Here is a 72,089-nt window from a genome sequence, read left to right as displayed (position 1 = left end):
CTATTATTCTGATCTCCGTATCTCACGTGTAGTTCTTGAGTTTCACCATAATACTTACTTCATTACGAAAACCAAATACATTTTTTTGACAAGATTGCCTTTATAGTTGATCCTCAGACTTCAGAAATGATAATTTAAGTATCCTGCCATCCTAGCACCCGCACGGTACCTACCTTAATCGGCTTAATCTCGTCTACATTTTTATATGTTAATCAAGAGCATAGTTTGTAATAAATGTATTTATAATTTATATTGTAAGTCAATAGTTAACATTTCACATCAATGAATTGTCTTCGTTCTCTCTACTTTACATTAGTACGATCAATTCTTGAATATGGTGTCGTGGCATAGCACCCATACCTTGCAAATCACCAGCATAAGCCAGATCAGGTGCAAAATCGCCTCCTAACTTACTTAACAATCGTGAATAAATATAAAGCTGACTTGTCTCCTCCCGACTACGTCCAACTACTTAATATTTTTAACATTTCATCTCTCCCTTCTCGCCGCGCCGATATAGATGAACACTTTTTGACTTCCCTTCTAAATGGTTCCTTAGACGCTCCCAATTTCATTTCTGAAATTCGATTCAAAGTACCTACCTTTTTCTTCTTTTTTTAATAATTCGATAATAATTACTATACATACTATAATTAAAGCTGTAGTCATATTATAATATATTTTTATTTTCTAATATATATCTGTGGTTAGAACTTAATATGATCAATCATTTATTTATTATATTAAGATTTATACACTAATATTGACACTAATATAGACAATTTTAAATTAAAAATACCTACATAGTTAATTTAATCGGCTTGACGCTCCACGCTCGAATATATGTGCAACTAGTCAGTGTGCCGTGCGTAGTATGTATGTGCATGACATATGTGTGTGTGTGTGTGTGTGTGTGTGAAGGAGAGTTGCTAGAGTGTACCTAATGACTAAAACCCACTTTATTATTTCTTAGTTTAATTCTAGTGCCTTCTTTCTATCTCTAGACCTAGCCTAATCAAGTTCCACATATATATTATGTTATGGTCAACTTGTATTAATAATTATTTTTATTTTTCAGAGGGGGTTTGAACTCTAGACTCTCCCCTAGACACTCCCTAGACGCCCTTGCAATATACTATGAACAAAAATAACAATAAGATTATTGAATATTAAATAAAATAATTAATTATTATAAGAGCCGTCAATGAAGATAATATTCTGGGTTAATTATTATTGAAAATATATATTATGAGTAAGGAGAGATATCGACTTTAGAGTTAGGTACATGCATTTACGAGACGTACACGGAAATTAAAGAGGAAATTAATGGACTAGTAATTAAATGTATTATTTTATTTTATTTTTTACATAGTATTTATTGTACAATATTAATAAAGTGATTTTTTTTACAATAAGCACAAGAGGTGATGTTTAAGATTTCTAAGAAATATTGGAAACAAAATATAAAATTGATTAAATTAAGTAATCCAGTCATCCATTGATGGAACTTATTTACATGTAAAGGTGTGGGTTAGTCAATTGGAAGATCACGACACCATGTTCGGTTTAGTTGCTTTCTGGGATCACCATGAATAGTGGGAACAAATAGTTCTGAGATCAGGAGGTTGCGGTGGTTGAGGATGTTTTAATGCATGAGATCGTAGAAGGTCTTGGCGGTGTTTTTAACTGTTGGGATAGATAGTTCTTTATGGACACTGTCACACTGATTAAAACATTTAAATTAAAAAAAAAAATTGTGATAAAATATAAGACTATTAGAGCAAATGGTTTCTGAGGGAGAATTTAAGGTTTTGATACAAATACACTTTATTTGCTTAGCTTAAACTTTTGAGTACATCTACAAGGCTGATTATAGTGATCAATTTATGAACACAAGAAAAAAAATACACATACAATTTGTTGTTGCTAAATGAATGTTGAATCGTTTGTGTATCATCATGTGATTCGTACGATATAATATTTTATAACGTACACGATTACCGGATTACATATTACAGTTTATAATAATATCACTCGGAACAGTCGAATCCTTTAAAACCTTTCACGCAATACTCATTCTCCTCGGCCTCGGGTCACATGTGCGTGTGCGCGCATTTATGTACTGTGTACCTACATAATATTATACGTATAGTATGAGGAATTCCCATTAGTGAGACGCATATGCCCGTCTCCGCAAGGTCGCGGTATAGCATTATGTACCCGAGGGCGTCTATATTTTGATGACTGTCGCAGCCCGTGGGTCCTGAAAAAAAAAAAAAAAATAAGCTAATCAGTATTTTTTACATAATTAATTTACACTATAATATATGATACACTCGACGGTCACACGCGGCACGCGGTGTAAGGCACACGGAGTACAAGAACTGTAATAATATCTTGTGTATACAAAACGAAAATACGAAAAAAAAAAGTAATTACACAATATCGTGAGCGAATATTCTCATAAAATATTATTAATGTCAAGATATACTTAGTTTATTTTTAAATATATGCGTTGTAGGTTTATATATATAGTTTACATCAACGTTTTTGCAGACCAGAATCGAGTTATTATAGTATATTATACCTATACACATAATATATTCATATGTATCATATATCTACATTACCTATTGTATACCATAATATGTGTATTGTGTACAATATCTGTGAATGTCTTATCTCAATCGAAGTCTTTTCAAAACTCCTTATTTTATTTTACAGGTCAAGTGCAATCGAGTAATCGACTATTGATGAGTGGACGATCGGAGCCGATAAGTAAACTCCCAAATTTCAAATTTGACAGGTATCAAAAAATATTTGGTAGGTAGTGCAAAAATATTGGAGACTGCGAGAAATGAGAGTATTAAAATATCATATTTACTGTAAGTCATAAATAATATAGGATATAATATATATGACTATTCTATGAGTAGATACCATTGATTATAATATAATAGTATATTTATTATATACTTTATTTATAATTATTATAAATAGTTATTATATTATAATTTATAATATATTAATATACTTATGGGCTATAGCGTTAAGAGTATTGTTGACATTTAATTTTCTGGCTGACTATAAATGTATCGGCAGCGGTCGTGTCCATATAGAAAATATTGTTGTAATCGTAATGTTGCAATAAATCATACTATATAGATAATAATTCGGTAACAACACGATTTGTCGATTTATCGTACTTCATCGCTAATATTTTATTTATTATTGTATAATATAGGTTCGATAGAAACAAAACAACGAGTCACTATAGAAAAAGTGAGTTGTCCAGAAATTAAAACCAAATATTTAAAAACGAGAATTCCCGGTTTGGTGTTATTTAAAAAAATTGTATTCATAATAATGATCTTTGAATCCACCTAATATACAATACATATAGTACATTTGTACCTATATCAGGTCATGTATATTGTATATAATACATCAAAATATTTCATTATTTGCAATAATCGTCAATCGAACATTCGAACCTGTACAGTGTATATCTATTGGAGTCTTGTACACTTGTGTAGGTACTAGTCGTACTACAAGTGGCTTAAATGTAAAACAAAGAACATACTATAGGTACTTAAAAAGAAGAGTAAAATTGATTAAAAACCTTCACATAATAATTATAAAATATTATTTTTATTTTAGCAACTTGTCATTGGAAAATGGAAACTATGTATGCACTATATATCATTATGATACAAAATAATAGTATAAATAGGTACATCATAATATGATATGATTGATACGTTTCATCATCGCTCATAGGCGGAAATCAATTACAATTTCTGAAAGGGTTAACACTTAAAACATCAACGCAATTGAGGGGCCTTCGATTACAGGCATAATAATTCACCACCTCTCCACATTCCCTGTCATATTCGGTCTTACATCGTTTTATATTATTTTAAATTATTTTACAATAATATCTGCAGTAAATTAAGTAGTGATGGGCAAAAAGAGAAGATTGTTAACTTAATCTGGAGATAGTGTACTTCTTTTTTTTAAGTATCTAACGTTATCGGCAGACAGGTATTATTGTTTAATATTTATTAACTATTACACAGTGCAATACACGGTCTTAGAAGATATTTTCTGAGATCGTGGTGCAATACAGTTTTAAATTTAATATTTATCATATCTATTAGCTAGGAGTTAGGACTAACAAATAATTCCCGTTAAAAGATACATCGATATCAAAATGTTGTCACGACATCGATAACATATGGAATTATCAATATTGTTGCCCATCACTAATATTAAGTACCTACAAAATACCTGAGGGCGCTTCGGGTAGGCAACTTAAGTTCACAAGTGCATTGATAGTAATCGTGTTTGGTTCGAAACCATCACAATGACTACCGATACGGCGATACGGCAGTATTGTAATTTAACCTATGATATATTGATACGCGTTTTAGTTTCATAAATTATTTATCAGGTCATTTAATAGTATCTCTGGGCACTGAGTGTAGATCTAAGTGGTGATATCTACTTAATTATAATACCTAAACTTATACTTCACTCAAGCTGTTGGCGTTTGTATTATTTATTATGATTGATACTTGGTTGGTACGTATATAACCATTGAACGCGGCGAATCACTGTGACAGTATGATATACCTACGAAGCCGTCTGTCAATTCATATTTCATCGTTATATACATATAATATATATTGTATACATATATGTATCGTTTATTGTTTTCGAGTTTAAAAGTAACTGAATTTTTATAATATGTTATCAATAATTATAAAGAACAACGTATGAATAGTGATGTTAGATTTCTGAAATTTCTGAAACTTATGTAATTTAAAAATGTAACTTTGCTTTTTAAATACAACCTAAATTTGTTCATTGGTATTATAAACATTAAAAAAAATATTAAATTTAGAGTTATTTTTCATTAGTTTGACTTCATTCATAGCTTATAACTTTCATATAAACTTAATCTAAACAGACATACATATTTACTTATTACTTATTGCATCATAGTTTTAATAGTCTTAGATTAGGGATAAAATAACCACAGTGTATCCTTTTTATCAAAGCAAAATATAATATACAAAAAAACAGTCATTAGTAGGCTATTGTTGTAAAATTTCAGGTGGCTTGAAATTTCCATTTTGGAAACTTACTAATAATATAACACATACCTATGTGACTAACATTAATCTGATAACTACGAAATTACTCACTCGACGCAGTTTAAGGTTGGCATCATGGTAAATAAAATACTAGAAATAATATTTATTTATACAATTTATAATTAAACTTATGATCGGTTATGTAAAAAAAAATATTTAAAAATCGCATTATCACGTCTAACTTTTAAGATATTTTTCGTTTCGGTAAGGTCCTTTCACTATTTCTACACGCGTTAAAAATAAATGATCATTATTATTACCCATTTAAGTTAGATAACGATAAATCTACGATAGTCAGCTGCGGTGGCTGTATGTCTGGTGTTTTCTATATATTATATTATTTGTCATCGTTCTATGGACGGTCCGAAATTTTTAGAAAACCAGAATAAAAATGGAAAGAAACAGAAAGGATCCATATAGATCATGAGAGGGGGGACATTCGAATAGGTCCGTTCACTGCGGCTTGGGGTAATTTATGATATAGTGAGTACATGCAGTGTATTATTATTTTTATTATTTAATATTTTAATTTAAAAGCAATAATAATAAAAAGCTCGGATATGGTATTAAGAAGCAGGAGACTTGCTCAAGAAAATATGTTGAAATGGAATTTTTTCTCAGAATTTCAAGATGCCGTTTCTTGAAACTCAAAAATGAGGACTATTATAAGATGTTCAATCGATGGTTAAATAGATGGAAAGCTAATTTAAGCTTTTGGAGAACTTCTACTTTCGAGTACCTATCAGAAAAACATTAAGTGAAACGCTCAATTAATCGAATATAACAGAGTAAGCAATTTATTAATCTTAAAAATATATTGAAGCGATAGTTTCAAAATAAAATGTTATAAATATAGATATTTATTTAATAATAAATTGATTGATGAAATATAGTTGATATTCTTCTTGAAAAATAGAATATAAACATTTTTTTACGACTTTTGTGTTAACAATAAATATATAATTATAACTAAAGCCATTTGATAATTAAAAGTTTTTTAAAAATATTTATAAGTATAATAAATTATAAAATTGACAATGAAATCTTTGGTGTAAGGTTTGCTTAAAATAATTTATGTTTTGCTTGAATATTTTTAAAACCATCATAATATTTTTCAAGATAATCAAATTAAAAAAAAATGCAATCATTATATTTCACATGCCTAATAATATTTTATTTAAACATGTTACCTCCTTTATTCAACCGGCTCATTTCCCCCACCCATGTTTTTTGAAAACATAAATATATTCAAAACTATTAGATGATTTATAACATATTTGAGTTTAATTTTTGTATTTTTAATTCGTCGGATACCCATATAATATAATAACCATAACAAGTAGATAATTTAAAGAACTAAAAAAATATTGAAGTGAAACCTTCCAATACCATACGTGGGTGTACAGCACTGTGGCTGTGTTGGACATTAATCGAAAACACCTTTTGGAATTTATGATGTCTTTATAATATAATATTTGTACAATATGTTTTGCGGTACAACTCGTATATCCACCACAGTTATCAAATTTCAATTTATTCCATACAAACTTTCACGCGTTGCTTGGCTTACGCCTGCATAATAATGTTACACATTATACTGTGTGGTCAGGGGTACCCAATCACAGTGTTAGTCATTCAGGGAAGAATTTACATTCCTCATGGTTAAGTTTTCCGTAGCAATGGGTTGGAGAACTTTGGGAAGAGGTTTTTATAGATAGAATAGACATTATAGACACGTTTGGAATTCGAGTATTCGACTCTGAAGCTGTTATATTATATTTTAATATAAGTACTTTAGGTACTGTAAATAGTATAACATGGCTATTATAAAAATTAATAACCGTATCTTCGAGTACTTAAGAGAACATTACACGGGTATTCGTCGTCTCCGTTTTACAAGTACGTAACATTGCACATTTAAAGCTCAGCAGATCACGTATAGCTCCTGTAGTTTAAAAATTAAAGCAAATTGACCTCTTATAAAAATTAATAGTAAGATTAGTATTTAGGACATCTCATGGGATTTTATTATATTTTTATTTTAAAGAGAGTTATTAGTGTTTTAAGATGTATAAACAATTTACAATTTTCGAGTGATCGTTTTAAAAAGAAAAAAAATCACGTCATGACTATTAGTATAATATGCTCGTTATGTAATAATTCGGGTTCGTAGTCGGATGCGTTTGTCGCATATGTGACTTGTCGTAATATATCGCGATTTGTTATCCCATCGAAGAGAATCAGATATCTCTCTCTCTCTATAATATATATATATATATATAATATTACATAGTACCTATGCTAATTAATTGGAAAGTCAGTAGTCTCATAGTTCATGATGTAGTGCGGCTATACGAATATTTGAGTGTAGTTTTTTTTAATGTAAAATAATATGTCATACATGGTATGCCGGCTTGGTAAAATGGAAGCCATTAGTCATCCATTAGTATATAACAATATTAAACAAAACTGCACTAAAATATTCTTACTACACACGGAATTATTGTAGCCAGTCTTTAGGGTTATCCATTGACTTTTAAATTAATTAACACAATGCGTATATCATTTAAAGTAGGTACTAAAGGTACTTATGTTTATAATAATATTTCGTGTGTAATGTGTATACTGTATAATATACTTAAACATGTATCATAGATGGTGTGTATTATTCTATCAGTTTTCATAGACAATTATAAAACCAAACATTTTATTCTCTTCAAGTCGTGAGTTTATGTCTTTGTAGATATTTGGACGGAAAATTTTTAAAAACAGATACATAAAATATCACAAAATAAATGTATCACATCTATTCATAAACACGATCAATATAATATTTGGATTTACCAAAATATTGTATAATGTAGACGTTTATTTTTGTTGTGCGTAAATACCTAAATATTATAGGTGTATACTGTATAGGTACTAAGTCAAAGAAAAATCATAAAATCAACTTTTGATTTCTAATTTAATGTAATTTAAGTTCTACGGCCAGATAATATGTAATAGGTAAATAATAAAAGGTACCTGCAGCATCTTCGATAAGCCCTTCCATTATATATATATATAAGTACCTATCTGGCTATCCATTAAAGCAGTATTCAAATATTATAATATCGTAGTCGTCTTTGTTTCGTTTTAACCAATGACCGGTGTGTGTGTGTGTGTGTGTGTGTGTGTGTGTGTGTGTACGAGTTGGTTCCATTGAAAATATAATAATATATTAATATACACATCCGCGAAAATGTGACGCAATTATCGTGCTTTTTGTTGTTGTAGCTGTTGTAGTGTTGTATCATGACGTACAATGACCTACTATTATAATATTATAAATTATTATTACTATTATTATTGTGTATACACACAGACAGACGATGCTAATCGTGAAATGCGATTACGATCGGTTTTTTGTTTTGTTTAACGTTGTGTTGGCGGCGTTGGACAACAACGCGCGTATATTTTAATGAAGATAATAATAATAATAATAGAAAAACAAATCTGTAACACAATCGGTCTCTTGTATACGAGTACATCTATAGTATACTTAAGCTTATATACACATAATATAAGTATAGACAGATTGTTCGTCTTGAGACCAGCGGCGGCGGAAAGACGTACCTACCTGTCGTACACACACAAACGCGCGTGAACACACAGTGTAACTTTTTTAAATGATATACAGGGTGATTTTATTTTAAACGTACTAATAAAATAAGTCATTTTTAAAAAAAAATTTAGATGTATGAATTAATCCGTCTATTCAACATTATTATGGTAAGTAGATACTGAGTGCTGAATATCTAAATAATATTTGATATACTATTAGTTAATGGAAACTTAGTTTGATGATTTTACTTCCTAAAAATTGTAAATGTGTAAATGTTGTTATCTGTATTGATTTTTTAAATCATACATTTTAACGGAATCATACATTTTTATTGCTGCATATTCCAAAGTGATATTTTTTTTGAACATTTTTGATTTCGATACCGAAAATGATACCAAACAGCATTTAATTTATGTAGAGTAATATAATAGTTCTGTAAGTATTTGGCGTTTAGTTATACGTTACATTATATTATAATCTGTACCTAATTAACTACTTATACCTGTATAGGTATTTATCTAGGTAGTTAAGTATCACCGTCGACTCATCTAAGCTATGTTCAAACGATTATAAAGGTATTAATAATATGAATAACTATGTAACTAATATAACTATATATCTATACATACTATCGATGCATAGTTATAAATTATAATACCATTAAATATTAACATCTTAAAAATTGGGAGAAAAATAGAAAAATATTAAATCAATGCAGTGTGCATAACGAGTTGCATATAGGCGTAGCGTGCAGATGAATTTATATAGGGTTGAGGGGTGGGAATAGCCTATTATGTTTCTGGTTAACGACTTATATTCTAAAAATGTTACTAAAAAAAATTTACTGGTTAGGGGGAAAGGAGAGGGATTGGGTAAACAATATTCCAGGATGGCTATAGCCCCCATTAGATCGCCCATTCTACGCCTACGACGAGTTGAGATTAAACATTCATGAGAAAACCTATGTTTATAAAAATGCAGTGTGTTACTGAAAACAATAATTTTCAGCTAAAAAACGCGCCGAGTGCTCTCCTGAAAAAGATCATCCTGTACACATCGAAAAAAAACCATCGGATTCGGTCTCGTTTGAAATTTTTGTTTATTATAATATTATTTTATTATTTGCATACAATGGTGCCGCGTGTATAATATGTGTATATAATATAATCAAGCCGAAATAATAACAACAACAACACACACACACACACATACTTATACCCGTATATACATATATACGTGTCTATCTATGGTCTATACGACTATTATATCTATCTGGTATACCTACAATAAAGGTACGTAATGTCGTCTTGTAATATCGCGCGTGTCATAGGTTTATATTAATACTCACGACAACGAAGTCGGAGACGTGATATAATATAAACCTCGCCAGTCGCCCGAGGGGAGGAGGTTACGCGCGTTATCATTCCGATCGTCCGCGTGCAATAATAATGATAATAATAAAAATAATAATAATCATTATTATTATTACTATAATCATATTATAGGTACTATCCACGAGATTATTATAGTAAATATATTATGCGCGCCGATATCCGCTCGCCGTTCTGTTGTCCGACCAGAAATCGCACCGTCGCGGTCGTCCGTCAGACATTATCCATCATATTTAATACCGCCGCCGCATTATTAGCCAATATAAACGTAGAGTCTCGTATTATGTGGAGGCGAATGGCGTGAGATTTCAGAGCCCGAAGAGACGCTAAATAAAAGTCGAGTCGTACGCTCAGGCAGTCGCATAATACTAGTCGAATGATGTTATGTAACGGTGCGTGTACGTTTACTATATATAATATTAATATGCAACAACATATTATAGGCAGGTACGCGTGTGTGTTTAAGAAGATAGATTCCGGCAGTAAATTGGATTTATAATTTTCCGAGCTGTAGAAAGCCCTGCATATATATATATATATATATATATGCACACGTAATAATATGACGACCACTTGTGTCCGAGACGTATTAAAAATACATAATATTAATAAGCGTTTTATTTTATTCGTCAGTATCGTCTTCAACAGCAGTGCGCCGAAACTGCATTTCTCGACATTATGATTGTTTACGTTAGTGCTTTTTGCTGGAACATATTATTTTAATAATATAGTTTCGCGCGGCATTGTGATGAACGGTTTTTCATAAGAAAATATTCTTGCTGCAGTTTAGCCGGTATAATAATGTAACTTTAACTTTCCTCCCCATAATCGTTGTTGACTTCATTTTCTTTCCCACAAAAAACTTATGGGTTCACTTATCGTTTAGATTTTGCATCGGTAAACACGATTAATTAAAATTATTAAAATCGCATTATTACAACAAATTATTGACAACCTATGTACCAGGTTTCAAAACGGTTTCGCTACAGGCAGATATGTAGCGAAATATTATTAAGAGGGTCACGCATATGTAGTTTCTGTCTTACAAATGTAAAACATAACAGAAATGGTGTTGTGTGTGATAGAACCACTCAGTCCTAGTAGAGAGTCAGAGGTTCCCAACCCGGGGCGGCGGGGCCTACTTGTGGCATGGACGCTGGTCGAGAGTTTAAGCCAAGGGTCAGCAAATTTAATTGCCACCAATATCGAAATTTGTTTATGATTTTAGTATGTCTAGATTTCATCTATCGTCTTATTTGTGTGCTTATATTTTATACCTGCAGTATACCAAGGCCTCAAAGTTTTTTTACATAATTGGTGGTCCGCACAACCAAAAAGGTTGGGAACCGCTGCCGTAGATACATACAAATTTCCCTGAATGTTTGTAGTAGAATTTTTTATACACTATACAATTTTCAAAATATTTTCACTCACACTGAGCAATGTATAGGCATATGCGATTTATAGTTTTTTTTATTAATTAATGTTGATAGAATATTTTTTTTTTTTTTTTAAATTTTAAAAATTAATTTTTTGTTTCTTTTTAATTTTTTTTTGTTTTAATTTTAAAAAAAAAAGTCGAGAGTAAATCCACAATACATTTTTCATGAGGGTCTGAAATAAGAAATTTGACAAAATATGTCGCGTTGCAAATTATTTTAGTTTTTTCAGTACCAGCTGGTTGGGTTGCGGTTATAGTAGTTACGTTGTCTTTACACCATATATTAGTATTATGTTTACGTGTGTTGTTTAATTGACAATATTTAAATCATCTACGTGCAGTACCTATTTTACAATGTATATTATGTCCATATTGTTATAACTTATTGCGGCATGTGATCGTTATATTTATCACGACGTGTTGTTTAGACTTGTATTTAACGTTTTAGAGTAATATACGCGCGAAAAGCGTACCGGTTGGACGGTAAAGTACAGCACAACATATTAATAATAACATGGTTATTATTGGTTGTCATATTTCACGGTTTAGACGCGCACAAGTAACGTATACACACATTTTCATATAATATAATAGAAACCAATGAGTTGACGTGTTCGCAGTGAGTGTGTTATTACTTATTTACATTACTCGAACATACATCATATTATACAGACATACAGTTATACGCGAGTATATACATGTAGCTTATAATATGTACACAACTATAACTTGAGTATCCGCATGCGTATATATACGTAACGCACGCGCGAAGGCAAATCTATTATTATTATATTTATTTTTTCACCAGTGCGATTTATCGTTTTACTGAAGCGCCGTTAAGAAATACACTAAATTATTGTACATTGAATCGCGTAAAAAATTGGACGACACACTACCTGACCTATACGATCAATGCATAGTTTTAACACTATCCGTGGTATAGTTCCGTGTCGAATACGCCGTGCAAATTAAATTATCGTAAACACGACATAAATGTGCAATCATATGGCATATATTATATGTGCATATTTATGAAATCGATCAAGCCAATAAACACACGCGCGTATTATTATCTGCGGCGCCGCGAAATCAGTTGATATTATATTATTATTATCTCGAAGAATATTTAGCAATAGTTTAAAGACAATATTTCATCGGTTTCCTCCCATCATAGTATTTCTGAGATAGGTATGTCTTAAGCTTTTTGGAGGTCGAGAATCACCTCTCACTGGTCGCTGTATTCACTGGAAGTGTAGCCAGTATTTTAATTTTGGAGTAGTCTAAAAGACAAAGGTAGAAGGAAAAATTATTGAATTATATGTTATTATTTTAAGAGGCTTCTAATACACTTTTGGTTTTTTCTGCGTATAGTCACTATCAGTAATCGAAAATTGATCGACCACATATGCAATTCTTTAAGTAGGTAATTGCCTAACTATCAGTTCGTTATTACATACACCTATATGGCTATATTGTAATTATAATTTAAAAGTATTCCATGACTTGAATTTAGTACCTATTATTACGCGTGTAATTATTGTAGTATTAAATTATAAATATAAAATACAAATGCAATGTCCCCCACAAAAAAAAGGCCTCATATCTACTCCAATATGTCTGACTACAAAAACGAGCACATTTTGGGCTTACAAAACGCATTTATTTCGTGAGCCAGAAACGTCGTCTAACATTTAATACCGGCTAGTAACAGATTGAAATAGTAGCACGATACCTTCTGAAAATCAATATAAGGAATTCTGTATATTTTAATAAATATATAGTATGATTGATTTTCAATATATATATATATATATTATCTAGATAGGTCAAAAGAATGATTAAATAATGGAATTTTATCATAATCAAAATAAGTATCTGAAAAGTTTAACATTTTATTAGGTATTTTAATGTGATTTAAATCATATATTCTGCCAAATCTCCCAGATAGGTACACTCTATACTTACTAACGCGCAACCTGTATTAATCGGAAACCTCGAGATTTTGAACTTTATCACTAAAATTGTTTTTTTTGTTGTTATTTTGGTTTTTTTTTGCTATTATCAGTTCATCACTTCGTACTATTGTATTATTATGTTTTATTAACACTTTTAGTTTAAACACAATCCTATGATAACATTAATACCTGTATAATATATGTTTTATATTATATTTTTCGATTACAGATTGAAATTGTCTATTTGAACATTGTCTCAAATCGGATATACTGTATTGATGCCATTATAAGGACGTTTCTTTCTTTTGTATACGTACTTTCAAAAAAAGCAAATACATATTCTCATATATTATTACTTATTAGTTAGTACCTATAGTGTAGACGATAAATAACAATGAACCTACGCGCCAAGTTTACGTAATTTTGAAACGTCAAACTATCGATATATTGTGTTGTGTGTACATAGGTATATTGGCAGGTACTAGGCCAAAATAGAAAACGCCATTATTTCTGAATTATATCTCTGACCATTATTTTAATGCTACACTCGATTTGTGGATATGCGCAGCATCATTCACAATAACTAATCAAAACAAAAATAATTTGTTTCTTCTCAGCGCCCTCAAATTCAATATTTTTTACTACATATTAACTACTTTAAAAAATATGTATACCATAATATCAGTATATTGATCTGTAACACAAAATGTATGCTCTAAACCTAATTTTATTTTCTTTTTATTATATTTATAATGTTTTATTACAGATATGGTAGTTTAATATTATATAATATCATCAATACATCTGATAAAAGATGCGTTCCAATTAGTGAAATTAATATTGGATTAAATATAATATTATATTAGCTAAAGTTTGTGAACAAGAGGTAAGAGTTATCATGTCATCCGTAAAGAATACATCTTTTGGTTGTCAAAGGCGAAGAGGGCGCCTTTGCGCCTCTGGCCTAGGTCTATGACCCTTAACCTTATATTTAGTATAATTTTATATTGTAATGTTCAGTAGGACATTATTGTGGGGTAGAAAATATAAAATGGTCAGTTGACTAACGAATACCTATGTGCACATGAGAAATGTATAAAATAATAATAATTAACTTTGTGGTATTATCAAAAATACATATAAAAACCATCTATTAATACCTAGTGGGTTATACCTATATCCTATCTAAATAGTTGTTTATTTATAAGGGTACCTACAGTGTAGTCGATTGTATAATATTATCGGCAATCGCCGCCAACTGTCCTGGACTCTCCATGATTGGTAACAATTCTTGAAGTATTTTATTTTTTTTTTTTTTTTTGCGGGGTGGGGGTGGGGGAAGAAAAGCCCCCTTCAAATCAATGTGACAAAAATTATATTTGTACAGATGGGATAAATCCTTACAATAAAGCCTGCTTTATACCGCCTAAATTAAGGTTTCTATATTATGATGTTCGTGGTATTGTATGAACGTCCTCAATCGACGCCAATCGTCTTATTATCAACTCCAATAGCCAATTAACTGAACAAATAATAAATACTATTGTATGTATTTCACCATTATTATTAATTATTGACATCAATATAGTTAAACAATAGACATCTATAGAATGGAATCAGATAAACACACTATGATGACTGAATATCATGTCATAGCTCAATAACCATAACACAATATCGCGTAGGCATTACGGTTGAGCATCTACTGACATTAGTTTGTACATGCATTATAAGACGGCTTGTTTAAAATTTGGGACATCTAGTGGTTCGTATAGTGAGTTTTTCTAAGCCCCGCGGGGTTATGAATGAACGTAATGCAATCGGTTAAATTTTGGTTTTTTATTACATCGTGATATACGAAGAGTGTGTAGAGTCAAAATTTGTTGCCTATAAAATTTAAATTACACATCTTGAGCATAAATTAAAATTTATTTATGCATAATTTAGGTTTTGATAATAACATGATATTATTTAAATAATTACCTGTTATTATTTCACAGTTTTATTTTAAAAACCGATTTTGCGTAATTTTTAATTTTTACATATTTCGGGGTTTTCAGACCATCATAGTTTACCAATCATTAATGTTTAGATGCATGCGACATTCATACGCAACAGATTTTCAATGCATTAAAATCACAGCCATGTTGCATTTATGTCGGAAAGACGCTGATGATACGCATACAAATATACTATATAGATAGGTGTAGAGACTTAAACGCCGAAACGGACAACGTGAATAATTGCTGTGTTTCAGCTGCCACATAGTTCTAATAAGTAATAACTAATAATAAATAGTATACATATATAGGTTTACAATAGGCACGACTCAGGTCCGGTTTGACGAATCAGTTTACGCCTTGTAATAATTAACAGTCGACTACCGCACTTTATTTTTGAACGCGTTATTACTTATTACCACGATCGTCTATACGTTTAAACATGTGCAGCGATTTGTTTTTAAACGTCATAGATCAGTGTTCCTATGCAGTTCGAAAAAACATCATCGACTTGAAAACCACTACCCGCCTCTCAACGCGTTACGCGTATTGGTAGCTAGGTACTTCATAAGTCGATTTTTTCGTTAAAATCTGCAATGGCGTAATATCTGCAACGGTTAGGTAATGTGCATTTGCACCCACTGGTGTAATGTACAGCAGGTACAAAATATATGTGTTCGCACCTACTGGAGCTGACCTTTAATTCTATTAAAATATAATAGTATTTAGTTGATTTTTTGAAATTTTGAATTGTTTTGATAAAAGATGATGGTTGAACAGCAAACAATAATTTTGTTATCACTTAGCTATTTTCAGCATTGTCATCATCATAGACTGTAGACTAAATTTTATTTTAACAAATATGTTAATTTTTTATTTGATATAATTATTATGTCTTTATAATTTAACTAGCTCTCCGAGCGTCGGTGGGGGAGACCCCCAGACCTCCCGAGTTGGCTGTAAATGGATTTCGGTCCAAGGAGACTGAGTCGTTAGAATTATAAAAGTCGCGTCCGTAGATGGGTTGAACCATAGATATATACAACAACAGCTGGATAGCCGTCTTCTTCGAATCATTGAAGTCGGCCGCCATTTACAAAGCAGGCTATGTTTACAAAACAATATTATCAGTATTCTGCAGTTATCACAGTATATTAATCAAATAAATATCATATAGTCTATCCAAAAATTCGAAATATAATTTAATATTATAATATTGTATTTTATAACGTATATATATATATATATTATAGCCTATGTAATATTACCTTATTGATTTATAGCAGCTTGAAGAATAAATATGAATATTATTGCTGGAATTAAGTAAGTGCTTATTTGTTTTCACCACCACCGGAAACAAATGTAATTATATAGGTAGGTAGGTACACTTTTTTTGTCAACTAGGTATTTGTTTTGTTACATGGATCAGCTATTCTTTCCACATTTATGTGTAAACAATATGCTTAGAGAATTGTTTATTATGGTTCAAAATGAAAACAAATATTATTTGTAATATTAATATATTTATTCTTGTAGGTATAAAAGTTTAGTTTATATTTTTAACAATATACAATATTTGTAAAAAGTTACAAGTGAACAATTTTTTAAAAAATAAATTCACATAACAAAACAATATTAAAAACTTTAAACATAACGAACAAAATGTTTACTGGTGATAAAATAAAATAGCTTTATTAGTCAGTGTTTGGAGTTTATTTACAGGATTTAGAATATTAGTATAAAACATTTTTCCTAATATACATGATGTGTAAACGTACACTCACATATTTTTTTATAATTATTTTTATCAAAACTATTTTATGTGGACGGCCTAATAAAGATGTGTTCTCACATTTGAAATCACTAAAAATATTATTTAATGCTAATAACTAATAATTTATTGCAACTGAAAATTATTTTTCCTTCCAAGTTAGAAATATTTAAATCTTTTAAACCACCTGTATAGAACAGTAACATTTTTTCAGCCTCAACAATTACATTAAAAACACTATCAGAAGTTAATATAAGACCACCACGGTTTTTAAAGTTTACAAATCGCAAATAAATGCCTGAGAAACAATAATCATGGTCAATGGATTTTCTTAAGAGGACGCCACACTCGCATACGTTGTCTCTGTCTTACAAGTTACAAACGAGTAACATACCAAATTTACGCTCAGCAGTTCAAGTTTTATGCCGTTAGCTTAAAAATTAGAGTGAATTAACCTATTATGAAACTTGATGGTAAGAACTTTATCTGTGTTTTGTTGGAAGTTATCCAGAAATGTAAAATAAAATATTGTCTTCAGCATCTTTCATAAGGGAGTTTCTACAATTTAACTCTTTCAACCTATTACTAGTGTCATCATCAATCATTATTGTGCTATTCCCATTTTCATCATTATAAAAAAAATTTTTAAATAACTGGGTATGTTTTTAAATATTTTAAAAAATAAAAACTAAATAAACAAATAAAATATAGAAGATAAGAAAAAAATAAAAAATAAAAAATAAATAATTTTAAAATAACAAAAAATAATAATTAAAAAAAAAAATTTGAAAAAATAGTAGTTTCATCTTTACGTAAGAAATATACTAATTAACTATTCGTATATTGTGGTGAACCACAAAGATTTCATACAGAAATTGGTTAACCAACGTCTAGTCTTTCTAATGACGATATTAAATTGGTCATACAGGAAGACAGAAGTGCGCAGATATATTCAAATACATGAAGTCCAAATACCATTTACAGGTTGTGCGTTGCTTCCTAATTTGCAACCACCCATCAAGATTTTATTATCTTTCCACAATAATGAGTAAAACAAAACAAAACAAAAATGTATAAAAATTGTTTTATTATTTTACTATAGAACAAGATAACATCGAATCCACAAAAAAAAAAATGATTTAAAAATCTTAATTAATTTTTTTAGAATTTTTAGTCGTGGGCAAATATTTATGCCATCACTCACTAAAGTTATTTTCCGAGATTAAATTGCACGCCTGTGCAAATCTGTTTCCACGTTAGATTGTAATAAATTCGACCTTTATCATGCTGGAAAAACGTGTGCAAAGTGAACTTTGTGATTATTCAAATATCATAGTTACACTGTATTCGATCTGCCGCTAGACTCAGGAGCACTTTTATATTCTTACAGAATTTTGTCTGAAGGTGAACGAATTATGCCGAACATTCGGCGTGACTATATTAATTATTTGACTACGGACAAATTTTTATCGGGATCATATAGTTCCCCGGAATGACCGTTTACCGCCGAGGATGACCTTCAACCACAGCTGTAAGTCCGCTTTTGAATTGAACTTTTGATTCGACAACACAATCATATATTATATTAAAATTATATTAAATATTTATACAATACAATATTAGTATAATTATTATACCCAAACACGTTGTCTGGGTATTAAACGATTTTTATAAGTATTTTATTGTAAAACATTTGTGTGGAAATCCGGTAGAGAAAAATAACTTGGAAAAATAAATCACAACGGAACATCATTATATAATAATATAATGTACAGATATAATTATAATTCGTTTTCTAACATTACACAAATTCGGGTTATTTTTTTTTTTTGACGAAAACATTAATAATATACTCAATGATATAAACTATAATTCGTGTTTCTGTTTTTTGGCTTCGGTTCATTTACATCCAAAGACAGCAATGTAATAAGCGCGAATGCTTCAATTGAACATAGGTATGTAGGACGAAGTGATTTCAGTTATTAGATTATACACAATATTATAGGTAACAATATTTGGGTTCCGACCGGATTCCTTGAACTGTGTGCACTTCGGTATATTATGCTGCTGCGGTATTGTAATGTGTAACGGAGAAGAATTATGCTTGGCCTCGGAATCCAAGTGATATTATAAACATATTATACTTACCTAATGTATAGCAATATGTATATATAAGTGTCCCCTCGCCGTGGTAACACATAAAATACACATTTCTAATATTACGTTACGACGGCCAAACCGAATAAAATATAGGCACCAGGTACAAACCTCGGGAATGTTCTAATTTCTCACCAAAACGCAGATTTTTCATATTACGTTTCCACGAAAATTCTATATTATTGTTTAAAAACAAAACAAACTCACCGAATAAGATGACTGCCGTATTACATATAATATTATGATAAAATTATTATAATATGTCAATATGTCATGTACGTATACCGGTGTGAGTGAATTTATTCCAGTGACATACTTTTTGTATATTAATCAATTCGTGGATTCATTTGGGGAACGTGTGTGAATTGATACTCCTCACACAATAACGAGTTGATTTCCGAACTTCAGCCTATTAGTGTGTTACTCAGGACTCAGGAGACTCTGGAGGTTGTCCAACAAGACGTCTCCTCAACTAATTTTCTTAGTTATTAAATGTGGTAAATCGTCATATTTCAACTAATTATGCGACCACGACTACATACAAGTAGGTTAAACATTTTTGATTTAGTTTTAAAACCTTTGTCAATCATCGTCATAGTTGGTTTTTTTCAAATACTAGGGGACTGTTGAGGAGAACGCAAAAGTTTTAAACACATCACTCCTAAACATTTGTATCTACCACTGAGGTTTTGGTTATACTTGGCACACCATTTCTATTATAAATACTTGTTTTTCCTTATTTTCCACTGATGCGTCACAAAAAGGAAATCAACTCGTGCATACTTCTCAATTGCTCCGGAATCAATTCATGGACCTCGATTCAGGTAAAAAGCTGGGAATTGGGAATCGACTCATATGCAGCCCCACGCCTTCGTGTTTGGTCGAGTACAAAACGATTTCTAATATTGTTTAACGATTACCACTTAAGTTTATATTATGTATTACTTGCAGCACGGGATTGTAAAAAGTTTGTAAGAGTTATATCTAAGCAATAAGAAATGTGACGGAACTCATCTTTCGATTAATAAATTCTACTCCAAAATCACCACGGTTGGTTACAACTATAAATGATAATTGATTGGGTGCGTATTATAGGTATATTAGTCTTTCTTTCAACGATACGATTAATCAAACGTATTATTTTTTTAATGATAAATATCAAATATAGCGCTATAATATAATATATCGATGATTACTAGCTTTTCGAACGGTGTAGTAAATTATTAATAATTATGAATCCAGTAATCGAATACATTATATTAATATATACGCATCATATTATTGATGTAATAATAATTGTTGTTATTAAAATTATATTATGCATCAATAATAATACTATTTAAATGTTTAAACGTTATAATATTCTCTATATTAATGACTTTATTTTTGACGTAGACAACACATAATATATTGTAAATTAGTTTATTAATAATTGCATATTATATAGGTAGGCACCTAAGATGATATTTTATAGGTAATTTGTTACTACCTATAATAATGTTCACCTTCTCATCAGTTGATTTAATTAATTATCATAGTTTATAAATTGTAGGTATCTAAAACGTCCATACACGCATAATTAGTTTGAAATTATGTAATACGCCTGTTTTTAATAATTCGTTATAATACGACACGCCACGCGTAACTTCGACTAAAACCCGATTAAAAATATATATATATTTACAATAAATACTTAAACGAGTCGATATATTATATTATTATAAACACGCCTATTTATGACTAATAATATGAAAACGGTAATAATAATAATTAAAATGATATTTTTAATTTAGTAACATAGGTATGTACAGAATATATAAAGGTATGTTTGTTATACCATCGAAGTAGTCGAGAGGAATCTTACCGATAGGCTATGGCTGGTATAGAAGACGAAAGAATAATAATTAACAGTAATAATAATAATAATAAACGATTTAATAATCGTTATGTTATATTATAATATGAATTATGAGATATGCGCCAAGAAAAATGTGAAACGTAGTATGGTTGCGTGTTTGTGGCTGCACGCGCTTTAGACGCATCATGTTCAATGTTTATGTATATTTTGCTTTTTATTTACTAATAGTCGCGACTCGTTGTTAATTATATAAGTATACAGTATTCTCAAAAACGTCGTAACTTACGGTTTTTTAATTATTTTTTTTAGATTTTACGAAAATGTTACACCACCAATAATGGCCCTAATAATATATTATTATGATACGTTATGGTCGTAGAAATAACGTGATGAGATCGGCGGTATAGTTTTACAAGCACCGATCTTTCGTATATTATTTTAATACCACGATATTGTATCGTGCTCGATAATTGATTCAAACTCCAATACTAATAATTATAAACAAACATCAATAAATAATAATTAATAAATATCACGGACGTCACCAAAAATAAATAAATAAACAGAAAGAATAAATTCGTTAAAACAATAGTATACCTATTATAATGTATACACGATATATCGTTGTCAGTGACTGAACATTAATAATCATGTACTTACAGCATACTCATTTCCCCCTGGGTGGGTACATTTTCTCCAAATATTAATATTTGACTAATATTTATTTTCTTTAAACAGGTACCTATTCGTTGCAGACATGTGGAATTATTAAAAAAATAAAATAAAATATGATTAAGAATATTTTTTTGATATTTATTTTATTTGTATTTAACATAAACATTATTTGTATTCATAATTCCTATTATCGGGAGAAAAGAGTATTTCATTTTTTGACTAAAATGGCTACGGCCTTTACCATAATGGAAGCATTATTGTGTATCCAACATTTATCAATAACCACTGGGGTAAACCCTGTTTAAGTGTACCCCTTATCCAACCACCCAAGCAGGGTTAAAGGGTGAAAGCCGCCCTGCACGGTTCTGGGGCCGACCTATTTTCAAAAGTTCTGTGGTATTTACCCCACTTGCAATACGTGTTCGGCGACACTGTGTGCACCTACACAATACTTCGAAATATTTGGTGTGTATTAGGTATATCTGAAAAACGAGGAAAGTATTTAAAAAATTATATTATTATATACATGCGGACATCAGTCTTCTAAAAGATACACTTTAAAAATATTCAAGTACAGATGCGGATACTTATTTCGAAAAGTATTTAAAATATGCATTTTAATGCTCAATAAAAAAAAGTGTTTGAGTACAAATTCAATCACTCTGAAAAATTACACTTTCAAATATTCATAAAATATTTTTTGAACTTTATAAATCAACAGAACAGATTTTCATGATTTACATTAATTTTATACAGCATATATTTCACACCGCATCATTTGGCGGAACTTTAAAATACTCAAATGTTTCTTTTATGAAAGTATTGGATTTTTGGTTGAGTATAATTAACAGCAAAACAATATATTACCTATAATATGTATTCTCAAATTTTTATTTTTATTTTGTTTACGTAGGTATAATACACATACAAAATGTATAAGCTAAAAATAGTATGAAATTATTCAAACATTAGTATTTGGTTTTAAACATAAATACTTTGTTGAAGTATTTGTTTCAAAAGTATTTAAAATACGCATTTGAGTACTTTAAAAGTACCTAATTAAATACTTATACTCAAGTATTTTACAACAATGATGCGTGCGATGCTGCAAGTAGATAATTGAATATGCACATAAATATCGTGTTCTTAATTAACGCGATATTATTATAATACCTGAGACTATCTGTCCCGAGACTAGCGAGCTCCGTTAAGTGACTGTTCTTCGAGGTTGAAAATTTTTCATATTTCATTGTACACCATACATACCCATCATTATTATTTTTATTATACACCACACGCCACGGTCACAGGCGACGAGCATAATAATATTTCATTACATATACTAATGAAATGTACAGACATAGAGGTTATCGGTTCATATATATATATATATGGGTATTAACCCAAATCGCTAAGACAACACACGATCGCAAACGAGTTATTTAACATACTATTATAACATTATTCAATAATCGTAAAAATAATAATATCTTATAATATCAGAGCGTAATACTAAAGCACCGAACACCAGCTATCTACTTAAAACGCAAATCACGCGTGTGCGGTGTGCTGGTATATAATTTACACTTTTTCAATAAACTATTATACACTTAGTGTACTTACTACTTATTAAGTTATAATACATACATAGGTGCATGCAATACATCTCACACAATGCATAATATAACGCGCAAACATTACAAATGTGTACCAGACATGACAGACGTTTGCAATCATAAAACCGCATCATAATAAAAAGGTGGGCAAGTGAGTTCTGCTGTACACTAAGTGGCATGTGGGTCACAGTTTTATGTGTATAAAATATGTGTGTAATGTGTGCGATGAGTTAAATTTGAATTCAATTATAAAAAATCGTCGTATAATATTGAAAACGAGCGAAGTATATCGATATGGCCTATATATTATTAATAAGCATATTATTATATGATATTGTAGCTATTAGAGTAATTAATTTTTTTATAAGGTATGGCGATTGCAATACAGTATAGGTACGTGTTAGTCATCAATATACATACGCAAAGTATTTTGGTTTAAATATAAGTTTGTTAGGTGGTTTACTCCTGCTTATGTCAAAATGTATGTAATATGTATATTGTACATAGATACATGTATATGATTGTTTGTATAACTGACAACTGTACAACATATGTATATAGATGTAAATCTTTGTTTCGACAAACGATGGTCAGCAGGGGTACCTAAGTATAGTGTGACGCTCAAGAAAACCGTTCTCCCCTGCTGTTGATCAATGGTTAATACCACAAAAAAAGGTGGTTTACTTAATGATCAAACGAAATTTCACAATTAAAGGGATAGCATATACTATTAGCTATAATCCAACAATTATTACCATCGAAAGTTTGAAAATTAAACAAAAACTAAAAAGTGCGATTAACGATAACACCAAACAAAGTATTCACAGAAATTAGACAGTAAAATCTCTACAACGTAATGTAAAAAGTATAAGGATCCATGTACCTAATATATTTGATCGAATACGTCGCCGTTATCACGGAGACTACGATTTTAAAGTCTCAAACCCTACTCATAACTTTCCTGCAACAATATCTCTTTTGTATTTTTACGAAAATTATGCTTTCACTAATAATATTCAATCGAGATCCGCATCGTGGAACCTATGAGAACTATGGAAAATAAATGAAATACATTTTACGCGATTTAAAAAGAAAAGAATAATTATCAAGATACCTAGCTGTAATATGTGCGTTGTTTTTTTTTAGAGTGAATAATGATAATGAACTAAAAAAAAAAATTTTCGTGTAAAATGAAGCACATTACGCAAACGTTGGATATAACATATGAGCTTACATAATAATATTATAATATGTAGAAAAATATTATTATAATAATATTTTCGATCGTTGGATAGCATAATATAATATAACTCCAGGGCAGGTACGAGGAAAACGATTCACTCATCATTTCGCTCGCAGTAATCTGCATTATATTAAATTTTTTATTCGTGCGTTACTCTCCATATACCTGTTGTCCATTTAAACGTATCAATTTTAATACGGTTTTTGACGCGATATTCAACACGAAATCGCATATACTGTATTATTATTGTTATTATATTTACGATTTGTTGCCGGTGTAGAGAAGAATCGACCAAAACGTTGATAATATAATATCGTATTATAATGTAGGTAGTACACATGGCGCACAATATTCGGTGTATACCCGCGGCGCCGCTCGGTGTTATTTTTAATAAATTCCCGTCGAGCGAGCGAGCAAATTGAATTATGCACGCACGCGTGCGGGACGATTTTATTCGGCAAAGGACACTCGACGAGTTAAAAGTATAGGCAAAGGAAATTGAATGAAAAAAATTTCAGCGATGGGAATAAAATATAATAATAATGATAATAGTATAATATAATATCGTATTATGTACATATAGTGCGTGAGCACGATCGCCTTGGAGAACTCGTCTCCGCCTGCTACCTGCGCCGCCACCGCCGGCCGTTAATGACGAGATTAATGTCCGCGCGTGACGTCTCATTAAACCGCGTCCCCGTCAGGTGCGTATAATAACGTTACGTATAATTATTATTATTTTTCTCGTTATTATTACGATAAGCTTACACGCCGACTGCAACAGATGTTTGATGACACAAATAAGGGTATGAGGCTCGAGCGCGCGCGATGGGTCATTTCAGCGTCAAAATACTACGAGGCTCGGACCACGTTGGCGATATAAAAAATATGTTTTTTCAAAAACATAGTACTTATGAATAAACGTATCGCGGGTAAGTTAGCGGTAGTATATTGCACAGCACATGGGCAGTAAGTATAGCAAGGTGCGAATACGGGAATTAACATATCTATGTAGTCCGAAATCGTGTGACATATCGCGATACATTTTTTAAAATTATTTTCTCGGCCCTCAGAAGAGGAAGGGCGAACAAATAATGTTAGAAAACAAAATAAGAATAAAAATCATTTGGAAAAAAGAAAGTCGAAACATAATTTAGTTGAAACAATACTAAATCCCTACCTACATAATTATATTACCTATACGAATTATTCATGTAAAGTATATAATATATACCATTAATCGCAATTATACATTGGATATAGTGCATTCAGTATAAATTTCAATTCTGTTGAACGTTCACATACGAGTTTAAATACAGCCCGAAATCGTGTTAAAAATCACAATGCGTTTTTTTTTTATTAACCGTTCAAACTATATAATATTACACATTTTTCACGACGCTGTTACTTTGTGTGCACATTACTGAGATAGGCGTGTTTAAAATGTGTGTGTAATTTAGTTTGAAACAACACGTTTTTGGGTACCCACTGCACACGACACTTAAACGGTTGGATGCATTCATATTACTAAGCACATGACTGTAGTCTAAATTCTCTAAAATAATTCACATTCAAATTTTTTTCATGACGTTTTTGACAATTAAAAAGTAAAAATGTCAAAAAAAAAATCATTTTAGGTCAGATCTTTGCCAATATATGTTATTAAAAATGTGTGTGTATTTAGGACATTTTATTTTATTAATGCTGGGCTTCGAAACGTATTATAAAAACTGCACATCGATGCGATAGTTGACGGCTGGTGTATATAGTGATAATGCTGTCGTCTAAATCCAAGACCCGTTTTTATCGAAAAACCAGATTACGTGATATTATAATACAGTACAAATACATTTAATTTTTAATTTTAAAGTAGGTCAGACCAATATATTTTCATTTTCTAAAAAGATCAACAAATTTCAGAAAAAATCTTGTTATAAAGTATATTTGTATATTAAAATAGTGTATGAATTACATACATTTTAAAAAGATCCAAAACATAATTGATATTCTTACCATATCTTATTAGCTTATATGTAGTGCTTTAGTTAAAAAGATTTTTCAAGGGAATAATATATAAATATGCTGTCCACTAACCTGAAGAAATTATTGGATATTTAGAAATTGTTGAAATTGGGACAAGTTATGAAGTTCGTAAAGTATCCAACTCGGTAACTCCTAAAGCTAAAACAAAATAAATACCTATAATTATTATTAATTTACCTTAAGTGGGAAACTGTATATTGCGACTCCACTTTTGTAACAATTTTGTAAATGTTAAAAAAAACCGTAGTTAAGTTATAAACTGTAATTCTATTGAAAAATTCTAGTAATAATATGAAAAAATGAACTGGTTTGATTTCATGCATAAATAATAAATAATATTATACTCCAATATAGTTTACTGATTACTCCTCCAGAGCATGAAGTTTGACGTAATGAACGGCAATTTTCATATACTCGAAAGTATGAAAAGTTAATAAAAAATTATCAAAAATATAGCCATTTTAAATAGTATATAGTCGACTGAGACACTAAATAGTGGACAACAAACAATATATTACCAATAATATACGTATACGTGGGTATTAAGATTTCTGAAATTATCGTTAATATATGTATATTATATACAATTAAGTCCATCACTTTTGTTGGTGAAGAGTTAGAGGGAGTGGGAGTCATTAACCAATCGATCTTGTTTTACGATTATTTGTGATTGAAATTATTTTAAAAAATGACTGCATTATTTATTGAATAGTGGACTGTAATTTTGTTATAACGATGGCCGTGTTATGGTTATTAATTTAGTATATTATACAGCTGTATATGTTGCCTGTTGACAATAATATTAAAACAAAAGGCGGGGGCGGCTCCAGAGACATGGTGGGGGGGGGGGCCATGTCATAATTTTCAGAAAATGTTTGATAATATAAAAGGTTTTAGAAATGGAAGGGGACATGGCTGCTTTGGATCCGCCCCTGACAAAAGGACAAAACAAAATTGGTGAACTCATTTAAAATAATATGATCTTTTCTTTTCCGGTAATATTCTTTTTACTGTATGGAATCACCGATCAACACTAATGCTCGGTTAATCGAATGCCGTTGTATACAGAAAAAAATGAAAGATTTTTGTTGAGAGGACATAATACGTATCTATTTACAATGTCCGTGTCAGTTTGACATTTTAAAGTGAAAAGGAAAACAATTATAAATTCCACAACATGTTAAAATTCTATTTTGGAGACTTTTTTAAATCCGTATTAATACATTAATGTATAAAATCGTACTTATTGCAATAGTAAGCACGGATGAAATGAGAGTTCTTTACAGAGGGTATGGAAACAAGGTTCACCACTGTCAAATATTAAGTTTGTAATGGAAAAATAAAAAAAAAACAAAAGTTTTGATTGAAATTAATTAATTATTTTTATTAAGCTTATAAGTCAAATTGATTATTATTTATTACTTTAGAAACTTTAGGGTAAAAACAGACGACCGGATTTTTCACATAGACATAGATCTTAGAGGTCATGTAAATTGCGATTTTTAAATACTCGATTACTCGTATGTATACGGTAGCGAGAGGTAGTAGGTTAAAATATATAGATATATGTATATCTATTTATAATATTTAGATATTTAGATCGTTGTATATTGTCGCCGAGCCCGTAAATCCATTTTACTAAAAAAGTTTCACTTCGAAAATATTAATGGAATAATAAATATATTTAGAATACAACTATTTCGCCTCTTTAATATTTACGTAACGAGTGCTGCAATTGCGATTGATTCGGAGTGATGCATCACAATCGCTCCCAGGCACGAGCCACCACTGCAGATATTAATTATATTTTTCTACAACATTAAATAATAATACAGAATAGTTCTTAATAAATATACAATAAGTAATAACTCACTGAAAATAAAAATATTACACTATTACACAAGTCAGCTTTAAGACACAGTTGTGTCTCCATCGCGCATCGTCAGTAAGGATAAAATGGTGAACACAAAATAATTATCTGGAATCTAATATGAAACAAAATGGAAAAAAATAAAAAATGAATTCGGAAATATCTGATGGAAAAAAAAATGTGGTTAAAAATAAAACCGCAGTACACGTACCTATACCTGTATATCGTTATCGATAATATCAATTATCGGTAATTAATATTATGCATAATGTACATTGTACATTTAGAGATTATGTAATATTATAACTTATAGGTCAGTAGATTTAACATAATTTAAAATATTAATTTAAAAATGAAATCTATATAATAATAGAAAATTATAATTATATAGGTAGGTAATTAAAAAGTGTTCATTTGGATTTAGATGTTAATATTTTCACTTTTGAGTAAAAAAATTAATGGGTTAGGTACAGAATACTTTTATAATATTACTCTAACAATTTAAAATCAATATTTGTTTGGCCTGGATGGGTCGACATAATAATAAAATTGGTTTTTCTAAAAGGAGTCTCGTTTGTCTTAAGTAATCAAAATAAATATAGTAACCTTACAGCATTGAACTAGGATAGTTGTTTGTAAATATTATATTTAATTATTCATGAGATATAGTTGTTGTATAAATGTATAATGTATACATCTATACATTGTACATAGTTGTCGGTTGATTATTATAGTAATCGTCCATCTTCCAAGGTAAACTTGGAACATTTTTCCTCTGTACAATTTATTTTGTCACTATCTAAATCAAAAAACAAAAATGTTTCACCGTGTAACAAAACATATTACTCGTCTAAACCAAAAATAAAGCAAACAATTTAACAAGAAGAGATATAGAAATAAACTAATATATTGCTATTATTGCTATTGAAGTTTATTTTTTGTGGCTTATACTTATTATAGTTTTGGATTTGACAAAACAACATTTTTAATACATCGTTAATTAGCCAAACTATCCACATCGCTTATATTATATTGTAGCGCACGTCTTCATTAAATTGGAACAATCATTTAGTGTATGTTTTAAATTTAAAATCATTACATTATTATAAATTACGTTATACACGGATTGAAAAGTGTATGTCTGCAGTGCATATAAGTATTTATTTTATTTCGGCGATTTGAAATTGCAATTAACTACCTAACGATTTGCAAAAGAAATCAAGAAGTGAGTATTCACTCCGTGCTTTTGTTATAAATGTTCATGAACGATTCACCTGTTCTTTTGTAGCGTTCTCACATTTCAAAATAGTGAACCCAAATAACGGTGGATCCGGGATCGGTCACTATAGATGTCTATTTATTTATTTATTTTAAGCGGACAGAGCTCAATAAAAAATATGTTTACACCCGATTTACACAGGGCTTCCAATGATAATCCACAAATTCGTCGTATGAGTGTACCTACATCAAGCCAAGTAGGTATAGTCTACGACGATGTGCGAGATTACGAAATGGATATACTTAAACAGCCGAAATTTTTCGAGCATAATTCGATGTGACTAATTGATGATTTATCGTAAACGTTTGTTGTAGGTATGTGTGTGGCAGACGAACTATTCGCCATAAAAAAACTGTTTTTTAATCATGGAGCTAATTTATGTATTCATCGCCGTATATGTAGGTAGTAGTATCCCTACAGGCATCACCGTTTTTAAACCTTACAGACGTCTTAAATAGGTATTGAATCAAATATATTTTTAGAACGTTCGAAAAAATTAATTTTCATACTTAAAATACCAACTGGCACAAAATAATAATAACCCAAACGCAATAATTCTCCTTCAAGCCAAAATAATAGATATTTATCATATTATATTACATTATATTATTAGAGTTAAGTGATTTATATTTATTTCCCACGTTACCTACTTATTTCCTCTATACTTCTTCACCTCTGGACAATAAAATTGCCGATAACCATCACGGTGACTTTGGACGTCAGTGATAATATATTCGGCATTGATTTCTGTATAAAACATAATATAAGACAATTTTTTTCATGATACCTAATCGGGGACTGCATTTATAGAGGTTACGATGATTTCAAAATTATAATATTTAATATTAATATACCTTATATGGTTTAAACGAAGACAACAATCAGTCATAAACTACTTATATAAGTACAAATCAATTATCAGATCAGTTTGGTCCTATATAGCATCCATATACGATATACGAGGCTCTGCCAAACACTCCAACCCGAAAACAATTCAGACATTTCGATCAATTTGTCTGCTGAAAATTGTCCCTGCTTCAAGGTTCATCACAAATTCACAAATAATACAGTATCCGCAAATACCTAAATATTCATGCTCTCTTTCAACTAACCAAATCTCACCACATATCTTTTCACTCAAAGTTAATCCATTAAAATAATCCATTAATAAAACGCTTATCCTTTTTTTGCAATCCTCGATAACCCAAAGACATGTCTTAATCTTAAACCAACCTGGATCTTCTAATTTAATACCGTCAGGTGGCACTTCTGAGCGCTCTCCCAATCTTGTTAATATTTTGTTGTTATGTACTCAACCAAAATTAATTATTGTATACTTATTATACTCTAATTATATTTTTGACGAATTTATAAATAAAAACTAATATTTTGTGCTTAGAAATATTGCCTGAAAGTAATAAGTAAGTATTGAAATAAATATAATAAATATATTTTATATTTCATGTAAGACGATTAGGTATTAAAGACTATTATTGTCATTTGGTACATACGGTTAAATAACTCAGAAACTACTCGTTTGGATTTCAATCTACTAGATGGAGCATGGACATCAACAAAAAAAAAAAAACATGTATAGTTCATCATTAGAGTATAATCTACATTATGGTTTTGGGGTATAAAAGAATATAAGTGTTCATCGCCACAGGACACTCCTTAAAACGGTATAGACAAATATAATATATAAGTATGTGGATAAATGACCCTTAACTTTTAAGTGTAGATTCTACAGCATACTAGTTTAGGAGTTGAGATTTCAGAAAATTTGAATTTTAATAAATTCGTTATTAATGGATATAATCATGATGCGGGGAGTGTGCGGTTGGCGAATCTCCCGGTACCTATATCATACTTATATTAAACACATTTAATTTACATTTTTATTTTTTATTTTATAGAATTACACTCGAGTAACTTTATATGACCTATATAAGCTATATGGCAGTATAGCCACGCTGCAGCATCTGTAGACGTACATTGATGACTGAGCTGCGGCTCTGATAGGTGGGAAAAGCAAAGATACTATATATACAGGCAGATAGGTAGTATATATATATACGACTCAATATCTTGGTGTCATAATATGCGTACCTATATTATATTGTATTATGTGATTTATGAATATAATAGCGAACGTTTACTTACTGAATTACAAGTCCGTCGGTTATAGCCGCATTTCGGGTGATAGTTCCGACAGACGCGTTAGTCGGTATATATTTGTATTATGTACATAGGTAGGTACCTACTTTTTCCGATCGTCATTGCGAGATAATCGCCAGACTGGCCGGCGGCGCTTGCGTTTGTATAAAATATTAAAATGTAATAATATCGCGTGTCGTAATCGCTTTTTTTATTCCTTGTATTTTATTTTTTTATCGCGGTACCTGCACAATAATAATTATAATGGTAATAATTTTAACTGTATGTGCCACGGTGCAACTGCACGTTTGTAGATTTATCGAGGCACGTACCATACCCGCGCATATCCGTCTGCAGGTACAGCACCCGGTATAAACGTTTATATTAATGTTAATATTAATCCACGAAATGTGTAACTACAACCATACATACCGGACGTGGTAACTATGCGCGTAATGCGCGTTACGCGCATGATTATACTGCAGACGTACAAATCTCGTACAATGTACAAAACAGACGGCGGTGTGTTTAAACGGCGGCTTGGGATCACCTAGTCCGAGCCACTCATTATTATATTTGTTATTTATCACGGACAATAATTCATCTGAGCAAGTATGCCACTGCAAATAGACCGGCGACAATAATATTATAAACATCAGCTTTTATACCACACACTATATATTATTATAGTTTTCTTATGCATCGGCAGTAAAACCTTTAATCGACCGTATTGTCAATTAATCTTCAATCTTCACTGTAACAGTATTTATCGTGCGACACATGAGTTAGTATAAGCACTGTACCACTCCATATAACAGTTTAGTTACAAACATTTTGATTTGATCATTGTAATACTGTAAGCTGTTCGGGTATATTATTGTACCTGTAGGAACGATATAGGTATTTCACAAGTGCGATGAGATATTATGAGGAGGTTTGATTAGGAAATATATAATTACCCAACCACCTCCTCTCTAAATACGCCACTGGCAAGTGGTCTCACTGCGCACACCGGCCGGCTACATAATATTATAATACAATATTATTATGCGATATATAATACATAGTACAATATCGTGGCGACCGTAGTGTCGCGTCACCACCGTCGTCTGGACGAGGAATGCTGTTTTTCGGGTAATTATATATTATTGCAGCACTTGAACGTACTGGACACTTCTGGTATATGCGATGATGCATACAGTGGAACGGGCGACGAAATATCGACACCTATATAATATTCGTATACACGAGGATACCGCGACGGTTATATATCGGTCGTAATGAGAAACGAGTTAAAGCCTGATGTATACTGACCGTTGAAGGACTAGAGAAGTGATAATAATACCGGCAGATGAGACGTACAGGAAATTACATATTAGGTATTATAATACGAGTTATGCGACGAGCGTTTACTACATAATATGCGTGCATATACGTATATATATATATATACTACGTGTATTGCGGCCGTGCGATTTATGCGCGCGACGATGTTGTGTTATAAATTATTGTAAATACACACAGATCATAATATACGCGTACAATAATAATAACAATATTGTAAGCTCGCGCGTGTCCGAAAACCATTAAATTAAAAAAAAAAAAAATCGTTTCGAATGTTGTGTGCGCACACATTCGACCGATCGTTTTCCCACGCGCGGCGGTTACGCGTATTATAGACGTGTCATGTACGCGAGATGATCGAAATTTACCACTGCAAATTCATGCAAACTATACGTCATCATAATGACACAAAATATATCGATGTACACGAAACGGCAAACGTGACCACCGAATATCATACCTATTACAGTATTACCCATTTAATACACATTAAATACTACTATATGATACTATTATAGGTTGCATATATTAAATTATTATATATATTTTGCAGTATCGGTGTGGGTACTCGATACTTTATAATTGGAGTCATGTTTCAAAAATGTCAGCGGCGTGCAAATGCACTTTTATAATAGAATATAAATAATGCAACCATCGATGCAAATTCGATTTGTCAAAGTTCATTTCTAATAAGTTGTGATGAAAATGAGCTTTAATTTTATTTATAATGATGTTTGAGTTAAAAAAAAAAATGTAATCAACTGATTTGTCTTGAATCGAAATGGCGGTATCATCAGCATAGCAAATAGTGTTCGCATTAATTATATTTAGATTTGGTAAACCATTTATGTAAATAATTGAAAGAATAGGTCCTATAACCGTATACCTTGAGGTTTACCACATTGTACCTCTAATGGTGTAATAAAAGAATTGTTAACCTTAACTATTTGCGTTCTATGTTTTAGGCATGAACTTAACAATTCATGTATTTTTTCTCATGAGCCACAGTAATTAATTTTTTATTATTTATACAATCAAAGGCTTTTTTTTACATCTAATAAAATACCTAGAACTTTATTACTGTTATCTAGGGAATCTAGGAAAAAAAATCCTCGGAATAAAAACCCCCGGATAAAAAATCCCCCAAGATATACCTAACTGTTCTAAAATAATAATAATAATATACGATAATTAAAAAAAAATATAAAATTTGAATGATAACTATTATAATATTATCTTGATCACACAGCTAGATTACGCAAAAATTAAAAATAATTATGATAATAATGAACAAATCACATTGCGTATAAAATAAAAATAATATCTATTTACCTATATAGTAAAAAGGTAATCAGTTCTCTTGAGTATGTTATTACTCACAGAGTCACAGCTGTCAAAAATTTTCCAAAGTAAATTTTGCAAACCTTACAAAGCAAACTCTGGGGATTTTTTTTCCGGGGGTTTTTTTTCCTGTGGATTTTTTTTCCGGGGACTTTTTATCCGGGGGTTTTTTTCCGGGGATTTTTTTTCCGAATACCTATCTAGGTTAGTATGAATATATTTATTAATTGAAAATAACGTATCGTCAGTAGATCTGCCTTTTATAAAGTCAAATTGGTTTTTAGAAAAAAAAGATGGACTATTTAAAAATTGCATTTTTCTACATTTTAGGAATTTTTCGAATATTTTTGACATTGATAAAGATAAGGCTATTGGTGGATAGTTACAACAATTTGTGGGGTCACTAGATATATATTTTTTGATAATTAAACATTTTTTGATTTTTCAAAGCATGACGCGTAAATACTCAAAGAGTTAACACAACTCTGTACGGTTTCCTTCTAAAATAATTAAATTTCGGAAATTCTGAAAATTAATTCAATGGAATTTAACTTCTGAAATGTAATCACGACTAATAAACGAGTATACTAAAGTCTAAAGCTATAGTTAATGGTAACTGAAATTGATCGGTTTGCCTGGATGTATGTTTTATGATGAAATAAAAAGGACTTCTAGGGATCAAAGTGCATAATCGTGTGCATTCCACGAATGACGCATGCGTGCAAGGTACATATTCACGAGAATGAGCCAAAACTCATATTTTTATTTTTGTCACAAAGTCTATTATATTTTAGAAGTATGTTATCTGATGGTTCAGTCCATTTATTCGAGAATCATTTAGGATTAACTGTGGTGGCCATGTGAGAAGGTATTTCTTATTGACCCCAAACATATAATATAGATATTGAGTACATATAATTATACATTTAATACATACATGGTATTAACTGTAAAATATGTATAGTTTCTATAAGTACTCCCTAATAGAGCAAATATTTTTTACACACCTATAATATCTTTACTCTATCTTTCTTCTTATCCGTTGTCATTTCGTGCTGTCTCAAAAATCTAATACATAAGTATAATATATAATACATTGTAATTTAAATATCAACGAGAAATTAATCGAAAATACATTAAATCTTAAATATGGAACGGAGTTCGGTTCGATAGCAGTGCAGGAGGTTCAAATATTATGGCACGCTACAGTAAACACTTATACTCAGCATATAACTAGGCACCAACTCGGTTAGGGATGACGCTGAACAACGCACGCTGGGGCCTGGAATCGATGTCTCTTCTGGTAGAAAAAAAACATTAGTCGAGCGCCGGTAAAAAAACGAAGGACAAAAAATAACTAAACAACGTTGCGAAAGTGATGTTCCCGACAAATAGATAGCTCACCGGTTTTTTAAATCGTCGTCCGGCGGCAGTGGCGCACAGTAATGTAATAATAATAGTTTTTTATCGCGCACATTCCTACAACGCCTCCTAAATGGCTAATTAGCATTGTCGTTGTACGACTCGGCGGCCGTTGAAACTGAGACGTTTTTAATCGTTAATAATTTATCATTTATTTCGACACGAACGCTTCGTCGACGGCGTCTCTATAAATATTTGATTTATAATATAATGTATAAGTCTTGCTGATCAGTCTTGGCCCCATCTTCCGTGGATAAGGTACTTATTTAAATGCGCATTGCCACAGTGGCCATTCGTGTATCCACACGGATACATACGACGAGTGGGCATGTATATAATGACTAATAAGTGCTATCCGTCGTCGAGCATGCATATTATGTCAGTATATGAATGATCGAGATAGTTTCTAAAGCTACTTGTGATTTTAGGATTTTAAACCAAATTTAAATACACTTCGATCCAATGTGATCATACTGCTAAATAATAATTTGTGTAATATAATATTGCATATTATTATATAAATGTTTTATACTTATCGATTTCAAGTATAATGCATCGAAATTATTTCAAGAATATATTATACATTTATAACTTTGATACAAAATATTATATTTGGTACGCGAAGAATAATTTATAAGATTAATAAGGAAAAATATGTATTTCAGCGAAAACGCGGATGTCTTATTACAATTGCTTTTATTTATTTAGTGAAATTTGTCCAATAATATTGTTCTTGATAATAACTAGTATTACCAATGACGTACTTGGAGCTTAATTTCAGTGGTTGTGAGGGGGGGGGGAAGAGGGAAGAGTTATTGATTGTTGTTATCGATCAAAAAAATTCATCTCACAATAAACTAATATTAGTTAGTACTTAGTACACAACCGACAATTATATGTTGCATTGATTTTTCTCATTCTATTCCCGGGAATGTCCACATATATCGATGTCGTTTATTGCATACTATATAGTACTATATTATTAATCGTTTAAATACTATAATTTTATGATAAAAGTGCCTCTATTATAACTGTACATTCAACGATTATATATCATAGCGCTGCACAGGACGCGGCGGTTTCGTCATCGAATGCGTTCGACATACAATGTTAATTAATTATAATAAAATTACCTACCTTTGCTATGAAGTTGCAAAACCGGTAACGAACAATAAGCACCGAGCGCAATGCAACGTGTAAGCTTATCCATTCATTATTCCCAAATATTGTACGAACATACATAATTTGATGCTCTACATGTGTAATCGCGGTTTAACAATAACGCAGCCATGCACCATGTGAATCCAAAGATTTAATAGGGCGGCAGTCGTGTGTATTGTATAACAGCACTATTATGGCTATTATTATTATAATACCAAGCGTGGTGACGGTTGGTCGGATTTTTTAAAATTGTTCACATTTTTGTGCGAAAACACAACCACTGATCGCGCGTATAATATTGTGTTCTATATTATAATATTATGTGGGATAGGTACACGCGTCACTTTTACCTACGAATTATTAAAATAATACATGTTATGCCGAAGTCGTTTCCGCGTTAAATACCACCGCGATTGTTCTCATTTCATTTTACGATCGAATCGTGTGCTCGCTAAAGCCGTCGTCTTTCCATCTGCAACACACAACATGAATTAATATTATATATTATGTTATTATTTATACTAAAAACGAACGTGATTATAGGTTCGTAAAATATATACTATTGTACCTAAGTATTTATACTCGTTTTTCTTTCACTTTCAGGTGACCCGCACAATAATATACCAAGTGCGATGGTGTGTATAACATGATGACATGACAAATGAAATAACTTTTGTTCTGAATAATATTACATTTTTTTTTTTAAAATAAAATATTTTACAGACGTTTGTGTTGGATGTACACTGTACAGTGTAACATTTTTGATTTTTTAATACTGAAAATAAAAATTTTAATTAAGTTAAATTTTTCTTGAGAAAATTCAAAATGCTCTGTTTATAAATCTAATGTTTAGAAGTTGATGGTAAAAATTGTATTTTATTATTGTAGATTTAAAATTTTTCAAAGTATCAATCATTTTTTGGAGTAAATTAATTCGAAATGTAATAACTCTTTTGAAAAAAATTCTTTTTGGAAATGATCATACATAAATATAAGTCTTAAATTATTTACTATCCATAAAATGTTCTTATTAGTACTCTTTGACTGGTATCAATTTTCATTATTAATTTGTGAGGTCTTTCTGTTACACTTCGTGTTTAAATATAATATAGGGTTATTCACTAAGCATGATTACCCATATATTTTCCTTTAAGAGTGCGTCGTACCCGCACATACTTAGGTTAACATTATCTTATATGTTCTCTCGTTGGTGTTCTACGATATATTAATTTTTAAATGAACCATGAGCGTTTTCAAAAATTGATATTTCATTAACTCATAAATCACTTAAAAATAAAAAATCAACGAGAGAACACAGATAATGTTCTTATTTCTTGCACATGTGGGTACAACGTGCTATTTATACTGCATTTATTCAAATTTTGATTTTTGGAAGTTTTTTAAAATATTAAATTTAATATTCTCAATAATTATCACAATGAATCTTTTTGCAAATACTTAAATAATGTTAAGAAATCTCAAGAGTTAAAAAATATGATCAATGGGATTATGGGAATAAGTATGTTTTAAAATTCCAAAAATCAGATTTTGAATAACTACATTATTGAAGTAAAATGAGGTGAGTATGCTTGGAGTATCACTCTATAATATCATAATAAATATCAATCTAAATGACAAACAACCACCTGTAATACATAAACTTTATAATATGTAGATATTTTTTTTGTAATGTATTGTGGATATGTCCGGGTCGTTCAGGCGATTTTGAGTCCAACAATAGCGACTGAACGTCTGAACCTTATATCCGTTAGTCTTGTAAGCGGTGTCTATAAATATACATAATATTTATTACAAAACTTAAAAAGTCCGCTTAATGGAGTTGTACAGATATTATTTTAAATCACTGTTTCGTAATCATTCGGTTATGTAAAATAAACCATTGTTAGAGTGTACTCTAAACTCTAGTGCGGTCTCAACTGCAAGGAATATGTATAATATGGATGCTAGCGTACGACGTCAGTATAGTGACCTACATCGATAATTAATATAAATAATTATAAAACTATATATTACTAGTACTCGATTCTAATTATTGTTTTCCGTCCTCTCGTGGACCGCATACTTGTGATTCCACAAAACGAAGTATTATATATCCGCAGCGTGCATGATATTATATAGATACACGCACGCGTCTAATTCTGCCGGCCAAGTGTGTGTGTGTGTGTGTGTGGTGTGTGTGTGTGCATACTCGTATGATAACCCGAACTTTCTGGAAGTCATCAGTATAGAAAATATAAATAGTCAATAATATATAACAATACATAGGTATGTATTCTATACATGGAAGTCCGCACATCGCGAGCAGCACAGGCAAACGTCTATACCTATACCGCGGATTTAGTAAATATTATACACATGTAATAGGTACGCCTATACAAAAACACGGATGATATAATAAAATAATATAACGATTAGTCCCGAGAGCGTGTCTGTCCGGCTATACGATATATAGGTAGTCCATAACGTACAATATAGGTTTATTATTATTCAATAAATCGTTTGGATACGCAAAATTACCTATGCAAAAAAAAAAAAAAAATGAATAAATGCAACGATATTATATCAGATGCACTCGCAGAGCAAGACGGACATTTCGAAATCCTAGCGATGAAACGACGTAACGCGCACATTGTTATGCATACCGGCTACACACGTGTATATGTGGTGCCTCGAGTTATGGAGGTACGCGTATTATATGTTAATAAATTCTCGAGGAAACGTGGTCGTCGCCCGATGACGATATATTTATGTGCGGCGCCCGTCCGTCGAACCCTCGTCGTATAATTATTAGCATTTTCGTCATTATGGTATTATAATAATAATAATAATAATAATATGTAGGTACACGATGAGCTTTTATTCTGCAGTATAATATATGATGTTCGCCGACTGTTTTCGATTGCGACTATACCGAGTCCCTTGTACAACAAATCACAATATACTCGTTATTTTATGATGCACCTACCTACTTCACGTATATACGTACGGAAAAAACCTACACTGCAACTGCACTGCAGACATGATGCGCACGTTATTATATTCTGTAAGTCGAATCCGCAACTTCCGTGTTCCATCACTAAATGCATCATATTATATAATAAAACATGCTGCAAGGAATGCGCCCATCGAGTTTGTAGAACGTACTCGAACCCACAATTAGAAGACCAAAAGTGACAAAAAAAAATTGTCTAGAGTTGAATAATATAATAATTCCAAATATGACATATTTTTTGACTTATTGTGGTTCTAACTATAATACAATATGAATGTATACTATACATTATACAATGTACATATATGTCTTAACAAGTGTTAGGTATAACTTAAGCTTATAAAACTAAACCTAACTTAATTTTTTTTTAAGTTTTAAACTATAGTAGGTTTATCGTTTTAATTGGGTACATAAATAACGTAATATATAGGTATCATAATTATTAATTTCAACAACATAGCTCTTGTTAGTTAATTTGAAAAAAATGCATTCGTTAAAATCATGATCATACAAATCTATGACTGTGTTTGAGCTTTTCATCAAGCCTATACTTAAAAAAAAAAAAAATAATAAGATATTGTATTATTGCTTAATAAAATAAATAATAATCGATTTAATAATTCTGTATTTTAGTAGATACAAGCATAACATTTTAATATTACTTTAACATTACAGTCTGCAATAAGAAAGAATTTATAAAATTATAACGCTATGCATATCTATTATATAAGACTTTATACGAATACTTATAAAGTTCAAAATATTAATACGGTTAGGTTAAGTTGTACTGTTAACTTATAACTTAACGAAGTCTCTAATAATTATGTCTCTATAACTATATGTATGTAATCATTTTATTCCTATCAACTGAAAATTGTAAATCATCTTATGATTTTCCAACTATAATAACTTTTAGTTAAGAGCTGAAAAAAAAACTTTGCTTACTTACTTTACAAACTCAAAAGTATTATTTTCATAAACCCATTTTTTTTTTTGCTCACCTTTGCCTATGAGAAATTGAGGACTAATCGACTAAATGTAAGCAGGATGTTATATTCGTCTGTGGGTTCTATAATAATTTATTCAGTATGAAATTAATTTCGATAACGTGGTGACAACAATAAAATAGGATAGGAATATTCATTATGAAAAATTTCTATTCTATAAATACCACATCAAGTGGGTGTAAGGTAAACGTGCAGAGTAGGTATATATATAAACGACCAATATATGGTATGGTAATGATGAGAGATATTCGATTCAAAAGAATATCACAAATAAAAAAAATTGCATTGTTATTTAACTACTATTTTTTTGAACTAGACGCTTTCGTTGTCGTTAAAATGTATACTTTGTTCGTACTTCATAAACAATTTTTTGATATTATATTGCTCAATTGATTGGTCTTTATTGGGTGCAACTAAGTGAAAATTTATACCACATTTTAGTTTTAGTAAGATACATTATACAGGTACATTTATTTGTTTCATTATTTATTATACGTATATTGTTAAGTATGTATATAATTTGTATTTATATGATTAGTACCGCTTGACAGGTAAAAATGGTATACGAACGATGTAAATATCATAGTAGACAGAATATAATATTGTGCATTATACATCTACAATCTGCATTCGCAACATGATGCCTACCTATTGACGAACATGTAAAAACTTGAATTATCGAAAACTCAGCAGTCTGCAGGCGATAAAAACGAAACCGATATCATGCATTTTTGAGCCTATTCTTCAACGACATATGTAGGGCGCCAGGATTTGCAGCAAAAAAAAAACTATCACTATTACTTCTTTAATTATTGAAAATACGATGCCTTTGCACCACAAAGGCATACGATATAGGCTTGTTTATAGTTGTACATTATAATGTTGTTGTATACCTAATATAATGCTTATTATTGATCTTGATGGAATACGACTTGCAAGCTGTTAAATACGTAACATATCTTAATGTATTTAATAGGCTACGCGAAATCTTCGGTGCCTAAGTATGTACACAAAAATTTTCAAATGCCAACTTTACGATGATTTACGATGACTTGTCAGCACGAAAATCAATTTAAAGAGTAAAAAAATAAGATCGAATATTTTTGAACTCAAACCGTATAGGAACCTATATTAAAGTAATAAGGCAATCTTGATGTTTTTATCCCCCTCCTCTCCCTTGACGGTATGTTGATATTATAACGTGTGTGCTTAAAGCTCGGAGCGTGTACGCGAACCGTGTGGTTTGGAAAGCGTCCGGTCGAGGCTGCGAACATAACCAGCCCATAACGCGTAGGCACCTACATAGGTTATATTATTAAATATATATACGACGAGTTCTCACAGACACAACTATATAATCGCATATATACATATTATACGTTGTATATCTCCGATACGATTCGAAATGATAGATTGTCGGATTTCTACGACACGATGCGGCTTGATATTATAGCGGAGCGATGATGACGACGCGACGCGACGATGGGGGTCGCATGCGATCGCGAGCTGAACTTTAACGATTTCCCATGTAAAAAAGTACGAGAGCACAACAATAATCAGAGTGATTGACAGTGCCTATATATGTATACCTCAGAACAGGTATATAACAGGCGATGGCCTATACCGCGGTTGGTCGTCGATTATAGACACGTTCACACATTCTTCGGATACCCATACCTCGGCAGACGATCGTCCACACTATTATTACTATATTATTATTGTTATTGGGTAACGGGCACTCGTTGTCGGCATATGGGAAAAAAAACGAAAACAAAATTATTTTAATAACGCTCGACACAATCGTTACGACGTCGGCGACGGTCGTGTTTTGAGATAGGTCGCGGCACGAGGACTCGGCCCCGCCGCCGAGAGTGGTGGAACCATAATGCAGTGACCGTCAGCGAGGAGGAGAAGAAGAAGGAACCCTTTGCTGCAGCTCATCATCACTTTTACCCGAACGATCTTCAGTACGTGCGCGCTGCCGGGTGAGTTTACAAATGCACTGCTGCACACTCTAAAAGGAATCACACAGGTAAATCGACTTCAGACAAATTTATTATAGTATATTAGTATTATTTTTTTTTTATTGTTATCGATTAATGCATGTATTTTTTCTAAACAAAACCTTTTAAAATTAAAAGAAGAATAATAACATATTTTAAGCTCCGACTAACAGTACACACTATTGTAAAACGGCGGTGACCATATTTTCGACAAGAAAAGCTTAAACAAAATATAATTTTATACCTACTCATAGAATACAAAATATTGATTTATCTCCAATAACACAACATAGGTGCATGTCAATACTATAGTATATTTTTACGAACCCTACACATATAAACGTATATACATAGACACATTGTTTTGCGAACGATTCGCACAACGTCGTGTCGTAACAATAATATTGTGATGTCTGTACCTACATATAGTACATATACTTACGCGACCGCCATTTATTTTTTATACGTTTTCCGATCCGATTCCACCAACAACAACACACAAATAGGTACGCAACACAATGTAGGTGAAACGCGTTCGGTCTGAGCGAGCGTCTTATCGATTTGTACATCGGTATAGGCACTTGTCACAAAAAAATAACCTGTTCGTATAATATATTATATCATATGCATTGTACATACATATATGTACGATGTTAAAATAGAATAATGTCGCACACATAATTCATCGATGTTCTTTTTTGTTGCATACAACGTCCACCGCATCTGCATGAGTATACGTACGCGACCGTTATTGCGTCGTTGCAGGAGAAGACCGCCGTTGCGTAATTTTATATCTACGGAATACAATTTTAGTCGTCGTCGTACTTTATTTTGCGGAGTGCAGTGCTCAAATATTAATAATATTGTACATAATAATTCGATATTAAACGGGAGAACCGCGAGAGTATCACGTAATGCGACCAATAAACAATAATTAATACGCGACGATATTATGCTGCGCATGCAGGATACTGAAGCGACGGAGTCCCACGTGAACAATATTTCTAATACATAATAATATTATACTATTTCAACTATTTCATATTGTATGCGGCGTGAGGGTACGATAAACATTTTTGTAATAATTACGTTAATATGCGTGCGTATATACCGGTCCGACGGCTCATCATCGTGACGAGAATACGTAATTCGATTCCGTGTGCACATAAATGTCATCTATAAATCTGAACCAGATGACGGTGCAATATAATAATAATATTATAATGTGACGCCGCGCATTGACTCTGCCCTGTCGCGACGGTAAAACACGATTTTTTTCGTTTTTTCTCCGGTCGCTCGTATTTTTAAAAAACCGTCATCGCGTGAGAACGTAGAAAATTCATCGTTCCTCCGGGGCGTTGTTAAATTAGTTTTATTATTATACCTAATACCAAATTATTTTCGTCTTACGACTTTGTTCGGCCACGGAATTTATCGATGTCTAATGGATTTTTTTTATCGATCGAATTCCAGTAGTCCGCCGGGACGGCTCACGATGCGTGTGTGCTATTATGTTATGTATACTACTAAACCTATCCGCTTAATAAATACATTATAAGCTGTAGGTAGACGTTACGTTTTGATAAGTATAATAAAAAAACTATTAATTTTCGACATTATAGAAATGCATTTTCCACAAACATCAGGTTTTCGTTTTTAATTCGAAATCTATACGAAGGTTAAATCTTCGTTTACGATAGGCAATTTTCTTTAAACATTCAACAAATAATTACATATAAGTACCTATTTTCGAGTCGTTTGTACATCGTTAAGTTTTCTAAGCGTTTGCAGAGCTACGGTTTATAGATTGTGCAAGTAACATCATTACCTACCTATAAACATATTATAATTATTATTATATCCGGTATAATGCATGTATTTATTATTTACATAAACATATCGAAATCAACTTGTTATAATAATATGCACATTACGAGTATCATCACGTTCTCTACGATTTCAATAGATTTAGGTAATTTTTTTTTAAACGGTCGATTAATCGATCTCCGAAGATAAATAATCATTATGTAAAATATGATATTTGTGCGTAATATTATCCAACAGCGGTGGCCGTCATCGTGGTCCGCGCAGTCGTTTCCTGTTCGATTAATTCAAATATAATGGAACTAGTTTGAAGATTACCCAAACATCTAGGTACCGCAGATCACGCGTTTACATAACACGATCGAGGCGTCTCGGTTGTTCGTATTTAAATGTACGTGTGTGTGTGTGTGTGTGTGTGTGTGTGTGTGTGTGTGTGTGTGTTTGGGTGTGTGTGTGTGTGTGTGTGTGTGTGTGTGTGTGTGTGTGTGTGTGTGTGTGTGTTTGGTGTGTGTGTATACAACGAACAATGAGCGAACGCGTATAGTCATTTCGTCAGACCGAATTAAGACAATAATAAATTATTTTCTTCAATCGCAACCGAGTCGGGTCTTCTTCTGTGCAACATAATAATATTATATTATATTGTTCGGAGTCGAACGCCAGAAACAATATTATGTACTATACGCGTCCCGTCCTATACCTATATATATATATATGTATATATACATGTCGGCTCGTAGGTGTACATTATAATATTATATAGGCACAGGACCGAAGTCTGTAGAGATAATTTTGCCTAAGTATTATTTTAGTATTCGCGTGTCGAAATCTTGCAGCCTCTGCAATAATACAAACGTTGCAAATATATGTTCGTTTGATTTCTGTCTATATGAATAAATGAATAATACCGCGGCTGTGTTCAACGCCGAGTAGAACACATTGTATGCGTTTGTCCAAATCAAAGAGATTTGTAACACAAATAATAGAACAACATCATGCGGTCGGATTCGCATGGTAAAATAGACTGCAAAATCGAGTAAACATATAGCGCGGAGTAGTCATTTTGGAGAGACGGTTCACCTCCCATCTGGAATTCAATTCACTGCATTTCAGTATCCAGGTATTTGGCCCTGATCTCGAATTACAAGTCGTATTCACCATATTTATTGACTTTATTATTCGTTATTTTAGTATAATACCGATGGTTAAAATAATAATGCTCCACTCAATCGCATCATAACTTTAGTCAGTGGGTTGTTTAGTTCGGAATACCTAAAAAAGGTGCTCAAACGTAATAAGCGCATTATTGCATCGTGATATTGGCAGGAGGATAATTCAAAACTGGCGATTTATCTAAAGTTGCCATTCCACGCACACCGGGCTTATGATCAAAATCAAATGTTTTAATAAAATTAATACATTTCTATTGTATAGAACCTTAGTCAAAATCAAATTTGTTGATTTCTTTATTTGCGTATAATAATTGTATCGTTTTGAATGCATAGTTTGTTGTTTAGTGTCAACAATTCGGCAATAGCATTAATTTTTTCACCGGTATCCTTCAACAGGCTCCTGAATTGCAGTCTGCAGATGATGGCAACCATCGACAAATAATAATTTGTCTCCGGAAATAATAGTCGAATATTATATTATTGATATGACTGGGAATCAAATATGTACAAAAAAATTCGTAACTAATAGCGATTTGTGATTGCCAAAATAATGATAAACCTATTAATTATTATTAAAGTTTAAGAGATTAACCTAACATTACCTGTGTGCTTGGACGTTGGACAGGAAAATTCGACGACAAATCACGTGAACGCCTTTTTTTATTCACAACCCTACTCGTGTAGAAATGTAAACAACGCAATAATCGATGACGGAAAAATTCGACTGATATTATTCAACTTTCTCTTCGCGGGTACCAATAGGTACGTTTACCGCGGACCCCGCGTCGTCAGGTCGATGGGCGCGCGATAATAATGCGACGAGTACAACTGCAGAAGTGCAGAATCCTATTGTTCCTATAATAATAACAATATAATAACATTTGACCCATGTCTGGGGAATTAACGTGCGTTACGTATGCAAACCCGAAATACATTATCATTGTTAAGGTTTGAATTTTAACGTGTGTGATAATATATTATAGTAGAGGGCTCAGTGTTGTGATATATCTACGACCGGTGCCGCCGAAAAGTCGGTGTCGTCCTTGCAGCAGACGGATGGGTGGGCGGTACCGCGAGCGCACGTTAAAAATAATGCTATACGAAACGCGTGTGGGGTATGAATTAGTGTGCGCTAATTATAAAGAGCATGTCAGCTTAAAATGTTTGTCGTCTCTGTCCGTTATGGATTTATGATAATTTAGTCTCAAAACTGCTCTTCTCGTCGTTTCTCATTACTATATGGTAGCCGAACGGTATTCAAACCGTATACCACATATGGTATAGACTTTATACATTGTTCATCCGATTCATTGATTTGTTTTCATTACATAAATAATTTTAACTATCTAAAAATGTACAATTTGTAGTCGATATTCTATTTACCTACTTCAAACATTAGAGTTGTTCTAAAAAAAATGAGAAATTCAAAGAATGTTTGTATATCTATATTGGATAGAGAACAGATTGAACAGTGACATCATCTCGAAAGAAACGTGTCGGTGCCTTGGGTGTATTGTAATATAGGTACATTTTAAAACATACTGCGGTAAAATTATTAATTATTAAAATAATATAAGCCACTATTTTATATAATACAAACAGCCCCGAGTCCGTAAATCACACGACGAGCGTGTGAAGAGACAACGCACGGCGAAAAGTAATATTATTACTCAACCGAAAAGGACTCGTTATCATTTATATTACGTATTAAATACCTACTGCAACGATCACCGACGTCTCCTACGGTTAACACAGTAAAACGCGTTTCCGCGTAATAATGAACAATTTATTACTTATAATATACTGTACCAGCTAAACAGCTAGGAACTTGTGAGCGTTTCCGTCCGGCTTTCAAATCTGATTTGATACATACAAATAATATTGTGTGTAATTATATTTTCCAAAGCTGAAAATAAGTGCGAAACGTTAGTCTTATTTTAAAGCTCCACGGCAGCCGTCGAACGTGCGCATATGGTACCTACATCATAATAATATTATCGTCATCTCGGTGAAACGTAGTGGAATTCTCTAAAATGACTCGTCCGAAAGCATTATATTAATTACGCGTTAATGGTGGCGGCGGCGGCGGCGGCGGCGGCGGCGGCGGCAGCCGGTGACTAGACAGTTTTTTATTATTATTATTTTTTTTTTTTAGTCCGTCCGTGTCCCCATAGTATTTTTCGTGTTACATCGGAACACACATATGCCGTGTATGCATAATAATAATAATAATAATAATATTGTACATATAGGTAATACTTTCTTCCGGAAAGACGCGCGCGGACGGCAGTCATTAGAGGAAAATAAGAGAAAGCAAGACGTCTCCTATATTATTATTGTGAACCTTTATATTATTATATACATAAATGCAATCCGTGAGTGCGTATTCGAGGTGCATACACCTAATACCTATGATGTATATGTACACGAGTCGTAGGGCTGCTGACGGCGTCTGTTTGCGGACCAAGTGTCGGTGGCGGAGGTGGGGCGGGGGTCACGGTTCGGGGTCAAACGCGCGGTTGCTATTAATATCGCGGTTCGTCACCTGTAGGTTACATATTATTATTATAATGTACTTTGCTGGCGAAAATAAAAAATATACGTATTATATTATGATATATACGCGTTGTTGGTGTGTAACTCGTCGGTCACACGTTTTCGCCGGAGGAGCCAAATCGCGTCGGTGTGAGAGACGAAATCGAAAGTCACCGGGGCAAAGGTCGCAACCACGCTGCGGCGCGCGGAAGGAGAATGAAGAAGAAGACGACGACGACGATTGTACCTGTGTAATATTATAATGCCCGTGTGTGCACGCGTCCGTTTTTATTATTACGTAAACGAGAAGGTTCTGCAGACATTCCGATCGGCATCGGGACATGGTGGTGGGTCGGGAAACGGCGTCGGCGGATGGAAGTTCACGATTAGAGAGCAATATATATATAATAGCAGCGCCGCAACACGAACTGTGCGCCGACTTTTAAATAATAATAATAATAATATACCAATAATGGAAAAAAACATTGTGCTTTCGCATTGTTCGAATTGACCCGTATATATGTACATCGAATGATTTAGATATAACAGTAATATAGGATTTGTCCAGATTTCGCTCCCGCATATAATATTATGAGGGACGCACGTCGTACTCCTCATGACGTTCGCGTGTGTTTTTGGCACCTATGATTAAAAAAAAAAAAATGTTTTCCTTCTTCTGCATTACTACTGATACCATTTGTACCACAGGTTAGGTTAGTCTGCAACAGGTCTACGGTCTGTACGATACGAGAGATCGTTAGACCGTATACTGCGGCAGGTCCCGTAGTTCGACCGTCGTAACATCGACCAAGTCCGTCATCGTGTGTAATCTGTACAGCGACAATACGCTAATGCGACTAGTTTATGTGAGGTATAACCATAGTTTCACCGGTCGTCCCGAAGTGCGCACATCAAAATAATATTATATATATTTGTTTTATGACCAGTCGACGTAATGCCCACTAATATTTTATATACGATAACCGAGTGTTAACGAAACAATATAATATATTTTGTACGTAGTTTTTCTTCTCAACGCGACACGATAAAACCGTGAGAACTGCATCATGCCTACAACATAATAATGTAATGCAATAACAATAACAATCGTACAATAATACTTTAAATAATACAACATGTTGAATACTATACGTTAGTAAAGACTAAAGTGTACCTACGAACGGACTCGGCAGAGACGTATATTGCGCTGCATCATTATAGGTACATTTGAGCTCAACGGTTTACTTTTAAACTTGCCTTTTTTGAACACGAAAGCCAAGTACAGGAATATACATATATTATTATTCACCATCTCCGTTAATGCTTGAATGATATCGGTGTCGCTTTCGCTTTGGTGTAGTTGGTACTTCTTTTGAACAACGAACCGTGATTTATGTAATACGCTCCGCTGCCAGGAGGAAACATATATTTATGTACAATAATATGTAATCGAACAAATCAAATAATCGTTAATAACGAAAAGGAAAATATATGTATAAAAAATTTGATGGGTTTACGACAGCATTAACCTTTCTGCGACTCAGAAAACCACCGCCGCGTGCAAAGTGGCTGTATTGCCAACGATTCAACTGATTCACCCCACCGCCCGCCGACCACTCGCCGACGCGCACGTCCAGATAAAAATCGAATATAATAATATATATATGTATAAATACTGTGCCAAATCCGTCGTCAATTTAATTTTTCGTACATCCGACAGTCGCCGTTTCGAAATGTACGTAATCAGCAATAATGTAATATACAATCACCAATCCCACTCACTGCAGCAGAGTATAGGTGCGTATATCATACCGTACGATCCGTACGAATACACCGAGAGTTGGGAATAGTTGAATAGTTCCGAAATTAGTGTGCCTATTATAAAATGTTATTTTGTCTTACGTAACCATAGGACATATTAAGCATAAACGGACGTATATTAAATATATAATAGGTCTCACAGGCACAGCACATTTTGTACTACAATTGTTATTGTTGGGATTGTTGTATCATAATGTAATAATGATCTTATATTCGAATACATCAGGCAATACTGCTATCCGGCCACGTGGCTATATAAGTTGAGCTTGTACTGTCGAAGAGCTTATCGCGCACTCCGCACTGTTTCTCCTCAAGTTTGAAATCTAATAAATAATATAACCTATATTAATATTATTATGTTCCACCAACAACTGGTGTTTTACAAAAAAATTAGATTTGACTATATTGGCATATTGTTCTCAGCGCGTCATACAAATATGTAAGCTTATAGGTTTTAAAATGAGTTTTGTTAATAAACATTCGCAGACATTTATTGCTGTTATCATAATAATATTCCATATAATATTACTTTAGGTACCCTACATACAAATCGAAATTTTCTGGTGACAGCCATTAACGTATACCTTCTATTTTCGTTTTCGTATTTCTGCGCATTGGGAGGGAGAGGGACACTACTCCTGGAAGGCGCATACCTTCAGCGGATCGTTAACGAGTGCTAATTGGAAGAGCGATTGTCGTCTTCGTGACGGTCGGTGTAGGTACGACGATGACATTTTTTAGTCCTTCCTTTCTCCACTGCACAACCACCGCTGACCTTGACTTGTGATAAAACTTTTGCAGTCGGTCCCACCTTTCCCCCCCTGCTTTCACCAAAATACAAAACGGCTCGATTTTATCTATTAGGAGTTAATTTCATATTTCAGCAAACAACATCTATGATAATGGTATACAGGTATAAAGTACCAATAACTTTTCTATTTTAATTTTAACGTGTATAAAACAGTTATAAAAAAATATAGACACACTACAGAATGTACAGGAACTTAACTGCAGTAATAATAAATATCAGTGTAGAAAATGTTTCTAATTAAATCAAAACATTTCCATTCAAGTCATTGCTATTGAGAATGCGAGTGCATTTTACACCACCATTACATATTATATTTTATGGGTAGGTACTTAATGTTTATAAGTATACACAGACACACAGTAAAAGAGTTGGACGACAACGAAGATAGTCACACAGACTTTCCCTCACGCCCAAACACGTTTATCTTAACACGTAAAAGGCGACCAAAACGAAAACGTCGACCGTTTATCTCGCACCCGGCATTTCCGATCGGAAACGATAGCAGTTTAAGTATATAAAAACGTCATTACGACGCTGTTCTGCGTGACGAACGGAAATCGGACCGCAGTTTAAACATCGAGACATCAAGTGTAAATAGTACTCGTTGAACGTCACTTGGCAATACACACCAATACTATTTCGATTTCCACAACAATAAGAGCCGGAAAATGTTTAGTTCTAGACGTTCTAGACGTTAATCGGCGTGACGATGCAACGCACGATTCGCATCGAAAATAATATTGAAAAATATCAACAAAAAATAATTTCAAAAATAAACTACCCTCCATACATGTGCACGTCGGATTTTAAGGTACACTTGATAGGTACAATCGTTCAACTTTTTTTGTCATTGCATAAAAATGTCGAGATATAAAAATATGTAATAAACGTTACTAACAATTCACACTCAACGACTTTTAAATAGGTAACACGCAATTTGTTCGAATTCGAATAATGATTGCACCTGCACTAGCTGTTTACACCACATCTATATAATACCGTTATACTAGGTAATATATATTGATGTACTAACTCGATTAGTCATTACATTAAAAAACATACGATAGTGATAATAACGAGGGATAAAAAATGAGTGTTTGCTGTAAAAATAAAAACAAATTTAACGTGAACCAATCGTGTACAACACGAATAACCCTGTTAATGAGCCATGTACATATAACGCGCCTATGTCGTGGTATAATTACGACGCGTGCTCGGGGTCGAAAAACGTCTCAACCCGTGATCCGAGACCAGGGGTCACGGCATCTGAGAAAAACAAGTCCTTGTGAAAATTTAAACGAGTTTATTGTTATTTTCAATTTTAAGAATGCGCATCTGCACTGCATCACACGCGCCGCCCGCCACCGACACGAAAGCCGCGTTCGTGAACCCCCGCCCACCTGTACCGCCATTAGCGAATTATAGCGAACAGGTACAATAATAATTATAATCAAAGCAATAATAATATATAGGTTAGGTTTGTGTTGCATGAAATACGACGATATTATTATGTGCTGTAGCGTGCGTTATAATATATTTTATCGCATATACTCGGAGGTGTCGTGATGACGGCGCTTTCGAGGCGGACGACCTCGGCCGCGGGTGAATCACAGGGCCATCCTGCAATCAATGACACATGCTACGTATATACGATATGCATAAAGTAAAGGATCGTGGTGAGTTGTCGCGCCAACTCAAATCTGGAATCTTCGAAAAACAATATTGCATTGAATTAACACCCTGGCCGTCGAATACCCATATCCCAGTGGCGCGCGTATCTGGGATTTTTCTTTTGACGTGTGGGGCCGATCGTGTGTTTCTCCGCAGAGTTGGTTTAACTAGGGTCGCACGTAAGTCCGGAATATTGATGCCGAGGTTTTTATTTTACGTTATGTGCCTACCCTATGGCTATACACAATTTACGTTTGCAGTGCATTTCAATGAAATAGGAATGATTTTTTAATTTTCTTAAAATTTCGTGGGTTACGACACGGTCAGACCTATTTATATACACTGTGTATGATCCCGACGCATACAACAATGATAGCGCTGTCGTATACATTATTATCATAATATTATGTAGGTACGCGACCGAGACGACGGCTCTGGTGAATATTAAACGTAACAATAATATTATGTGCACGAAAAAAAAATGCGAGTCGGCCGCATATAATGTATCGCGATCGTAGGAGAGACGGACGAAACAATGGACCACCGAGCATTTGCATCGCGATCGTCGTCGATGATGATGCGTTTCACCGGTTTCGGGCCCGTTCGGGCGCGTTATCGTCGCACGTGACCGGCCTTGATACAGATGCGCACGGGCATGTAATATTAAACTATATTGTATGAAATACGCTTATATATTATAATATTATGATGATGATTGTAATAATTACACGGTGTCGTCGTTCGTCTTCGTCGTGATTTCGGGCGGAAAAGGTTAAGACGAGTACACAAAATAAAGCGCGGAACGATTGTACAACAATAATGTTGTATTATTATCATCATTACTACGTATATAATATTGTTTCTGAAACGTAATATATTTAATGTTCCGATTGCGATGATAAAAATAATAATATTATCAGAAATACGATATCGAGAACCCGCGACGGCGGCGGCCCCGGCATACGAAGGCTACGGTGTACACAATATCACAATAAAATTAGATACCTACCATATTATTACAATATGTACCTGGGTACATGTAGCCGCTGGTATGCGGCCTACTTAAGGCACGGTCGAGTCCTTGCACCGCCGCCGCGCCGGATCATCTCCGTTTTTAATGTGGGAACTCGTAGTTGGGTAATCGGACCTGGCGCATATTTCGCAATTTGCGCTCGTTTAAAGTGCCATCCGTTTTCCACCTTCCGCGGAGCGGTTCACACACGCGCGCGCCCCGCGCTCATTGTTGCGGTGAAAGTGACGATTTTTCGTGCTAGTTCGCGCGCGCATTTACTGTTTTCCCGCCGGCCGTCGTGCAGCCCTGGTGCTCCAGAGACGCTCGCCAGTTACCGTAACCTTATACCTCTATAGGATATCACGATACCCGGTCCCGAGTGAACTTCCAAAAACAAATTGAACAGACCACATACTTCGGCTCGTCAAACGCATACACGGCGGGGATGCTCAGCACTCGGGTGGATTGACGATTTTAGTTTTTCTTGACCCAAATTTTTCTTCTTCATTTTTTTCATGCCCACTTCTTCATAACAGACAGTGCGGCTTCCGCCTGGAACGAATAGAATTTTCGATATTAAAATCTACTCATTTTGAATACAGTTTAGGATATTATATAAACACTGAACCAAATTCATCACCAGAGCTGCTTCTGGATCATATTTAATGACATTGTAATGTTAATTGCAATGTCGTTTAATTAGGGATTATTAAAAGCGTTTAAATTATTTTTACTGTCAAAAATTTCAAATTATAAAATGGTTTATTATATGTTACAATATTTAATTTTGTATGTTCACTTTTTAAAATACTTGGTTAAATTTTAATGATCCATCTAAATACCTATTATAGATACTATTTTAACCGCTTTAATCGAATGTCTTACTCAATTATTAATTAAATTAATGTAATTTAGATTTTTTAGATTATGGATTTGTTTTTTATATTTGTCTGTTCTTGGTCCAGACATATATTGTTTTTATAAATGATCTCTGTTGACGCGTATATTTTATCGGCAATTATTGTAAAATCGGACTTTGTCGCATTATCGCTCACGATAGTGAGTACTATGTATAACATATAATATTATAAGTGTCTAGTGTCAGTATGCGTTCGACTGCCAATCGCCACGTAAATAAAAATATAATATAACAAATTAAACCAACTATATTATTATATTCTTAAATTAATATAAATCTCATACAGTCCACAAATTTAAATTCGAAACTTAACAATCTCAACAAATTATGTTTATCATCATAAAAAAACTCGCTTATGGCCGATATCCAATTATTTTTCGTTCTGTTTACAAATACTACCTATTTATGACGTATAGAATTAATGACCAATCGTACGATATAGGTACTGTGCTTGAATATACTTGCAGACGTAAGAACACTTTCGAAGTTATTTTTTGGAGAAAGGTTAAAATTATTTAGGACCACGTGCAGGTTGATCACTATCAATCACAGTCAGTTATTGCAGTCAGCCTGTCCGTTTGATATGAGTGAAAGAGTACAGTCTACTGCAGCTGTAAATTTATGGCAATTTATAATAATTATCTCTCTGGAACTTTTTTTGTTGACACTGTACAGTAATCTATGAATACGGTGAATGTATCGTATTTCGATATCACATTTAGTTTTAATCAATTTATTTCTGAACGAAATTACAGACATCAACAACAAAACTAATTGTTATTTTTTTTTAGTAAAGTGTAACTTTCAATCCTTGCTATTTCGTTTCAAAATCGTCGGTAACAAGCGTATTGTATATTAATGCATTATTATTGTGTATTATCATTTATCATTATGCATTTAATGATAGATGTAGTAACTATGTCAATTTCAAAATACCAGTTATGTTTATACTTTTGAATTCGTACCTATATAATATATATTTTTACCCATCATGAACTATAATCGTCGGGATTCTATATTTTATTTTACCGGCGAATATTCATAGTAATATAATATTATGTTCAGTGGTATATTATAGATAATAGGTACATTGATTTATTATCGACTGCAGATTACTGTTTTTTCTTTACAATATTCTATCACAGTGATTTGATAATAATTTTTATTATTTGTATAAAAAAAAAACCGAATTCTAGGAATGACGAAATTCAAAACAAATATAACACTTCACGATTTATTTCATAAGCCATCATCTTACTCATTCTATTGTAGACGAGCTAAATAATCGTATAACGCATGCTCAAACGAAATCGGCAGTGCTGTATATGTACGACGTATACGGTATACTGCAGCATCCAGCGCAACGGTAGTGGCGCGAAGCTAAGTAAAAAAATAAAAGTGAAGCGGTCACGACCGTATACATTATTCTATACGGTGTATATATGTCTATATATTCCTAGAAAAAGAATTATAAAATCAAATTCGTCAATTATTTAGAAAAAATAGTATGCTAAAACATATTGTTAATTGTTATACCTCAAACTACGTGTTGAAAGATGAAACGCATAATATAAGTATATTATTAATATACTTAGGTAACGACGCGCGTTAAAGTCACCCGGGCCATCAGTCTTCGCCGTATTAATGTTTTTATTATGTTGCATTCATTTAGTGAAAATGACATTTAATTACACTATATGGAAAATTTTTTTACCTTTTCATGAAGTGGGTGAAATTCTTTTTTTCCACGTTGTGTAGTATAATCCTTATCATAGATAGTTGCTTGATATAATATGATATAATAATATAATAATACACCACTTTTTTCCTTAAAATATAATGAAGTATGAAAATTAAATTATATATTTTCCTAAACTTTATTTTATATTTTATTGTTTAATTGGAAATGTTTGAGTGTTATACAATGTAGAAGTTATAAATTATATCAATTAAATTTTTTATTTATATTATACACAGTACAGATAGGTACTTGGATGATTTCAAAAAAACTTAGTACAAATCGTACAGTAATACCCAATACCATGTACATACTAGTACATAATAATGATAATACCCAATATGACCAAAATGAATTTCATCCACTTTATGAAAAAGTCATAAAACTATCCTTATAGTGTAGTAAAATGTCATTTTCATTAAATGGATACATTTCATGAAGTGGAGGTTCACTTCGTAAAATTAGCAATTTCACTTAGTGGATGCGACATATTCAAAACGGTCGACTCACCGACGACCGCATCGCACTATAATACATTAGTACATTATAATTCATAAAATGTATAACCTGCTAATTGCTATAATATTCCGAGGCGTACGAATACCGTAGTCACCTGTAAAACAAATAATCTACTAAAATGACATTACCAGGACTATGCATTCAAATATTTTATAGGTACTTATACTTACTACACTAAAAACAACCTTTAAATATAAGCATTAAGCTTTATAAGCATGCTCTCATATACCTAAAAATATTAATATTTTATATGTTATAAACTATATATTATGCTCTTAAATTCCCAAAATATACAAACCAGAAATTCTTATTTGCAATGGTGGTAATATGTTAACACAAGCAGGTACTCATCAAAGTATTAATTACGAAATAAGGATGAATAAAACATTCAAATTGAATTAGATCCACAGTTAGTACTTTGTATACTATACAGTTTAAGCGCATTACACTTGTTGAACACGTCCCGATCACGAAGTTAAAAATCCCTGCAATTCTAATAACGTAGCTCGTACAACAATATTAAACTTATGTTAATATAAATTATCTACTCTATTGTATACGACTCTTAATACTCGCGGATCGACGTTGATCTACCGTCACAAATCGTAAAACCGAATAAAATAATTGCCGAACACCGCCGCGGCACATTGTTACTATATACCGTGTCGTATTAATTTCGTTTTATTATTTTTTTTATTTTCATATCGCTGACGTGGGCGCTTCTTTAGTTTAAAATATATAGGCCCGTATAGAACTATGATAAAAATAAAAATAAATCATATATTCTACGAGCGACCACTGTATTATAATATTATTATAGGGTCATTAGACACGGCGGCGACGCGAGGCTGCACGGGTGAAAGTGCATCTGTGACGGTGGCAAACTGCAGATATTGTGGCAATATAGTTAATAGTTACAGCTTTTTATACGCTGTATGCATATATTATGTTAAAAAAAATCATGGTAATAATAATATGTGCTCGCGTACCGAGCATTACACATGCGCGCTGTAAGTGTCTAGCAGATACGTGAAAAATCATCTATAAAAGACAAAAAATATTAAAATCAAATCCTCGTGCTACCGAATCTATATAATATGACGAAAATTAGATAATTCACCAAGTTTGCACATCCAACGACAACAATACATTGGCTATAGGTACCTATATTATGATATTATGAGCTCGATGATAATACATTTCAGTACTCACGTGGACAACGTAGTATATTATGACATAGTTGTGGGTTATATTATCTACTTCGTACTCGAGAACCGCGTGAGGGCTGCATTTGGGTATCCGCGGATACGTCACCTGACCTATGCAGCAGCTCCTTATTGCGGTGACGACTATAATAGACTAGATACTTTTTTTTCGTATGAATTATAATATGATGATGCCGCCGTCGTTGTGGCACATGATCTATCGAATTCCGCGGTGTAGACCATTCATATTATAGACACAATATTATCGTCCTAGGAAGTACAAAATACACGATAATACAAAATTAGCTAGATATCTAACATATAACAGGTATAAATGCAATGACATTGTATAGTAAAATATTATTCATATTGAATTTACAAGCATGGTACCTACACTGGACACCTCGAGCGGAATTGATAAAGTCGGTTCAGCGGGTCGTTCCTATTTATTCACATGGGTAATGACGATAACATTATAATAGTATTAAACATACAGCCGTAACCATACGATCACGAGTAAATCAGACAGTCTCTTATATTGTTCATTATATACATCCGCAAAGAACGACCATCAATCAAATTCTCGTCAGACTGACACTCTGGTTGTATCATATATTATATATATGTGTAGCTTTGTAGCTGGTGTATACTGCTTAGTACATTGTACCTATATATATATTGATTTTGAAACACTTTGATAATATCATTAATATAAGGCACGCTTTTACGACCGTCATAATAGAGTCAGGTTTTGTCTGAACGTTATTATAATTTATAATAATATATTAATGTGTATTATTTTATTCTTAACTCTGCTGTAGTTGTAAACAATACACACTCGTGCTCGAGTTGGCCAATTATTGTATTATTTTATTTTGCCAGTCTACGAGTATATACAACATAATATTAGGTTAGACAAGGGAACATATTTCTGTTTATTATTTGTATTTTTCAGTAGACTTTTCTCATCGAAATAATGCGTGAATATTATTTTAATTTTAATACCTACAATGTTCATCTTTTCGCGTTGTATCTTATTTTCAAGTATAATACAATTATTAATGTCCGAGTAAATATAAATAGTAAATTATAATATTGTGTACCAAGCTCAATAAGAAACAATCTTTAGCACATGCGCTAAAAAAAAATAACTTAGTTATGAAACCAATCAAATTTCTTCCAATAATTTTCCAAATGCCAGTATCGAAACGCGCTCTCTGATTCATTGGTAGTTATGCAAGGGATTATTGTAATGAATGCACATTACAATATTATAATACCTAATAATATATACAGACATTGAAGAATTATTATCTAATCGTCACGTGTATTTCGTCGGAATTAATTTTGTTCGATCCGAAAAAAGATAGCTAAGACCGGGTTACGAAAATAATGATATTATCGTTGCTTATTTTATAGTATGTTTTAAAAAAAAAAATGTCTGCAAAATCACTGCAGTGGTGTGAAATTCAGCAGACCGATTACTGGGCCATTTCCAATCATTCGTGGACTTACGACGACGAAATGGAATACAAATACCGCTCGTTGTGGGATCTATTATTGTAATACATTACGGAGAAGGATTTCAGTCCTGCGGCGGGTCCTGAGCTCGATGACCCTGGGGGGGTCGGGTTCGTGACTCGCGCGAACGTTCTCACGGCATTATAATTTATAATATATACATAGGTAGAAGACGCCCGCCCGCGATCTGTTCGTCGTGACGATCTTTTTTTCTCTTAGTCGACGGTGACGTCGGGCACTATCCGATCGATAACTAGATCTCCTTTTCGTTCAGGAAATTTCGCGTCTATACCTAATATTGGGAAATGAATTCAATTTTTATCATCAGCTACAGCAGCTGCAGGCCTCGTACAAATCGACCTAGCTGTCTCTATGTCAGCACGAAATGTGAGCAGATTATAGAATGTAGGTACCACCCCCCAGTAAATCCATAGGAAATGACGCGTCTCGGATCACACGATCAATGATCGCGTGTTAATTTTAATAATTTATTTTTCGCGTTTTAGTCTCTTCTTCTTCGTGTTTACCGTCTATTCATAACCCTCCTAAACCAGTTTCGCGACGTTTATTATACGAGTTATTTATTACAAATATAATATATTATACTATTATGTACCTATTACCTAGGTATGTACCAGACGACCGTGACATTTAAAACTCAATTTTTCCCATGGCGTATCTGATTTTTTACTTGCATTTTTCGAATCACCTTACGCACGCGCTCGAACTTTCGGAACGGATGCAGTGCTATTCAGTGAAAGCTCCGATGTCGATGACGACGACGACAACGATTAACGATCGATGATGCAATCGTTACGGATAAAAACAATACGAACAACGTAGGAGTATTTTATACGCCTTGCTCATACGACACGACAGTCGCACGTCGGTACTGCGTTTACCGAAGAAGACGCGCACTGGTATGTTATGCAATGGCGGCCACTCCGGTTCTATTGTTATGCAATTATAATCGACGGCTGCTTCGATCATCTCTGGAATGAAACATATTATATTATTATTTATCTATACGTAATTATATTCGTAAACGGGAATTATGGTGGCAATTTCGTACCATCCGTCGTACGGTAGTGTGCGGTGTAATATAATATTACGACACTGGGAACCGCTATCGGGGTTCAGCGCGAGTCACATTATATAGTTATAATATGGGTACAACATTTAAATAATAAAAAAAATTACATCCTCAACCCGTCGGCGGTGTCGTATAATATGTATTACGCGGACGCAGCGGTGGCGTTTTACCTTTCACCTTTTCGCGGTTATTAATAATTCATACACTAAAATATTTTATATTTTTACGTGTTTCAGATACGTATATTGATAATAGAAATATATATACATCATGTTGTCCGATAATATGACGATGGCCATCAAGATCTGGACATTCCTCACGTTGTTCACCTGTAATTATTATTTTATTTTCATTATATATAATATCATATTAGACAAATTACCGTTCATGGCGTTTTCGTCTAATCACGAGTGCCAAATTTATTTTATTAAAATATGTCGGTCCACTTGTGTTTGTACATATGTAGGTGTGGTGAACGGTCAGAGAAAACCACCAAATTACCAGCAAAATGAAATGCCACCGACCAGTTTTAGCTGCAAGGACAAAATCGTGGGCGGATACTACGCGGATCCTGAAACGTCTTGTCAAATGTTCCACGTCTGCGTGAACGTCGTCGGGACCGGGGTGAGTAAATCAAAATGGATTTTGTTTGTCCTCTTATCAACGCTTAACGCCGTCGTTGCTTACCCGAAATGAACATTATTGTAATATATCGTTTACAGGTTCAAGATTTTCGATTCCTGTGCCCGAACAACACAGCTTTCGACCAAGAAAATCAGATTTGCGACGACTGGTATAACATTGACTGCGAGGCAGCCACGTTGTTTTACAGCGACAATTTTGACTTGTATAAACTCGGTAAGTTGGTTTTGGTCCTTAAAAATCAATTATAACTTGGCCCCCTTTGGTATTTTTCTACAAAATTTACATTAATATTCTTTTTAAGTGGACAAATTCAACCTAATAATATATGGTTGAACTTTACATTTTTGACAAAATAAAAAACTTAATATATTATTTATTTGCATTTGGTTCCAATATAATTCATAAAGTTAAAACTTGTTTTTAAAAAGCTATAAAATAATTACATAGTTATAACTGAGAACCAAATTGGAATTCCACTACAGATAAATAATATTGTCATATTGCCTATCGAATTGATTTTATATTAGGTATATTAAAATTTTATAATTTTGTGTTTTCACAATAAATCCACCCTATTTGATTTATTATCCCACAACCTCCTCATTAAATTTCTAAAAATAAAGGTTTCAATTGATTGGAATTTTATAATATGGTGGTACCTACTTACTGAGCAATTTGCCTCTTCCCTATCGTTCATATAAAATATATATTAATAGTTTGTTTTGTACAATGCATTATATTAATTTATTTGTATAGAATACGAACTAATTAATCGTAAATATCATAAATTATAATAAGTAGCTGATATGGAGGAAGGGGAGGAAGTGATAAACACGGAGGAAGTGATAAACACACATGACTCATGCTGGTAAAAGGCAATAATTAGATACTAATATGTAGATGTTCACATAGGATTTAGCGGAGCTCCATCCACATCTGGCAAAGCCACACCAATACCATTGGGTCCATCCAGTGCTTCACCGAACGTGGCAGTCCATCCACAACCCAGTCCTAGGAGACCTTCACTCTCCACTCCCGTTAACAACGCAGTGTCGGAGAACGACGATGACTACTTCCTGCAGAGGAGCGATGCCACTGACAGTCGGCTCCAACAAGATCTTTTGAGGGGCAGCAGCTCAGGCAACTTTTTCAGCAACAAGAACAGAGGCGTCGAGAACCCAGACGACTACGACGATGGACGGGTGATTGCTTCATCCAAAGACGTGCCAAAGAAGAACACCAAAGCGCCGTTCAGGAAATTGTTGACAGGCAAGAAACCGGTCTCTGAATCTGCTACGAATGCTCCGAGCACCGCCTACGGCACCACCGGAACCACAGCCGCCGCCACTATCACCAGCACCAGTACGGTCAGGCAGCCCAATTACAAGCCGACCACATACCGGAGCAAGGACCGTGGCCGCGTGAACTACAAGACATACTTAGACAAGCAGACCAAAGCTGATGAGTATGACAGTCAAAAAATTGCCAAGCCCGCCACCGCTATCCAATCCACGACGTTCGCTCCATCAACCGGTAATACTTACCGTTTACAACCTACTGTGACCGCAACTGCCACCGATAACACATATCAGACCACGGTATCCAACGCTGTGCAGCAAAATAATAGGCCAAAAAACAACGATTTCCTGCGCATTACACCACCAGGAAATAACAACAACAATAACGGCGGTGGTTTCCAATCAGCCCGGATTAACGTGGCGCCGCCCACCAACTTCCAGACAAATAATGGATTCCGTCAGGCTAACGACCAGGCTCAGAATTTCCAGCAAAACGTCATCAACTACAATCAAGGCTTCCAGTCGGATAAAACCACTTACTCCACAACCACTCAAAACTTAAACCCGGCAAACTTTCAGTCTGACAAGATCTATACGACAACACAAAAATACATCCAGAACCCGACAACGAATACCTTCCAGCCACAGGGTAGCAACACGTTCCAGCCAGGCAATACTTTCCAGCCTGCTGTAAACAATTTCCAGCAAGCTAACAATTTCCAGCAACCCAACAATTTCCAACAAGGCAACAATTTCCAGCAAGCCAATAATTTCCAGCAAGCCAATAATTTCCAGCAATCCAACACTTTCCAACCATCCAACAATTTCCAGCAAGCCAACACTATCCAACCATCCAACACTTTCCAACCATCCAATAACTTCCAGCAAGCTAACAATTTCCAGCAATCCAACACGTTCCAGCCAGCTAACAATTTCCAAACAGTGACTCCCACGACGCAAAAGTTCAACTCGTACCAGCCGTCGTCACCGATCGCATATCAACAGTCCACAAACGTGTTCCAGTCATCGACACCAAACAACGCGGGCAACTCGTTCCAACAGTCGTCCCAGCAACCACTATTCCAGTCCACCACCGAGCACTTCTCCAAAGACTTCAAAGCAAAGTTCGACCCATACAACAGCTACCACCAGAGTACTAACGAGGAGGCGGGCGAGACTCTAAAGACGGCGCCTAGCACTAACTTGAGGCCGAGTGAACTCAACGCACTCATCCAGCCCAGACCTAAATCGATAAACGCCACGCTATCGGTCGGGTTTAGTTTCAACAAGGTGGACGGCGGAGTGGCCAAGTCCACCGTCATCGTACCTGCGCCGACTACGCAAAAGCCAAGGCCTTTCACTACGCAACAGCCCTCTTCGACAACACAGTTTGTCACAGCCAGATCAACCACGGCTTTCGTGAGTGCCGCTCCCAGCAGCAGTGCCAAAAAGGCCGTCACCAAAGACAAGGACTCGTCGTACGATTATGCGTACTACGACGACAGCAACCATAACGATTACACCGACGTGGTGCCCGAAGACTTTTCCAGAATTCACAACGCAAAAATTTTTTAAGTAAATACTAAAGTTCTCCTCTCCCCACAAACTTTCAAAAGCCTTTAACGTGTAAGTTTTTTGTAAATAAATCGTAGGTTTACGTCTAAAGTATATAATATTATAAAATTTAATACAAAAATACGTTATAATGGTATATTATTATATTCTTCGGCCACGCGAAGCAAATTCTTCAGTGCCAATCAGTTCGACGACGACACGTTGGTCAAACGTAGGTTACGAGCAGACTTGGGAAGTTCACCCGAACAACTTTTATGAATCCTAGCTTCTAAGTCCCTTTAGTATTCGTCCAGCACTGCCCTGTGAGAACTCCTCCAGCTACCCGGAATGATTCAGGTGCCAATTCTAGTACCTACCTGGCAGGTTCCGGCAGGTATAACTGTTAATTATCGAATAATTTGCCGCGTTCAATTATACGTGAACAGTTGAAACATATACTAACCTGGCGGTAAAATTGGCAGTGCACGAAAAACGTTAACTTTTTATTGTTTTTTTTTTTTTTTTTTTCGAAAACCAGAATATAAATTTTTTTTTTTTTTTAAGTGACTGTTAACTTATATTATTGGATTTAAACAAAATATTACTTTTATTGCATTTCTCTTGGCTACTTGTGGATGAAAAATAAATTTAAATTTAAATAAGCGTGGAAAAAAAATTAATAAAATAGTACTTAAATTACATAAATTGTATACATGATAAAAACAAAAAAAGTCTTCAGGAGCTAAAAAACTCTTTTGATATGTATTGTTATTTATAATTAATCACTAATTGCAACATCTGTCAAAATTTATATTTAAGCGGTATTAAAATTAAATTGTATCTGTTTTATATAAGACAAAAAGTTAAAAATGATTTATTATACATTAATACACTATTTGTGTATAATGTCTATGTAAAGATTAGCTATATCACTTATTGTTAATTAATATTTAAAATAATAAATACATTTGATTTTTGTATGAATGTTTTGTAATTTAGTAATAACTAATAAAATTATTTTTTCCTGTAACATAATTAATTTATTAAAATAACCATTTCCTTAGATTTTAGTGATACATAGATTTTAGATTTTGAGCGTATTTTCATATAGCACACACAAGTCGATTTACTTATTTGACATATTTCTACATTTGCTTACTAGCAAATCACTGGATGTAGTTCTGAATGTAGGATCTGGTTGGTACTTTTGAAGGACAGATGTATACAAATCCCAGTACTTTTAAAAATAATCTGAAAAAAACAAAAACAAAAAAAGTCAAGGAAAAACGGTAATTTTTAAGAAATGTCTTATCTATTTGACAAAATCGATTTTGTTTTTAGATGAACACTGTAGATAAATCAAAAATGAATACCTTCAGATGTTTTTTATTTTCACAAAATGTTTATATTAGTATTTTTAGTTCATGATAGAATTTTCAAAAAATGTTAAGCTACTTAATAGTTTTTTTGACTTTTTTCCTACAAATGTGTTTCAATTTTGTTGCTTGATCAAAAAGTGTGAACATTTACAACGTTCCTTATAAGTTATTCTATACCAATTAAAAAATATAAAATTACATTATTACATTGATGGGTGCCTTATAAACACTTTATGTCCCCGGAAAAAAATAATTAAAACTCCAAAGTTTGATAGAAATATGTTTTTCAACAGAAAACAAAGCATGCTCACCCCATTTTTATGCTTAAATTGTGCATATATTCAAATTCTGATTTTTGGAATTGTTAAGTGTAGTTAAATACGATATTTTCGTGTACTTAAATTTTTCACAAAATTTAAGGATTATCCTGTGGCGATACCAACTTTTGTTTTTCAAATGACAACCTATGTGTTTTAAAGAAAAATGTGATTCTGATCATTTTTCTGAACATTTTGGCGTATTGTAATCGAAATTTGAATGAAAACTTCTTTAATTATTCTTCTTTACATACTAAGGAATAAGAATAGTAATATATTAAATACTAAATAATTTGAGAATGGATATTAACTCGATAATTATAATTCGGTTAGGTAGTAATTGTTGACAAATATCTTATATTGCATACCGATTTATAATTATCGAGCTCATATCCATTTTACAGAGCATTTTAGTATAATAGTCTATCTATTATCCATATTCCTTAGTATGTAAAGAAGAATAACTAAGGAAGTTTTCGTTCTAATTTCGATTACAGTGAAAAATTATCTGAATCACATTTTACTTTAAAACATATAGGTTGTCATTTGAAAAACAAAAGTTGGTGTCGCCACAAGATAATCCTTAAATGTTGTGAAAAATCTAAGTACACGAAAATACCGTATTTAACTACACTTAAAAATGCCAAAATTTAGAATTTGAATATATGTATAATTTAAGCATAAAAAGTGGGGTGAGCATGCTAAAAAAATCACCCTGGATATACAGTGAAACTTGTCTTATCCGAACCCTTGATAAGATGGAATATTTTCTGTGAGGAAATGTATTATAGCCCTGGCAGATTAATGGTACCAATATATTTGCGGTCGGCTTTTTTTTCGTGCCATTTGCGGTCAATTTATTTCTATTTACCTGACTAATTAATTAGCACCTAAAAATTTAAGGTGCTGTATATAGTATTATATTCTAAATACATATATTATATTATGAAAATTTGTTTAAAAAGTTTATTCTTATTAATACAACTAAAGGTAATCCTCTAGAGTTGGGATAGTTAACTTAATAAAATATTAAATATACCACGACCAACGTTTAAGAATTTGTATGGCTTTCTTAAAAAAGAGGCTGATAATTTAGAACTTTTATATGCAAGAAGCTACTTAAATATGAAAGGTTAAGGGAGAAAAAATATGTACATACAATTAGACGAGAGAATTAAAAAACATTAATGGAGTATGAAATAGATAATGATTTAGTCAAATGCTTAAAAAAATAGCTGCTATTATTCAAAAATTAGAATAAGGTTATGTTTATGTACATATATGTTTGTTAGTAATATACTTTAGTATTAGTATTATATGTTTATATGTAATGTGATCGACAAATGTATTATTATTATATGAGTTATTTATAATAATAATAAGTTTTTAAACACACCAGTAAAAAATACTGTCAGTCCTTAGCCTTGAAAAGTGAGAAGGGAAGTTTAAATATAATAAAATAGTAAATATATACCTATTAGCACAAATTAAGTTTATAGTAAATTTATATATATTATATATAGCACCCAAGTTTTATAGTCACGTAAATAGAAATAAATTGACCGCAAATGGCACGAAAAAGGTGCCGACCACAAAATCCTGACCGCATCGGTGCCGACACCTTTATAATTTAACATAGGATTAAACTCTTAAACTCTTGATAAAATGGAACCTGTCTAACGTAAAACGGAAAGCTATTTATTGGTCCTGCAAATCACATACACCTCATATACACGGAAAAACACATAAAATGAACAAAAATATTTTTGATACCCACATTTATTTTGCTAACGAACAATAATTAAGGTCAGCGATTAATACGTATCAACGGATAAGTACATTTTATCATGAATCTACACACAGGCGCGGATCTAGAACATATTTAAGTTGTGGGGGGGGGGGGCATCTTAAATAAAATTAAAAACGGATACGGTCGAAACGCTATTAGCGAAACAATGCATTTTATCGGCTGCTGAAAATAGATATAATAGACAATTCACCAGAGTCTACGGAGAGGAGAGCATTAAAAACTTTCTTATGTATTACCTGATTTAATTATAAACACACCGACTTTAACCAAAAAAAAAAAAATGTTTTGGTAAAGTAATGCTGCTGCTTGCATAATATATGCAATATGCATATCAAACAATGACACATTTGATGCTGCTGCGTACCATATCAAATAAAAATTAACTTACATGAAATTATAAACGGCATCATCAAAAGAAATTTAATTTGTGAGACAATATTACCCACAAATTCAAAACAAAATATTAAATAATTAAGTTTAAAACAGTGCTATGATAATCATACAGACTTTTTTTTTAACCTTTTTAATACTAATTAAGTACATAACATTCTGTTGTTACATATACTAGTAGGATGAATATATTAATAATATTATAATTTAGTAGTACCTACTACCTAATCACTTATAACACAAATAAATAATTTTCGATATGAATAAAAATTGGCTTTTCTTTACTATAGAAATTAACACACTTTGTAGTATTTACTACGGCAAAGTAAAATATCGGAAAAATATGTTATGCATGGATGTCATGCATTTTTTTGTAGAAATCCATTTTTTGAATTTGAATTTTATTAATTAATTTAATTTTTATAATAATTCTGCTTGTAAATTAATCATAGCTCTGTATTACCCTAATACTTCTTCATCAAATCTATTAAAAATAATTCTTATTTGATGGCGTAACTATTAAAAGTTGTCATGGATAAATATTTAAATTTACTTTATGAAGTTGAAATTTTTAAACAGATTACTGTTGAAAAAAACCACACTAAAAATAAATTTCAGTTTTCTGCAGAGGTATTATTATATTATATTAAGGTTAATGGGACTTATGATACATACTGTATATTCAATTATATGAGACTGATCAAATGATAGGAAGTTTATAAGAAAATTATCTGAATCAAACAAAAAATGACTAAATAAATATATATAAATATAATAATGAATTTTGCTAACCGGATATTGAGTTATTTTGCGTTTGTTTGTTGCTTTTAATTAGTAATTTATGGTTTAAATATATTTTTAAAATTTCGGAAATCAAGTCATGTATCTTTTCATAACAATTTAGTTTGAATAATGATTTAAAAGTTTTTATATAAGACGAGTCTGGTATATAAAATATAGAGAATACATATATAAATTGTAATAATTTAAATAGATACATACTTAACAATCACTGTGAAAATACTAATTTGAACAAAATAAATTTTTTTTAGTTTTATGTGTAAATGTGTTATGAACTTAAGTTTCATTAATAATTAAATAATAATATTCAAATGATTGAAGTAATTCAGTTGAATACAAAATTTAGCTGGGAAAATTGTTTGTCTACTGTTGGCGTACCTATGACATTTGCTGTTAATGTATAACGCTGCTATTTTATTCTACCACTCCCTGACTTTTTAGACATATCACACTGTTACCAAAAACCAGTTATTAGTCTTCGGCATTTTTCGTTGCATTCTCAGCAATGCAACGAAATTTTTGAGCATTGCTGAGGACTAATATTAATATTTTTAGTTTTCATTTTTTTTTTAAAATCACATCTCAGCAATAACACGTAAACCATTTTAAATGAATACGGGTCTGTTTTGGAAAGACGTTTTCAAAAGAAAATTCTAAATTTTGCAAGACATAAATTAAAAAATCGACTTCCTTCCTCTTACTTTAGTTCTAGTGCAATAAGCACCCAGCACCCTGTCTACTTATTTGTTTGTACTAAAACTTCAGCTTACAGTTAACAAAGTCACAACTGTCACATACATATTTCGAGTTTTTGATTGAATACTATACGATTATTGAATTGCCGTGACGATATAAATATGTTGACAGTATATAAGTATATAGCACATAATATAATATATATATACAATACAATCATCTCTGTAACTGCATTTTTTTTTGCCATTTTTGTTTTTTCATAAAACTTACCACAATTATGTATACACGCATTGTGCATCTTTGGTCGCCTGCTGAACGGCGACGAATATCAAATTAACCACGAACCCGAGTCAGCGGGAAGTTCGCGCCTGGCGCCAATAACGAGTATTGCAGCAATACTAAATAGTAAGCATTCATCGTCGCCGACTATATGACAATAACTCGATTAAGTATTATCGCCGGTATAAAACCAACGGGACCGTTGTCATTTTCATCAGTGTATCGTCCCGCAACCGTCCAAAAGGTTTACGATAAGGAAAAAAGAAGTTTCGACTACAGAGTAAAAGTGAGTTGTTGTAATTACTGCAAGTGCTGCACGGGTTACCAGAGACGGACGTTCAGCGTTGACGATAACTATATAAGTCTTTAACGTGTTTTACAGAAAAACTTCAACTCGAAAACTTAAGCGATGAACACTCCATCCAAAAAAGTCGCTCTCCTTGCCGCCGCATTGGTATTGATCGCGATCGTAGGGTACTCGGCGGCGGACATGGCGGACGTGGGCTTGTGCATCAGGAACTGCGCTCAGTGCAAGAAGATGTTGGGCGCCTACTTCGAGGGGCCGCTGTGCGCAGATGCTTGTGTCAAGTTCAAGGGCAAGATGATACCGGACTGCGAGAACATCGATTCCGTGGCACCGTTCCTCAACAAGCTCGAGTGATCTATAAACTCCACGAATTTGTCAGACCGACTATACGATTATAATATTTTACTTACGAACAAATTATTTTAACAAACACTCTATAACTGCAGGCTAACCTAACCGAGTTTGTATAAATTATAGTTTGATGATTTTATGTACTCGGTCAAAGTTAAAACATAATAATCCATAATATACGATTGTACTATATTGTAATCAAATACGACAATTAATAAAATAAACCGATATTACTATTACGATTATTGTTATCATTATTATTAAAAAATGTGCCATCTGCCTAGTGATTCATTTCTGGTTTTAAAAAGTTAACAAGGACTGGGTATAATATTATTGTGATTTCAAACTAATAAGTAATTAGTAATAACGAAAAGATACGCAAAAAAACGGTGATTAACCTATTAACAAATTTTAGTTATATGTACACTTAAATATAAAACAATTCATCTCAACTATTAGCTTCTATCATAATAATTAGTCAAAGTAAAAAGCAAACAATTGAAAAATGTACTTATGAAGACAAATTTTTATTTTTTCTATGTGGCTGAGAAATTTTAAATGTATTAAATTATACATATTTTTTTACGAGTGAACAAAAAGATCCAACTGCACTTCTCCATCCATAATTTTGTTGAAGGAAATGTAGGTACCAACAAATATTGAAAATACCTTTTGGTCAATTTAAAATAAAAATTTATTTTGATAAAAAAAAAATTTAGCCAAACTTTACAACGATCCTACTATAAAGTATATATAGAAACAATTAACATCGAACATCGAAGATTATGATTATATTATGATTAATAATAAAATAAATTATATAATTTATTGTAATTTTTTAATACCTGTTTAGGTTATACACTATGTTAAAAATCGTAGTGTTAAACTGATACAAAATGGGGTGTATAAAA

At 32.5% G+C, this 72,089-nt stretch overlaps 2 protein-coding genes across 2 annotated transcripts; both read left to right on the top strand.

The window, feature by feature from the left end:
- The first annotated feature begins 43,431 nt into the window (after positions 1–43,431).
- LOC111038670 (GATA zinc finger domain-containing protein 7) lies at positions 43,432–65,383 on the top strand. The gene is made up of 5 exons (XM_022321871.1): positions 43,432–43,539; positions 61,588–61,682; positions 61,818–61,975; positions 62,074–62,209; positions 62,909–65,383. Exons 2-5 carry the CDS (start codon positions 61,622–61,624, stop codon positions 64,867–64,869), a joined length of 2,316 nt encoding a protein of 771 aa, XP_022177563.1. The 5' UTR covers positions 43,432–43,539; positions 61,588–61,621; the 3' UTR covers positions 64,870–65,383.
- A 5,309-nt stretch (positions 65,384–70,692) lies between these two features.
- Positions 70,693–71,420, top strand: LOC111038673 (eclosion hormone-like). The gene is made up of 2 exons (XM_022321875.1): positions 70,693–70,806; positions 70,903–71,420. The coding sequence occupies exon 2, from the start codon at positions 70,930–70,932 to the stop codon at positions 71,179–71,181; it is 252 nt and encodes an 83-aa protein (XP_022177567.1). The 5' UTR covers positions 70,693–70,806; positions 70,903–70,929; the 3' UTR covers positions 71,182–71,420.
- Positions 71,421–72,089: the final 669 nt, after the last annotated feature.

The sequence above is a fragment of the Myzus persicae genome, unplaced genomic scaffold (genome assembly GCF_001856785.1).
Source record: "Myzus persicae strain clone G006 unplaced genomic scaffold, MPER_G0061.0, whole genome shotgun sequence".
NCBI lineage: Eukaryota > Metazoa > Arthropoda > Insecta > Hemiptera > Aphididae > Myzus > Myzus persicae.
Note: the sequence above shows the minus strand (reverse complement) of the source record. Positions and strands in the feature narration are given on the sequence as shown.

Excerpts from the sequence above, each read along its gene's own strand:
- LOC111038670 (XM_022321871.1), top strand. The coding sequence starts at position 61,622 with ATGTTGTCCGATAATATGACGATGGCCATCAAGATCTGGACATTCCTC. Across the intron at positions 61,976-62,073 it reads TGAACGTCGTCGGGACCGGG|GTTCAAGATTTTCGATTCCT; the intron begins GTGAGTAAATCA and ends TATCGTTTACAG. Across the intron at positions 62,210-62,908 it reads TTTTGACTTGTATAAACTCG|GATTTAGCGGAGCTCCATCC; the intron begins GTAAGTTGGTTT and ends ATGTTCACATAG.
- LOC111038673 (XM_022321875.1), top strand. The coding sequence starts at position 70,930 with ATGAACACTCCATCCAAAAAAGTCGCTCTCCTTGCCGCCGCATTGGTA.